General features: G+C 29.2%; 1 protein-coding gene and 1 long non-coding RNA gene across 2 annotated transcripts; one reads left to right on the top strand and one right to left on the bottom strand.

Annotated features, from left to right (window-relative positions):
* Positions 1-25,655: 25,655 nt before the first annotated feature.
* LOC129959837 (uncharacterized) lies at positions 25,656-26,138 on the bottom strand. The gene has a single exon (XM_056072731.1). It carries the CDS (start codon positions 26,136-26,138, stop codon positions 25,656-25,658), a length of 483 nt encoding a protein of 160 aa, XP_055928706.1.
* Positions 26,139-27,550: 1,412 nt separating this feature from the next.
* LOC129960854 (uncharacterized) lies at positions 27,551-31,601 on the top strand. Its single transcript, XR_008783705.1, has 5 exons — positions 27,551-28,177; positions 28,365-28,456; positions 29,419-30,075; positions 30,189-30,334; positions 31,266-31,601. It is a non-coding gene; the product is annotated as an uncharacterized LOC129960854 (long non-coding RNA).
* Positions 31,602-72,089: the final 40,488 nt, after the last annotated feature.

Below are 72,089 nucleotides of genomic sequence, written 5' to 3' on the forward strand. Positions count from 1 at the left end.
AATAATGACACACATACTCGTCCATCTTTATTATTAAGGACATCTTATGCTCAACGCATATCATGAGAAACATAACCCAAACATTCATCATAAAAAATTAAGATACATTGTAAATATAAAAATGACTCTAGTTTAATTAAAACTTTTTTTTTTACTTCTTACGCGCATGCAATTTTTTTATCTCTAGAATTTGGATAAGAAAAATTATGTTTCTTTCTAGAAAATCTCATAAATATATAGAAAACATACGCAAGCACACACATTTTAATAAGTAACTCATTTTTTCTGGACTGTTGAAAAAATTATGAGCGAAAATATTTTATCAGGAATGCAATGGTCTACAACATGAAAATTATATTAAACTGCGCACATCACAAACGTGTGAGCATCAATTAATTGATCTTTACATTTAATTTCAAAATATGTCAAGGACTTTCTGTACTGCTTATTTATTGCGTACTTAGGTAACAAACCTATGTTAATATAACACATCAAACATATGTTAATAATAGCATATTGCCTTTATAAACAATTTAGCATTAAGACATATTTAATAGTGCGTAATTATATCTATTTAAAGACAAGCATTTAAAAATGTTATTTCTCGGTTCTCTTGCAAGCATTCACTGTTTTAAATTTAAACAAAAGGCTTAAAAGAATAAAAAAAATGATAGATCTTTGATATTTAAAATAAAATATCGTATTAAGACATATTTAATAATGCGTAATTATATCTATTTAAAGAGAAGCATTTAAAAATGTTATTTCTCGATTCTCTCGCAAGCATTCACTGTTTTAAATTTTTTAAAAAATGGCTTAATAGAATAAAAAAAGATTATAGATCTTTCAGATTTAAAATAAAATATCGTTTGCTTAACAATAAGGATGGCAAGAAATTAAGCTTCCTTAGAACAAAAAAAATTGTGTTAGTAATGTGAAATATTCTATTAATCATATGTATCTTAAATTTCTGAAAAATCACATTACTATATTTTTTACCCTCTATTAAGATTGGTAAGATTTTTAGCTTCAATAAAATGAAAAAAATTAAAACAGTGTTAGTAAAATTATTTTTTTTTCATTTACCTAGCACTATTTTAATTTGTGCTTTATTCGCATAATTCTTTCAATTGCTTCATTTGCATAATTCTTCGAAGAATGTTGGTAAATAATTATTAAGCATGCTTATCAGCTTGCATACAAACTTCCAAAACAAATTTTTAATTATGCTAAGATTTCAATTATAAAAAGGCTTAATAATTTGGCCGTTTCCCTTATTTGAGTTATGGGTCAAATTATGACATTTTTATGAGTAATAGTTTCTTTCATTTATTCATAAAAGATCAATTACCTAAATTCAAATTTATCACTTGTGCTCAGAATAAAAATGAATAACCTATAACGTTTTGTTGTGAAGGGTTCTCTTTCCAAGCTTAGGAACTATCTAATAAAATCTTCAAAGCTTAAAATTTATCTTCTAAAACTTTCCTGACACTAAGCAGACCATGATAAATTATTTGACGTGTATTTCTTTTTGAAACTAGTAACTTACTTCGAAGAAAACTTGTAAAACAAATCCAATGAATAAGTAATGAGTCATGTGTTATAAAGTTATTTGGGAAATATTCAAACTAGTGGGTTTTGGGAATATATGAAACAAGTTTAAAAAAATACATATTGACAGCATAATTCAATTTTCAGAACCTAATGAATTTCATCTTAAATCGAATATAAAGCATTATTAAAGTTCTATATTCAGTTGTTTATAGCTATGTTAATATTTGAATAATGTTGTTGTAAAAACTCCCCCCAAAAATTTAATTCCATTCGAATATATCTCACAGATATATTTGCGAATATTATATTTTATTTCCAGGAATCAAATTTTATTCAGAAATTCAATTGATTATACGCCGATGAAATTTACATTTTGAAAAATAAGCAACTTTAACTATGCTATTTTAACTATAACTATAAAAACTATATTAAATGAATAATTTTCTTCATTTATATGCTGATCCTTGCTTTTCTGTTCCAATATTTTAAAGCAAAAATGCCCTGCTCGCATTTCTTTGAGCTACTCTTAAAATTTCTAAACGATCTTCTAGAATATCTTGTAATTTGGATAAATTTATTGTTAATTAAGAAAGAAAGAAATGGACACCTTGGGCCTAACCCAAGGGACAATATTTTTTATATTTTAATTATTTGTATCCTCTCATCTTTGTGGTGTCGATTAACAGGGAGGAGATGGCGCATGTTCCATGCTCTTCATCTCACCACGGTTGCAATTCACGAAATCAGTCTAAAAATAATCATGTTTCAAAGCCCTATGTTAATATAAGCCAACTCATCTTTCAATGATTTGAACGGCAGAGAGCGTGATTTCAAATTACTTGGAATAAACCCCAATTTAAAATGGCATTTTGTGCTTTCTTTTTACCGGAAACAAAGAGTTAATATATCTTCGAATTATTTAATAGCTGTTTATAGAATAGTAATTAATAACTGATTATAAATTGTAAAAAGCAAAAAAAAAAAAAAACTTTTTTGTTGCAAAAAATATTTTTTATCATTATAAAAAATAATATTTCTATTACAGCAAATTGCCAGATGTATATCTGTTTGGGTAGCCAAAAAAGGTTACCCTACCCTGCCCGTAAGCATTCGGTTAAATTGAATGATCGCGATGACAGCATATCTGGGAATTATGGTTGAATCCTACGGGCCACCTACCACGCTACTACTCTGCCGTAGGTGCCACGTCCAGTCATACGTAAGAGGTAGCCAACACCACACTTTTTTGTGCTCACCGGCGTAGAAACAATCGACCAGCATGCCAGAAGCATCTCATCCCCAGTTTTGAGGTGCCACGAGTGGGAAAACTTATTTGTTTAATACAAATGATTTCAGTCAGTAATTCTAAGCATGCGTCGTTCAATATTTTATTAGGTAGTTTATTGTCTTTATTTTTTATGGCTTGCAAAGAAACATATCAAAAATACTGAGGTATAAAAGAGCTGGAATCCGTTCAAATCAATCGATTGAAGAAACACAGGCAGAGATATATTTGTTGTTATAATATGTTATCTTTGTAACTAGCAATATTCGTAAAAAGAATAGAATTCGTAGAATTGCATCAAGTTCAGTGGGATTAGTTGCTTGACAATTATTATTTTTAATGCACAGCTTTCAATCTTTTTCATTTATTCTTTAAAAAAATCAAAAAAATATTGGCATATTTCAATTTAGTTTATCTCTAATTTTACATACCGAAAATAGATTTTCCGAAGTTTAGGTTTTAAAATAAAGCTTAAAAATTAACAATCCGATAACATTACAGAAGGTAAATAAAATCTACGAAAACTAATGAAAAGTTAATCCTATTTCTGCGAATAACATTTGATAATAAAAACAACAACTTATTAACAAACTTTTTATTTGATTATCAAATAAACATTCCCCACAAAGTTCTAACCAAAAATCCAATCGTATAAAAAAAGATGATAAAATAATTCAAGCTCGGAAAAAGCTTAAACAATTAGAATAAAGTATTTTGATAATGCAGAATAAAACTATTTGCATGTAAAACAAATTCCTCCGAGTTTTAACTTGTGAGTTTTCAACAAATAAATTGATTTCTGATTGCAGCATGTAACATTTTCCTTCCTTGAATAGGAGGCAGGTATTTGTCTTTTTCCGTACTAAAATTACTTAATGTTTTCCGTGTATAAATAATTTGGAGTTTATAAATTTACATTTTTGAATGGAAGAAATTTAATTTCTTAAAATTAAAATATATTGAAATTAAATTCTTTAGAATAAGATTGTATAACGAATGTATATATATTTTTTAATAACTTCAAATTCTAAAGCATTTGTATTACTGAATTTTGCATTATTCTTTTACGATGTGAATAGCTTTACAATATTTTGTTGTGGGTGCAATGGATGCTCAAAACACAGTTCCTCCGTTTTTCAGGTTTTAGTCTGAAATTTTCACTACACTTTTTTTACATCATTTTTATATTGCAAAAATATTAGCAAACATCATTATACTATAATGATTAGATGTAATGTATTAACTCTATCAGCAATGAAAAGCCCTAAACGTCCATTCAGTGAAACTACAGCTGGCTCCGAACTGCCAGGATATCACTGCGAAATATTCTCCCCCTTTCATTAAATGTGATTGATTGAATACCAATGAAGCGTGCATTGTTCTTAGGCCAGATGGGTTACAGGTGCAAATAGATTTTATGAAAACTCTGAAAGGATGTCCAAGCATACATTTGTTTAATAGTCATCAAATAAACGGGGTCCTCTTTGTGTATCGACCACTAAGAAATAAGGGCTGTCATTGCACCGTTTGAGAGATACGATTTTTTTTAAGTGAAAGACAGGCTTCCTGGCATTCTGAGGTAGAATTATCCTAGGCATGAAATGCTTAAAATCTCAAGAATCATAAAATAGTTCCATGCATATTGAAGTATAATCATATAACTGTTTGAGCAGCAGTTTGCTAAAAAAGGACACTAATTTGCATGTTTAACAACATTTAAATTGCAAATTTTGCTTCAAATTCTGAGCTACGTATTTTTCTTTAAAAATTCGAATTATATATATATATATATATATATATATACGATGCTTTTTAATTTAAATTTAACTAGAACAGATGACGCGTAAGAAATATTTCAAAATGTGAATGATATCATAAAATGTCATTTTAAGAAAAATTTTAAATATGCTTAAATTGCATGTATAATAATTTACAATATCTACAATATCAAAAATAATCTTTTATACTGAATGAATGGATAAAAATATTGAAATTTATTTCATGAACAAGTACTCTATATCTTCATTAATAAAACATAAAAATGAAAAATCAGAATGTCCAGCAATTTCTCACATTATGAACGTCTATTATATGCTGAAAAAATGGCCGAGGTAGGTAAGCATTAAAGAAACAAAGTGAAGAAAAGTAATATAAAAACAAAGGAAAACAATAAACATGAAGTAAGAAATCAGCAAACTTGACCGTCTGGATTTCTTTTGAAAGCAATTTTCTACAAATATAAAAACCGTATAATCCTATTCGATTATATAATTATTGCCGAAAACAATCTTTTCTCTGAAGAATATTCGAAGGTCATTGCATACAGTAACTACCCATGGAAATGTCCTATTTTATAACACTAAAGGATGATAGATAGCAAACACTATATTGCAATAAAATCTTATACATTCGATCAAAATTACCATTTTTTGTAACAACATTATTTGTCCAATTTGAATTTATAAAATCATTTTCAGAAATATTTTGAATGGGGCGTTTTTCTTTGACAATTACAATAATACCATATTGTCATTTATTTTTCCACATTTTCATAAATATTAAATCGACTCACTCATTTGATACAAACGAGATAATACATTTTAGTAAAATACATTTCTATTCTTAAAGGAAGGTTTCAATTTATTAGCCATCACTTGGATTAATAAGTGAACATATTTCCGATGAGTTTTAATTTAAAATTACAATAGATTTCAGAATGAGCTCGATTTTAATTCATATTAACTGCTTTCTATTGGAATCTCCTTGAAATAATATTATCACCAAGGGAACAATCGGCCCTCGCTGTTCTAAAATATTTTGAAGGTCAAAATAGATATTAAATACTGACGCATTAAAAAAAAATATTTAAATACATTAAGATAATGAAGATAATTAATACTATTAAATCTAATTTCTTTCTTAATTGTGCTTATTCTGGTCTTTATAATCGTCAAACATAAAAGATTAAAATAAGACAAAATACTAATATTATTATTCACATTTTATTTATTATGAAGTATTTATTAAATGATTTGAGAAAGTCATGGAAACAAATATTAGCAGGGATTTTTTAAATAATTTTAAGTAATGTTCTTATTATTATTAAATCAGTACTGCAATTACAATTATCATATTTGAAGGAAATTTCAAAACCGTCCTCTTTTATCAAGAGACGTGGCACACAGCGGCGAAGCACTGCCATGGTAAGCGTTTAACATTAAAGATAGATGAGCGGCATCAATCATTTTGACCGTGAACATATGGGGATATCTTTCTCGCGTACACTATTTCCTATTCAAACATAAAGGATTCGAAAGCTTTTCCTTTTGATGGGAAAAGTTTTCCTTCCTCCTATCAATTCCATTTTTTATTCTTCGAAGAAAGTTACGAGTAGAATTTAAGAATGGCCGAAATCAGTTTCCAACTCCAGTTGTACTTTTATGAAGAAATAGATTCAAGAAAGAGAAAATAAATAAGGAAGAACGTTAAAAATGAAAGCGAATTATGTAAGCGTTCATATAATAATTTTAAAAATCACGAAGGACACATTTGGTTGCACAATCTTAAGAAATAATTCTAAAACTTGCAACATGCAGATTGACGAATATTCAAGCATCTACATACTGCTGTAAATTTATGAAAAATGGCTATTGTTTAATGTGAATATTGTAAGAAAAGTTTGGGGAAGAATTATTCATTGCGATTGAATTAAAGACATGAATGTCAAACTTAGTAGTGCTAAAAGAACTTTTTACTTCAAAATGCTGTTAATATCAAAGTTTTCAAGTATCAACACACTTTTAGCAGTTGAAATGAGTGTTGGTAGATGCCGCTCTAGACTTCAGTGTTGCGATGAGTGACCAGAAGAATGTAGCAAGTTCCATAATTACTCTCGAGGTTATTATCATTTTATCAGCAATTTGGTTAATTTTAGGTATGAGACACCACCAACTTGATGATAAGATCTCGGAATTAGACGGCTCCTGATTCGAAACCCGATTCAACAGAAGAACCACTGAGTAAACGGGAAGGTACAATTCACTCCCATACTGGTGGAACGTGGAAGTTACCGGCTAAATAGTAATCCCTTTTATCTGACCACGGTTCAAAACTGTGCGATCCGTGGTCTAAATAGTCCTACCCTTGCTTTGATGTAAATGAAGTCAAATTAAACCAATTTTACTCTAGGTTTATTTTTTGCATAGTAAAATGTATCTTGAACAAGTCAAATACTATCAGGAAAAATGAATCATAGTAAAATAATATAGATATATTGTATGTTTAAGTTGAATAAAGGAAAGAAAATATTTAACAAATAAGGACACGGAGCATAAAGTGGTAATGGCTCAGAAAACGCAGCCTGAAAGTTGGTTTGAAATTTATTTTTCCATCAATTATAAGAGTTGTTATTCGGCGTTTACTTTGTTTCTCATTTCAAACCTTCAGTTGTTTAATCATTATCTGAACCTTCCGAACAGTACTCTTAATTATAAATGTAGAACAGTCCTTGGGCCTAAAACAATAGTTTTAATGTTCTCAAGCATGACTTCAGCTAAAATAACAATCATGAAAGGAAGAAAACTTACATTAGCTCAATTAAGCTCCTCAAAAAATATTTGTGATTGGCAATACGTAAAACTATATCTTACACGAATGAAGGTAAAATCATACGTACAGAAGGAATATACTTGATTTACAATCATTATTAATGATTAAAGTTTGAGATTTATTACATTAATAGAGCCGTAATTACATTATGTGTGAAGTATCTTATGACTGAAGCTCATTCGAAGTTATGGCATGGAGTCGCAGTGGCCTGGTGGTAAGATCTCTGCTTCCGATGTGGAGGGTTTCAGGTTCAAGATTCGATCCCACCAAAGAACCGTCCTGTGCGCGGGTCTGGTTTTATGTTAAACCCACAGGGGCCAAACATCAGTTTTAAATTAAATTTGTTTACATCTAAACTTTTTATTTGAATTATTACTGATTTGCTTTAGCCTACAGAAAGGATTAGACATTTTAATTTCGTATGGCAAATTTATATCATTTCATGATGTCTTAGTATCAATCAAAAATAATTCTGAATTCTTTTCTAAATTTTTGTTATTGCTTAAAGGACTGCTAATAAATTGCTGTCTTTACATTCCGCAGATTACTTAAAGATATACTATAGAAGTTAAACATATTTCATCTTCTACATCAGACTCCACACACAGCACCACTACACAAGTTATTTGTTTTTACGAACCCATTTAATCTGAAGAATATTAGAATAATAAATATCTTTTGACTATGAAAAAATTTCAAGTGAGTGAATACTGAGCAAACATCGGAATGGGGAGCCTTCAATCAATGAGGAAGTAAATAGTCGCGCCTAATTGACAGAAAGGATTTCAGAGACTTGATAGGTTTACTCTGTCTGAGAATGAGAAAATGGATTTACCATGAGTGTTCTTGTATGGAAAAGGATCATTGCCCTAAAGCATAGCAAGTGCCTGTCATTGCTGAGAAAGGGAAGTCTTTCACTGTTGCGTCGCCCTTGCTCATGGAAATAAATCGGTAGGATTAATTGATCTCGGTAATAGGGCTCAGTAAATGCCATGTGGCATTTCAAATGAGATGTTTTTACTTTCTTTTTCTTAATGTTTGCTTCTCTCTATAAATATCTCTGACTCAGATAATATATCTTACCTGGCTTTCGGATAAAAAATAAAATGAAACACACACACATATGCACACACGCATATATATATATATATATATATATATATATATATATATATATATATATATATATATATATATATATATATATATATATATATACGATATCCTGGTGCAACACCTAGCTAAATATTGTACAATTTCTACTTTGATTTCATAATATAAAGAACAGCATCACAAGCAAAAACGTTAGCAAAAAAAAAGTAAAATAATGGAATATAATCCTAAAATGTTTAGAGTATTAACATTTTTAATAACTTATTCACTTAAGACCAACAATAAGGACCTAGGTTTTAAGGATCACATTTTCTACTGACTCATTTGTTGTAATAAAACTAAATAATATTAATAAAACAGCTAATCCTCAATATATATATTTTGCATAGTTGGCATTATAGAATAAAAAGAAGATGTAACAGATTTAAATATTGGTAGACACTCCAAAACGAGAAATTTTGATCATTTCTTGATAGTGTTTATTTTTTCTAATAATGAAGATGTACATTTACAAAATCGTTTTTTCAGGCTGTGCAAAAATTATTATCCAACCATATATGTTCTGAAATTCTCACTGTATTAGCTTTTCTTCTGGTTACATCAGATTAAAAAAGCAATTTTTTTCTAAATAGTTATTTCCAACTAAGATCAGAAATTCTGTTAATTTTTATCTGTTATTTTCTTTTTTTACCCTATATTTACTTTCTTACAAAGAAAAACAGATAATACAAAAAGTAGTAGAGTACAAAAAAAAAAAAAGAAAAAAAGCTGAACACAGTAGTTATATTCTATCCTTTTTGTCAAAAGAGAAGACGAAAAAACTTCTTTCCTAACTCAAACATAATAAAACCCCATATTTTAGACAAAAATTGGTTTTAAACAAGCATTAAATTTAAGAAACACAATGGAAAAACATTAACCACTTTTTAAAAATCTATAATGTTTCTTCAATTTACGTGGATAAATTTGAGATATCGTCTTTTCAATAGCTTTTATTGTCAATTTTTCTCTATTTGTATTTTGTTCATTTCGGTGTTCCAAAAAAAGAAATTTTCTTTTGTTGTTGCTTATTTCCTGAAATAATAGCCGAAATATGCAAGCGATCGTTCAAACTTTCCCTACGGAAGAAGCAACTAGAATATTATCGCAATTTGTTGTATTTTTGCTAGTTACTTCCAGAAAATGTTAGTTTTATTAAGCGTAATTTATTTGTGAATATATTATATATTAGGGTGGGAGAAAAAAATAAAAATCGTGATGTTAAAAAAAACCCATTTGCAGATAAGTTACATACAGCAAAATCTCAGATAAATCTAATTTAATCTTTGGCTACGCATATAATTTCAAAACTCAGATATCCCACCTAAATTGTTATACAATTTACTAAAATGCATTCACATATTATAAAAGATGTAACTTGATATGATAAATGAAATTAAATAATCAGCGAAATTAAATAATCAGCGACACGACCTATAGGAGCTTCTATATACGATTGTACTTCCCAGTTCATTCTTTCTATCGTTTGCCACGTTTTTCATGAAATTTGTGTAAAATTGTTGTCATCATGTATATTGTGTTAATTTTGTTATTTCATTTAATACCATTCCGCATATCATCATCAGAATTCCCTCGGACGGGATGGGATAATCTGAGTCCAATATTGTGAGTGCACCCTTAACCTTTAAAAATAATGTGCTACCGACATATATAGATGCTATCAGATACTATTTATGTATACCAATTTTAAGAACGTACAAACAAGAACTTGATTTGTTATCAATAGGTTTTCGCTAATAATAAAATATCTTAAATATTTATGGGTGAAAAATCATCATATGTTGTAAGAGGCTAATTAATATTAGAAGAAAAATGCCATAAGTTATATCAATATATCAAGAAGCCTTCGAAAAGAGTAGGTCAACAAAATTCTTCGATAACATTTATCAATTAAGAGAAAACTTTATTCAATGCCTCATTATGTAAATGCAAGGACTTTTTGATGGAGTTTTTCAAACTTAAAGTATATGTAGCTGAAAGAGTTCTTTAATGGATGAAAGGATATTTAGAAGAGAGTCATTTGGGAAAATAGAAGTAAAAACTTGCCAAAAGCTTGAAAAAAAAAAAAACTACTGAGACGCAAAGAAAAAGCCGAAGAAAAAAATCAGTTGCAAGATAGTGAATGAAAACAGCTATCGGTCATTCTCCTTCATTAATGAGATACATCTGAATTTTTCAAGCTCTGAAGTATACGAAGGGACTAAATTTAACCAATGAAAAAAGAAAAAAAAAAAAAGGAATTATAAGTAAAGATTTTCTTTCTATTTCTCAAATGAGATCTACACTTATAAATGTAAGAATAGTTCTTTTAAATTCAGCTTTTAAGAAATAAAGAAATGACTATTAAAAGTGATTCTTCTAAATCTTTTCGTTAACCCTTAACTGGGGACGTGCGGTCTGTGAGACCGCTAGCGATGGATTTTCTGTCATGTCTATTCTATGTTTAGCTCAATTGAATGGATTGACCCTGTAGCTTCCTGTTTTGTGACCTTCAATACACGTGCACTTTTTCAACCGATTTCAGCAGATGCTTTTTAAAATATTTCTGTTGCTTCTTCGAGCGCGGTCTCTAAGACCACATCTCCCTGTTAGTGTCCCAGTGATAAACAAGGCTTAGCAGATGGAGCTAAAATTTGGGCCGAAATATCATCCAGTTTACTTATCCTATTATGAAGCAGTGCTCCAGACACTTTTAAATGAAGCATAAAGTGATTTTAGTGATAAGGATAATTATATAGAAGAGTTTTTCGATAAAAGTTCGCATTCAACTGATTTTGATATGTATGTTCAAACATAATTAATTTTTCTAGTGATAATGTATTTTGAAAATTTATAAAATATATTAATATACCAAGAGATATATATACAGAATTTATAGGGTGATTTTTATACTAGTTTTTTACCTGTATGTTTAAAATGCCCTAGAAAACAGTGCTATAAAAGTCACACAAGCCGATAAAAAAAAGGGCCAATTTTACCCATTGTCATTTTTTTATTTTTCATATAAATGTTGAATTTTACATTATATTGTCTTCTATATACCTTCATATACTGTAAAAATAAATATGACTTAAAAAGTAAAAAGTAATATGCCTTTTCAAGAATATTATTTATTGTAACATGTAATTTGAGAATAAAATGTATGTTCCAACGCATTTACTATTTTCAATCATAATATATTTTGAAAAATTTGAAAAACATATCTATATATCAAGAAAAATATCTGCAAAATATATTGGCAGTTTTTCATACTAATACATTTATTAGAAAATTTAATTTGAGTGTAAATGAAATGCGGTCTCTTAGACCTCACCTCCCTAGTTAAGTCCTAAAATTTAACCTCCCCAGTTAAGGGTTAATCAAGGAAAAATCAGAAGAGAACGAATAAAACCAGCTAAGACTTCAAAAGATAATTGAGGAAAATGCTCATAATCAAAATATGGAATATAGTTTGATCACCAAACACACACAACTTTATTCATATTAAATCAGAAAGGATAACTAAAAATTAATAACAAAAGAGAACGTCAGAACCAAGCTTTATATGCTTTTCTCATGTCATTTCTACATTGGACAGCTCTCGTAATATTAAAAAAAAGAACATATTAAATTTCTTGCAGTTGCAGGCTGTTTAATGTGATAAATCGGTGATCAATGCATGTTCTATTAATGGCACTAACATCAAATTCTATTAAGGCATTTTAAACTTTCAAAGAGAATTTATTTCCAATGTTTTGTTTATTTTGACATACAAATGAATTACTATTTTATTTCTTACTGCAACGCATGAAAAGAAAACTCTAGACGTTCATATGCTATTATGGAGAAATAGGAGAAAAAATCTTGGGAACGTGTGCTTGTAATAAACTTTATTTTGTTTAGAATTCTAGCTCACAGTAAAGTAATATAATACAAAACTGTAAGCCTTCCTAAGTTTGATCATCCCTTGTGCCACAATTTGTAACTTTTGCGATATTCTCTCCCTCTTTTCTTATGGAGGGTCAAATTAGATCTCAAACGTGCAGAAATTGCACTGTACTATCTTATGAAGTTTCAGGTGAATTCATGAGTGTTAGGAAACAGATTTTAGTGTTTTGGGTAATCTCTTCTTTTGCCACCTCAGCCTCTTAGGCCTTTTAATCTAAAGAAAATTTATCTGTCGTATGTGTTTCTCTTGGAACTCTCTCATCTCCAAAGGATAAGATTGTTAAAATATTATCTAAAGGACTAATTTACTTAAAGTATGGTTTAAAAAAAGTTTGTAGATTGCTTTGATGAAAAAAATCGCCCAAAATAAGTAATAAAGGCATGTAAACGTGAAATCTTATAAAAAATGACGAAATAATTTATTCCATTCATCTAACTCTGATTGGATACTTTTAAAATACTTTGATATTTTTGGTAGATTAAAAAGAATAAGGCGTACATAAATATTTGTTATAAAAAGTATGTTGTCTAAAGTAGTCATAACAAAATATAACCACATATATTCCCTGATAGTCAGTGAAAACTTGTCAGTGAAATACGCGAGTCAAAATAGACGAACACGTTTTATCAAACAACGACAGGGCCTTCACTGCTCTAATTGTTAATTTCTAGAAGTATGAGGCTCTAGCGGTATCCGTAAGGGGGCGAAGTTTGAGTAATATGAACATTAACTAAGTCATTCTTCATCTTGTCCCACTCGTCAACTTGCTTCGGTCTGCACTACATCATTTTCAATTCAATCGATTGGATTAAATCGATAAATTTTGTCATCGTATCTTTTGAAACATGCTCCAAAATATACGTAATATATTTATCTATACTGTTAGAATTGAGGAAATAGAATTTGTATATTTCGGATCAAAAGTTTATAGTTATTAATTATTATTTAATTAAATTTAATCCATATAATATTGATTATATTAAACACTGCAAATTATTAGGCTATCAGATTTCGTTTCGAATTCAATTTCAAAAAAATATATTCTTGAAACCGAACTAATGAATTATCGAGCTTATCTGCTCTTTGATATGAAATATATTGCCGCATTGAAGAAATACAGTCGAATATCCATGGCCGAATGGTCATGGCATTGGTCTCATGATCAAGAGACCTGGGTTCGAATCCCGCTAGAGACAATGCGATTAATAGTATATGTAAATACTTAATTCCTCTATTTTATGTTTTCCTTTATTTCATGTTCCAGAAGATACTGGACATTTCTTTAATTTACCAGACAAGTGTTCTGGACTTTTCTTACTGTCTCCAGAAGAGTATTCTGGAACTTTCTCTGCTTTTATAAAAGCAGAAGATTTGTCAGTTACTGTATTCTCTCTTAGTTCTGAGTTCAGTTAATAAATCGGTTTAGCTCTATCTCTTGTGTGTGTCATTGAGTTCTATACCATAGTATCTACGTGACAATATCAATGATTTTTAAAGCTACATATGCAAAAATATCGTTATAGATAGGAGGTATCTAAAAGTGTCTAATGAAACGTTAAAATATCTATTATAATACGAAAGTCCAGCATGATATACGAAACAGTTTTTTACAACTGCCTTCTTTAAATTTTATTTTTCTAATTTTAAAAACACATTGACAACCAAAAATTTTTATGAATTTAAAATTCCCGCATTTAGAAGTAATTCCAAAATTTTTGGTGAAGATTACTATTTATTTTGAGCAGCATGGCATTCTTTATATAGGACAACTACGTAGTCTTATAGTCCGTACTGTTTTTAATATATTTTGTTTTATATAAACATACATTAGATAATTACTAAAGTCCATGCAAAATTCCTATGAACATGAGTACAAGAACACAAAAGGACCTTTTTGAGAATCAACAAACGCTAAATTTGGTTCCATTTTCGCTTTCGATTAAATATAATAAATATGAATTTATCCTTCTTTTTGAATAGCCCGCTATTTCTAAACGATAAAAATCACAAAAATTGGAAATGGTTGACATGAGGGTACAGAATTCCCAACGTTGTGAAGGAAATAGGAATGCCTTTAAATGCAAAATAAAAGAAGATTGAAAGGATTGTGAGAATTCAAAGTCGCAGCCATGGCTGAAGAATCTGGCGATGACGCTGAATTGAATCCGAAATAGCAAAGAAAAGAAGTTTTGAAATAGTTTCTATCACCGGAGCAATACTTGAAAAGCAGTATATGCAAAATTGACTATTTACGGAAGAGACGATCAAATGTCATAAAAAAAAAACGTGCAGTAAATAGGTAAACATGTATTTAAGAATAGGATAAATTCTATCTACTTTTAAAGGAGCGTTTCTAAAGATTAAGAATTGAGCATAAAACTTTAAAAAAATGCTATATTCTGCTCGACATAGAGAGGGAAAACTGAATCTGAATTTTAAGAAATGTTTTTCAGTTTGACACATGAAGTAGAAAAGTCGTTTATTGTAAAATAAAAACTTTTTATTTAATTTCTTCCTGCTATGAAAATATTCTACGATATAAGAAGCGTGAAATATGGAACTTTTATAAATACAAGGTGTACAAGGATCTGAATAAAATATTTAACTTTAAATAACCACATTTTTTTACTAGGTAATCTAGTTCAAATGTTTGAACCAATTACAGTATAAAATAATTAGTCAAACTGGTATTGAAAAAAATTTTCATAGCGAAATCTCATATAATGTATGTTTAATAAAATTCTAAACTTTTATTACTTTTTAAAATCTATACAAATGATCTGCACAAAGTTTCGAGACTATTACTTCCTGCATCATTAAAGAAATTGCATAGCAGGGATTCTAACGTTAGTTTAGAGAAATTCTAAACTTAAATATATTTAAATTACTCATGGCTATCTAGATATATTAATACCTAACATGAACTTTTCTTTCAAAATTATTGAATCCTCCCTTATTGAATCAAATTCTTAAGTATTCTTCATCATAGTAAGAATGTGCATATTAGATTCTTCATTTTTGGATTAAATCTGAAACTTTCTAAACACTTGAGATCTTACTAAAAGGAATATAGTATCACTTTGACTGTTAAAAAAATGACACTGAATGCATCACGGAAGATAATTGAATCAGTGGAATACAATCTTACAAACAGTGTCACGACTGAATGACGTTTTTGGCCTTCATAGAGGCTGTCTGAAGATATTCATCACTAAAAAGACATTTTTAAACAGTTACTGACTTTATTAAAATTTTCTATTTAAATTCCGTTTATTATAAGGAATTGAACTCGAGCGCTTGTGACCAATAAATATATAATTTATTTGCAGCAATTATAGGGTTATATTTTCTTTGTTAGAAACTTTTGATTATCACTGTCAAGAATATGGTGAGAATTAAGAGACCTAATGAAAAACAGTACTCTCATAAATTGCAAAGTATCATCGAGAAATAATCATAATATTTGAAGATTCAATCGTATCAAATTGTGCCAGTTTAGTTTAGTTTAGTTATATTAACGTCCCGTTTGAAGCAACACTAGGGCTATTTTGGGACGGACCTCGTAATTTTGAACCGCAGTCAGATGACGAGGACGACACCTGAGCTGGCACCCCCCTCTCCACAACAAATTGTGCCAGAGCACTATACTTTAGTTCAAGTGATCCATTTGGAGAGTCAAAAAGATGTTCAACCCTCTTTTTAAACCATGATCTTCAATAGGTGTAGGACCATTACATTTTATTATTCAATTTACGCTATTTCTCAAAAATGTCATATGAATTATTAACAATTCTGAGTAAATAATCTGATTACAAATAAAATGTTTAGAATATGATCAATTGAAAGTGAGGATACAGCGTGTCACGTTTAAAATGTTCAAAGGCATAGCTTCTCAATGATGCTTTAAATTATTGTTCAAACAAATATTTGTGACCTTTGTAGACCACTGTTTTAGAAACAAAATTCTTCTGGTTTATGATTTACAAATCTTCATCTCTGTCTGCTGGAAGTGACTGTTAAATGTTTCCTACCAAAATAGCAAACCAGAAAACAGGACTTGAATCATGTTAAATCTTTTGAGTTCTTATTATAGAAAATGAAACGAAATCATCAGCGTCCACAGCTGGCACATGAGGGAATTATAAAGTCGTTTGATTTAACATATCCTCTGAACACTTCCGTAAATGTTAAATCTATGTCTCGTATAAACATAATGAGGTATTTGCATAATAATTGCATCGCCTCGATGCAAACAACAAAAAACAGCTAATATAGCATTCCAACGTTGCTATGATAAATGAAAAACTAATAAGAAATGACAAACTAATTTCAATACAAACACATTTCTAATATGTAGATTAATATATACAGCGTTCAATAGTTCAAACTTGAAGTGGCGTATTTTAAAATACACCACTTTTCATCTAGAAAAAACGAATAATATTTTAAAGAAAAAATTGGCTGAAAGCCAGTTAATATAACCTAGCTAGATCTAAGTTAGTTGGCATGCGTATAATAACAGAGTAATAACATCGATTGAAAATCATTGTTGTTTAAACTATCTTCATTTACAGCGATTATATCACATTATCACAGCGATTATATTAGTAAAATATAATGCTTTCGTGTTAATTCAAACTTCGAATTTTCAAACGCAATTTAGATAAATGCGAAGTATTTTAAAGGAAATACATTACGACTTTTAATGATAATTAAAGCAGTGGAAGTGAAATCTATAGATCTTTTAACTTTATTTTTAATGCACGAACATTTTGTTAGATTTATCAAGACAACAAAGAGTAAGCGTGTTGAAACCGGAAACTGCTACTCCCCACTCTCTCTTGGAAGCAGTAGAAATTATGTGTTTAAATGTATTTCAAAAGGAATATGTTATTTACAGATAAGATAAATTCAACTTATACATTTTCAGATTTCCGGGAAAAAGGAGATAAAACCCACGAATAAAAAACATGATAACTGCTCCAGTCTTTGGAATTTCGGAAACTTTCAAATGAGATTTCATAAATAATTTAGCTGCAAAGAGGCTTCGTTTTCTGTGGGTATCCTTTTGAAATCCTATTTTAGAGAGATATTTTATGTAATTCTGTTGCTTTATTCGCAAACGTAAAGGAATAATCAAGATTAGATAAGATGAGAATAAATTAAGTATAATTAAAACATTTTTAGAATATTTATGCATTTTAATTTTTTTTTATTTCGAATTCCGTGACAAAAATTAAGTAAATGTTGAAAAAAATGTTTATAGATTCTTCTAAATAATTATTTTATCGGTGCATGCAAACTGATTAATTTCAGTAGAAAATGTAAGTGAACATGGAAAGTTTTGAAATTTATAATTATACATTAATATTCATTAAAACCCATTAATAATCAAATTTTGAAGTATATTTAAAATTTAATAAAGTTTAAATGAAAGAATTTTAGAATAATTTTTCTTGGAATATATAAACTGAAATCAATTTAATGTCTTTAATTATAAACAATAATGAAATATTTAAAATTTATTTAAATTATATTCTATTGTTTGTCTAATTTGCCATTTTAATCCTAGCTAATCAAACTCGTACATGTCATTAACTCTTTAACATCCAAGCACTTTTCATGCGGCACTCTTTACCTTCTCGACTTTCTGAGCGTCTCGCTGCGAGACAGACTCTTCCAAGCTCAGGGGCAGTTACTCTCCGTGGGCCGAAGTAATAAATCTGCCATCCTTCTACTTTGAGCAACTGCCTTCCTTTTTTTCGATAACGCGTTGCCTTTACTACCGACCGAAGTGTTTCATTCTAATACATTGATATTTTGTTGCGTGAAGCAAGTTTCATATTAGATTTACCGAACCATTTAAATCATTGTATAAAAATTGGCCTTAATCTCATTTTTTTCATCTAAGTTACAACAAACTTTTAGAATATTAATTCATTTTTTGGATAAATAATACTTTATATTAGTATGTAATTTTTTTTCATAATACACGACATGCATAGCGTATATATCAAGGCTATTGGGATATTTTTTATATAGTATAAATACCAATGCAACTCAATAATAGACGAAATAATGTTTTAAATTTTAATACTGAATACATTCAATACTGAAATAAAAACATCCGTTGATTAAAAAGATATTGTGAAAACAGAACCGTGAAAGTCATTAAAAATACTCGTAACACTCGGCTATGATTTTCTTTTAATTATCTTCAGTATTACGTTTTTTTTTAAATATAAATTTATGCTCATTGAATTTTTGAATATAAAATATTGAGTTTTCAAAAATATTATATTGAATAGAAACTCGTGTTTACCCGAAAAATATATCACGTGAAAGTCTCCTTATATTCATTAACAGAAAACTTCAGTGGAAGTTTTATTTTTGTAAATAACCGTAAAATCTTGCGTTTTGAGATGGCACGTAGAAATAGGAGTTAAAACCTCCAAAACAAAATACGCGCAAACAACCTATTGAGAGAATCCTTCCTCAACCCCACCGCCTTAGACACAGGAGAATCTTCTGTAAAAAAAGAGCCGCGATAATTATAGATAACACGAACCTCCTGGAATGCATAACCTAGTAGTCGCTAACACCCATCTCTCCTGTAACGGAAGCAAGAGCCCGAAAGTGACCCACTTGGACGGGAAAGGAAAATTCCCGAAAAGCCCTAAACCGCACCTCTAGAAACGAGAAATTTTAAAAGGCATGTTAATCCAGCATCCAGTTTTGTCTCCTTTTGCGTACCCGAGTCGCCGTTCCTATGCGGCATTCAAGAGAAACCGAAGTAGTTGTCGCGCCGTACGAGTGGATACCGGCCGTGCTGCAAACATGCCCATTTCCTGACTAATGGCCCGTAATGTTGTTGTAAGGTTTTGTATTGTCTACCACACAGCAAGTCTATCCACTCAAACGTTAATCATGGTAGCCCATTGAGATCCTGAATGATCCGTTATAATTCAACGCATGACACAATATTCAGATCAAACTCCATCCTTACAAAACACTTTCCAACTGAAAAACCCCTTTCACAATTTTTCTTTTATGCGGTGCTTCAGATGTCGTTTCTTCCCCGCGTCATCTAAAAGCGCTGATTTGCATATCTTAACATCTTCTTCCTTCCATATGATTTTGACGTTCGTCAGATCATTCCTTCCTGGTGTTGCAATTTTAATGGTCAGCAGTAAACATAACCGGCTATTTGCAGTATCTGAAAAAGCTATACTGAAACACTCCCGTGAGTGTTTCAGCAAGAATTAGCTGGGATTCGGAGCCAAACAAAATCATGGTGTACCTCAATTGATACCTATGCTACTGGGTCATGACGTTTTGATGTTCTTTAAGTGAAAACCCTGCTTATAGCATATAAAGTAATAACCTATAACTGCTGATTGAATAAATGATAGGACACCTTTTTTCACCTTATAGTAATTTTCTACGAAAGACGACAGATTTATTTTTTAATTTGTCGTGATAATAGCTTTATTTAAATAATATTTATATTAATTGAGTATGCTTCTTTCGGGTTCGAATTTTGATAAATATTTTTGAATCCTTTTCAAAAAGTGAACAACTTTTAGAAAAAGCACTTTTATCTGAAAAAGCTATACGGGAGTGTTTCAGCAAGAAATAGCTGGAATTAGGAGCCAAACAAAATCATGGTGTACCTCGAATGATACCTATGCTACTGGGTCATGACATTTTGATGTTCTTTAAGCGAAAACCCTGCTTATAGCATATAAAGTAATAACCTATAACTGCTGATTGAATAAATGATAAGACACCTTTGTTTCACCTTATCCTAATTTTCTACGAAAGACGACAGATTTATTTTTTTAGTTTGTCGTGATAATAGCTTTATTTAAATAATATTTATATTTATTAAGTATGCTTCTTTCGGGTTTGAATTTAGATAAATATTTTTGAATCCTTTTCAAAAAGTGAGCAACTTTTAGAGAATATCTCGTACTCCACTTCATACGTGTTAGCTGAGCAGCCACTTCACAAGAATGTTTGGAAGAAGAGGAAGCTTTATAAGAAATTTCTAGATCCCTATAAACTTATAAAAACTCAAAGAATTGATAGGTTTTCATTTTATTGTTGCGTGGGTTATAGGAAAGGTTCCGTTTAATGAATTTTATAAAATTGTTTTGAATTTTGTTAAATTGGGTATATTGTGTAAATTATTAACGTCTGTTCCGAGACTGAATAAAAGCGGAGTATTTTATTTCAAGAAGTTCATATCATTCGTGCTGAATTAAATAATAATGGGTAAGTTACTTAGTTTTGAGTTTGCATAGGTCCAAAAATGAACTGTAATTATTTTTCTATGTATCGAAGAATTGTTCTACTGAAATACTCGTTCATAATCTTTTTTCAAAAAATATTTATTATTTTAAAAGGCTATTAGTTTTATGTAAAGGGCTTGCTGTGAAACATAATGGCAATATTGTATAGCTCATTTTTTCGTTAAATTTATTGGGAAAGTCAAATTTATTGTAAAAGTTGAATTTCATGGGTTTTGTGATATTTTTTTAAATATTGTGATACAAAAAATTTCTAATGCCAATTTAATAGTCGGAAATTTTTCCAAATTTTGGTAATTTTTTTCATCAATAATTAACAATATATTATATTGTTAAGAAACTTAAACCTCTTCGTTATTTCATCAAATATTTAATCGAGTGACTCAAAAATTGTTGAAAGCTAGATTCTGTCTTGCATCGAAATAGAAGAAACGGGTTTATAGTATAGTGAAAATTAGAAACACCGTCCGCGAAGTTGCGTCTTGACTTTATTAGGAAGGTTTATAAGCACAATGAAGTGGATTAAAAAATAGTTAAAATAATATGGCAACTTTGAATCTCGTAGTAGCTTGGCATTTTAAGCTTGAATCGTCGATCTAGCCCTATTTCACTGGTCAACGCATTCTCCTCGAAGTATTTTAGTCGCTTGGTTTGCAGAATAAATGCCAGTTTAAATCTGTTAAAAGTGAAAATTGTTTTGGAATTACAGAATAAAATTGCACCTTTTAAACTATAGATTTACATTGGCTAAAGTATGCGATTGAAATGTCTAACTAAACAAATTCTTCAGTTTTATTAAAGCATATAAGCATTGTTTCTATTCTTTAAAATTTGAATAAATTAAATGCACATTGATAAAATTATCACTGAAACGTTAATTTTTAAATTTCTGTAAAGTTAACTTTCTATCATAATTTTTTGAGTTGTCAAGGAAAATTTTCTAATACAAATAAACTTTGGTAGGAATTTAATTTTTGAAAATCAAATTTTGTAAAAGTTAATCTCTCTCGAATAATGCAATTTCTCGAAAATCGCTATTGTCAAAATAGACAGCTACAGGTCCAAATCTTCGTCTAAAGGCTGTTATATTCTGTGCGTAATACCCCTCGGGATTGATGGCAAGTTTGTCTTGAAAGGACAATTTCTTAATAGTGTCGAAGTGTAGCGTATAAATTTCGATAGTGCCAGCTTCTAATAACCCGAAATAATGAATTGAATGTCATAAGGGTTACTGAGAACAGATGTTTGAACATGGCTTTGGCAACGTGGGGCCACAAATGACCAACGCGCCAAGATTTCTTGAAATGCGTAATTTGAACAAATGTCAATGCTTATAAATTCTTGATTCACATTGTTACTACAATGGGGTAAACAATGAATGCTACATAAAAGTGGGTTTGTTTATTCTTAAAATATAGGCCCACAGCTTTTGCCTCCCTAGTTGATTGCAATTTTAATAGCACATCTTGCAAAATTGTCAGTTTTAATTTCATGTCGTATTTTTCTTGGAAATCTATGTGGTGAAATGCAAGTTTAAATTCCATTATCATAACATCTTGTGAACACGCCTGAAGCCTCGGGGATCGCAAGTGATTCTCATGAAATAAAATCATTAAAATATCATAAAAATTAATATCATTAAAATCCTAAATTACCTACAACTAAGAAACCATGAATAATCATACATGGTTTTTTAGTTGTAGGTAATTTTTCATCTTTATATTTTTCGCATGATAAACTTATTGCACTACTACGAGAAAAACCCTTAAACTTGCAAGGCTTTCTGTTTTATGAAACGACATTTAAAACGTATTTGTACGGCAATCTTTCTGTTGTAACATTAATGAAAGCTGATTAAGGTACGTTCCTTCATTTTACCCAAAATGATAAAAGCATAAAGCTGTAATATTAAGGCAATCTCGTATGTTCTGCTATGTAATGAGGCGCTCATGTATTTAAATATTTTATATTGCGTAGATGGTGCATCATTGTTTGTCCCAGTTTATCTAATTCTGGTCCTCTTGCCATAAATCATTCCTGTGATTATAAAGAGACTCAAGGATAGGATTTTTGTTATTGTCAATTCTATTAACAGTATTTTTAGCTGCCTAGATTGAGAAATTGGAACCTCGCTGAACGACCATAATTCCTTCAAATCTTATTCTCGATGTGCAATTCATTAAGCATAAAACTTTCCACGGAAATCGATATAAAGTAGAACAAAGCATCCCATTTCGTAATAAATTATTAATTTATCACTTATAACTTGCGCCAAGGTAACCACAAATTCTCTTTCAGGTCACTTCACAACAGATAATTCCGAATACGATGTGAAAGACCCCTGCATCTTTATACCCGACTTTCCTTATGATGGACTGTATATTTTGAAGCTATCGCCGTTGCAAGCGTCATTCTTCCAACTTGACTCGAAATTTAATACTAGTTCCAAGATGGTTTAAAAAAACACCAGTACTATAGTGTTGTGCTGTTTTTGGATGGAGGGCGATATTTTCTTCCTGAATTTCCTGCTGTCGCATCGCATTGGACTAAGTATGTCTACATAATTGTGGTACCCTAGTTGCTTGGAGGTTACTTGTGCAGAATACTCGGATATTATGAATTCTTCCTTATTCCTTCAGAATACTAGAAGTTTAGATTTTAGTTCTTCCGCGAATTTGCGAGGTGTCGAAAACATCTTAAAGGAACAGTCTAGAATATAGTGAAATCGAATTCCTGCTCAAACGAATAAATATCTCAAACCAATAATAACCTGGCAATAAGTGCATCCTCTTAAACTAAAAGCGGTAGTTGAATATTTTTATACAATAATATATTAAAGTTTTAAGAAATTTTCCAAAATGACTCTTAAACTACAGTTTGGTTTCATTAATTTTCGAATATTGTTAATTTAGAAATCAGATCGTCCTCTAATCATTGTAACTTTGTCAAAAGCCATTCAATTAAGTTCCGGTGTAGCTTTATTTCTGGGTATTTCGAAGTTATAAGGACTACTTAATCTAAATCGTTGATTCTTGAAATTTCTTAATAGCGTTTACTTATTTCAGTCGATATATTCTAAAGCAATTAAATTTCGGATTTCAGGCTGGTATTCAAACTTCTGTTTATGAATTGATATGGCAAATTTTGTACTGCGAATTACGAATCAAATTCTTAAAGTAGGAAGTTTAAGTCAAAATCAATCAAGAGTTTAATCAACTCAAGAGGCGCACCTGTGTTTAGAATAAAAATTAGTTTTGCTGTTAATTCTTGATGTTCAAAGTTTTTATTGAATGCAAGATGAACAAAGATAAAGAATAAACTGTTAGTTTAGGTACTAAAAAGAATCGCGGCCTACTATTTACGCTATAGATCGAGGAATTTCCTTAATATATAGAAATTATGTGCTAAATATAAGCACTTCAGAGATCGAGATTAAAATATACATCATAAACGAAGATTCTCCCTGATAGTAAAGTGAATTGGATGAAGTCGGAATGACGAAATTTTTTGAAGTGGTTGGTTCTTAATGACCGAGTGGTAACGGGAAATCGAATCAAGCGAGGACAGAAGGATACAAGGAAATTAATGACATTCTAATTTTGCTATCCATTTCAAAGGATGTTAAACGACATCATCTCTTAATTAAGCCTGAAGTATTCCTCGTTAAATCGTATTTGGAAACCATATTCGTACTAAATTGCCGATTAGTACACTAAACGTTCTCTTGCCCTTTGAAATAATTCTTTGTGTTTAAGTTTTTAATTTCATAAACAAGTTTCATATAAAATTCTTTTGCTTTTCTATATTAATCTGTCATTCTTAATCTTTGCTTATCTTAACGTCCTTCGTGTAATCTACACTAATGGAATGAATCATTTTTGTATTCCTGCATTTTAATTGTACCCTTTAAGGAGTGCCATTTAATTAGCATTATCTACTACATTGTTTAGTATTGTTTATTTGCTTAAATCCGGAATTCTTGCATAATCTATTACAAAAACTATCGGAGCATTTCAATCGAGATGTATTTTAACTATGTCCGGCCAGAAATGAGCCATCTTAATCTAACATTTTACGATATTAACTGGAATTTAGAAAATTAGTTTTGTATCCAACTGATACGAGCACAAAGAAATCTGGAATATGGAGATCGAAAATTTGATACGGTAAATTAACGAAATGCCAAGGAAGAAACTAGCAATATTACGGTATCCTTTCAGACAAAATCGTACATCCAAATATCTGTTAAACTTGAGAATCAAATCATTCTTGCGTTAATCGATACAAATAGCGTTTCAACCAAAATTTGATTTCTTCGCAATATATAATAGTAATGATTTGAGTTGTTCAGAAACATGATCGAAAATTGCTAGATGCCGGGTTTGGGCAATCTAGCACCCAACTCGGAGGAAATTTAATATTCATAAATTTTCACATTAAGCCGTACACAATACTGCTAATATTTGTATGCAACTTAACGATTCGAACAAATCGTTTCTATTCTGCTTCAACTCAACGTGTTAATCAGAACTAGCACAAAAATTGCTATATTCAATAATTTTTTAAATTTTATTTTTAATTTTATTGCAAAATATTTCCTTTTCGAGGAGCAATGAGGATACTGACATGCATTCTAGTATCGAGTTGAGATGCATTATGCGAATCAGAAAATTCCCTAGTGATGTGCATCGCGAAAGACCTCTTAAATACACTCATTATTCACGGATTGAAATTAATGTACTTTGTTTTGGAAGTTGAAGTGGGTGTGGAGTCTAATTTGTGCAAGGTTTCATTAGGCAGGGATGGAGTGAGTAAAGCAGACGGCGTGGGTAATGAGCGCTTGAGTTGTGGTTTCGAGGGTTATTGTTGGAGGCGTGGGAAATGCATGAGTGCGAGTGGTGGCTGCGGGGATTGGTGTTGGAGGCGTGGGAAATGCATGAGTGCGAGTGGTGGCTGCGGGGATTGGTGTTGGAGGCTTGGGAAATGCATGTGTGCGAGTGGTGGCTGCGGGGATTGGTGTTGGAGGCTTGGGAAATGCATGTGTGCGAGTGGTGGCTGCGGGGATTGATGTTGGAGGTGTGGGAAATGCATGTGTGCGTGTGGTGGCTGCGGGGGTTGGAAATGGAGGTGTGGGAAATGCATGTGTGCGTGTGGTGGCTGCGGGGGTTGGAAATGGAGGTGTGGGAAATGCATGTGTGCGTGTGGTGGCTGCGGGGGTTGGAAATGGAGGTGTGGGAAATGCATACATGTGTGTGTTGTACAAGGATTTGTTCATTCTAAACTCTTTAATTTCACATTGACGACCATTATTTCAATAGACAGTAGGGATATAGCTTGAAACGTTGTTTTGAGGTAGGAAAACAAGGGAAGGATGCTGAACAGAATGATTAGGCGACTTGGAATTAAGCTTAACATTAAACTAGGTGTTTCTTAACTTATAATTTAAAAATAATTCTGGATTTGAATACCTTAAATTTGACCGCTATATATTTATATCTGACAGAATAATCGTCTTTGTTTTGAAGTTTCCGCTTTACATAGTAATAAGCTCGAATAGGATTGAATAACAGACAAATCGATTGTTTTAATGTTCATTTTGTGATAATATTCCGAAGAATCTCATGATTAGAACTGTACTCAAATCGACAGTTAAAATGCATTATGATTTCAACGAATAATCGAAATTATTCATGGTATAATAAGGATCAACAAATGGCACTTGACTAACATACTAATGAACAGAATAGATTCGAATTCATATTGTGGTGAAATTAGATATTGGATTCCCAATGTCTTTGGTTTACTGAGTCTTCTTTAGGACTGTCGATATAAAAAAAATCTACTGGCTCGTTAAAAAAGGCAATTCTTTAAAATGCCTAATATACAAACATTAGATATTTTTTTTTTTCGAATTGTATTTACTTATTCGTAGAGTGGCAATAAAAAAAATTGTTCGTGTATTGGAAATTAAACAATTTATTCCAGAATTTCTACATCTCTATTAAAAGCTGCCTTTTATCTTAAATTTCAGCTCGCGGTTCTTGCCATCTTGGACAGTATTAATTCCGTAAACATAATCTTAAATTATGAAGCCTTTCGATCTTCTAACCACACTCCCCCCCCCTAAACCTGCAAATTCAAATCGTAAATCTCTAATACGAACAGTAATATTGTTTATGTCGTTTTTTCTTTCTGTATGAATTTAGTCCCCTAGTTGACGTTACAACATCGCGCCTCGTGCTGAAAAATTCGTTCAATTCGTTCTCGCGTATCAATTACTCATAAAGTGCCTAGATATTTTTGAGGCGCAATAAAGTATAATTTCTATTGAATAAAGTAGCTTATTTGACCAATGACAGGTCCAGAAATTAAAAATTTAGTTTGTTCCATATCAAAATTCGAAAACAGAAGTTTGATCTCGTGTATTGATTTCGGATGAATTTTAATTGCCTTTTTTAAATTTAATGAAAGGAAATAAGCTATATAAGGGATAGAAAAAGGTTTGGAAATGTAACCAAGCATTGGAGATATTGCCGTTAAATGCAGCAATTTTGAACATATATGAAAGTAGGCAAATTTCATATTGCATTTCTCTATCCTTTGATGCATAAAAAAAATAACTTGTCATTTTCCCAACGCTTAAACAGTCGGTACAGCTTTAAGGCAAAGGAGGCTGTTCTATTCGAGAGCAAAGAAAGTAAGCGCGGGATAATCTTTGTAATTCTGTCTTTCAAAATTTAAAACTAAACACTAAACTGTTAGATGCCCATTCGTATATTTTTAAACTTTAGAAAAGCTTCTAAGACGCATTAAAATCTGAACATTTGGGGTTTTGATTGAATACGGAAGAAATAATCTCTGGATATTCTACAAAAGTGGCTTTCAAATGAAGAAAGTGCCATAATTATGTGGATTTTACTTGGTATAGTCTAATGATATAGGAAAGAGCCATAGCGATTGTTTTCTTGTGCCGTTTCTGAAAATATGCAGAATGAATACTTAAGTTTCTGGGGTTAAAATAACCTTGGATATCATTAAACTGCCTCACTCATACCAGGAAGTTTGCATTGGATTCATCGGATTTTTCACTCATTTAAAAGAAATGCAACCTCACAGAAATTATCAACGAAACAAATCCTGGAGTGATTAGAGCAGCTCTCTGTAGACTCTTCGGATGTTTGTTGAAGCAATGAAACAACGCCTTTACCCATATGTGGAGTGACAGCCTTCTCGGCTCTTGGTAAAAATTGTGTTGATAACAGCTATCTGGATGGCCAGGGGACTTTCTCTCGGTTCCGTACAGAAGTAATATCGGTAAGTTAATGCTTATTTATAATTGTCGTATCGAAATGAAGATTGGATGCAATAATTTACCAATGGTCATTAAAGTTATAAAAATGTACTTTATATTTCATTAGTTTTTTTATAGGGTGGACAATTTATGTGTCCATGCCGTTTTGTTTGACAGACACGGCGTCAATAACCAATACTGTTTTCCTAGTTCCATGTACATGCTATCCATCTGTACCAATGCTGGATGCGAGGAAGTATTCTCTTAGGATGACATCAAAGTACAAGAAATTCAAGCACACAGTAAGTTTGCAAATTATATTAATAAAAACTGACAAAACGACATGGCGTTTGGAAGCCAATTGTATTAGATTCGTCTCGAAAGTAAGCTTTCTGGAAGTTGCAAAGAGAAGTGAAACATAATTTCCAAAAAACAGTTGAAATATGTGGGACCTTTTGAACTACCAACGTAAGAACTACCGGTATTGAAATGTTATACTGTGATGGCTATTTGCATGTCATCACTTGGGTAGTACAGGATCAGGAACTCTCCGATCATTTATTCCAACACGCACCTGTAATAGGACAAAAAAAATGATTCAAGGTAAATGTTTTGTCTATATGGACTGAGGGAAACTTACTTTCTAGAATGAATAAATGTATTACTATTTAAAAACAGTTTTTAGATCCTTTATAAGTTGTAGTTAATAAATATGCTTCTTTGTAAGATCCTCAAATTCGTTTTTCTATTTTTCAAGCATCTAAATATGACATTCCATAAAATTTAAAATGCAACTATCCAAAATTAAAACTTCAAGTTCCTTAAATTAAAACTCATAATTTATCACTAAGCATTTTGTGCGTCGCTTTAAAGAGTATTCTAGCGTTTAACGAATAAACTTGTTATATTAAGTATAATCAGCAATAATGTTTAACGGGCAATTAACAAATTAGATGCATAACTTATTTTCTTATATACGCTTGTAGCTCTCGGAAAAGATTTGGAAGTATTTTTTTTAAACCAAATATTTAGATTGTTCACCAAATGTATTTTAAATGCGGCTAATAGCTTAATTTTTTTAAAAAAAATGAACTGATGTGAGCTTTAAGATTTCCTGATTAAAACGAGAAACCTTTAATTTCTGTCAATGAAGTTGCAAGCAAATTATCAGATTTTATTTTTGATGTAGATAAAAGTAAATTGTATTTTTGCATTTTATAATATTCTTGGTAGATTTCATATCCAATCATTAATTTCTTTTCAGATGTCGAAAGGTTTTGAAGCAAGTGATAGCGGCACAACCAATAATTTGGAACTTCAAGCGCAAATTAGAATTCGGATCCTATGGAATCTGACTAACAGACCAAAGATTTACTGGATGATTTATGAAGCCTGAGATATTAGACTAATCTTAATGTGTCAACTTTGTACCAAAAAAATTACCGGAACTTAAAGATGACCTGCACAGTGGATTGAAAGTGAAAGAAATGGTTATAATCCCTTCATATTCCAGGAAAGTGGCTTCTAAGTGGCGAGTCTGAAATACGTGGATTTCTCAGTCTGAGACTTGCGCAGTTTTCAAGAGATGAACAGAAAACACGAATGAGAATTTCAATTTTTAGAGTAATAGCAAGAACTTTAGAGATAATGGTAATTTAAATTTTCTTATACCTGAAAGTATTCTGAATTCTTCGTGTTTACTCATGGTGGAACGTCTTATGAATCGGAAAAGAGGAAGAATCCTGCGTTTGATATTAGAGCAGCGAATTCTTCAAAGAATACATTAGAGGCCATTTAACTGAACAACGGCTTAATACCACTCCTAATCTTGCAGTGAATACCATTTCGGCTGCAGCCGCAAATTCAAAATATGGGAGATGTCTGGATTAGCGGATTCAAAAATGGTACTGAAGGGATATCGGTAAGTTGCATGAATTATGATAACTGTCAAATCGAATCGAAAATTGTATCCAGTCGCTTTTGATTATGGAATAATTAGACCTATAAAAGTGTTCTTATTTTATGTATTCATAGGTTAGACACCTTACAACCATTATGGGTGCATTTTTTCTTGGATAAAAGTGCGTTGTCACCATCGGCAATAAGGCTTTCTGCTCCATGTACAAGCCATCAATACTCACCAATTTCCTTAAGATAATTTGATTCTTCAAATTATCATGGTAAGTTCTTGAATCATTATAATACAATTATCAGATTAGCATATTGGACCCTCTAGAAAGTATTCCGAAGGCACAGAAATACATAAATTATAGTTTCCTGTAAATATCAAGTTTTATCTGCCTTTGAACATAAGAACCGAATTACCGTTCTTGTTATACTGGGAAATCAATTTCTGTAAATAGATGTCGAAGTAATTCATTGCCCAAGAATGGAGTTGCCCTATGTATGCTTTCTTGTCAATAGGGAAGTGTATGGTCAAACCTTTTCAGACATGTGTCTATGAGAGATGAGCAAAAAATGTTTCTACATAATCTTGTCACTTCTCCGCTGAAGTCGTGTTTGGGGTCAAACTAAACGTATTGCAGTTGATGTTTAAAATTTTCTATCCTTCATTAAACGCAGTTACCAGCGTATAATCAGCAAGGCGAACTGATTCGATTTTTAAAGTATATAAACGGCAATCTAGGAATTAATTTGCAATCTCTACGAAAGGCATTGTGCACATTTCTCAACATCGGGCCTTTTTTCTCTCCAATATGTAAGGATTCGTTCGTTTTCGGCGTTTTTAAGTGGTTCTGTTGAAGTTTAGAGTCTGGCAAAATTTATCGTATTCTAAAATCTGAACTCCGACTATCGGACGCTATTACAACATTCATTATTTTCTTTTTATGACTTTCTTGGAGAATTAAAACACGCATCTCAAAATTCTGGAATAATTAAAATGCTTAATTTTATAGCTATTTAAATGTTGGTTACATCTTTCATAACTGTTGGTGGGAAAAGTATTCTATGTAGATTCCGCTTCTTTTGATAGCAATTATACATTTCAGATTAAATCCACTCCAATAATTCAATCAAAATTTAGACTTTTATATTCTGGCATTTAATGGCATTCTGGATAGTTTGTTTTAATCTATTTAATCTTTTCAGATATCTACATGTTTTAAACCAAATGACCACGGCTCAAGATGCCATTTGGAGCCTTAAACCTTGCAATTCGAAGCCTTTTCAATGGAACTATGGAGATCCAATTTATGCAGTTTGCAAAATTCATTTTGGCTTCGCCTAAATTTATATTGGTTCCAAAATATGAATACATAAATGGTCTGCGCAGTGGAAATGTGATTATGTATGTAGCCAAAATTACTTGGATATCAATACATCTTTGAAATGTTTTATTCTATTCTAAATGTAAGATGCTTAATATTTATATATTTTCGAACTTTGCAAAGCTTGAAGTGTGCAAAATATCTAGAATTGTCAAACGCTTGTTTTGAATCAAATATTTCATCTCAAAATTGTCTGGAAACTTTTATTCTTATACCAGCTCTTAAAATATTAGTTTTCATTCCCTTCAAATGTAATACTGTTTTTTAATTTTTGAGAAATAAGTATTTTTAAAATCTTCATTGGTGAAATGGTTTTTAATATGGATAACTTCAAATTTTGAAGTTAATTAAATTTAATTAGTAATCTAAACAAACTTTTCAATACGACAATTTTTGATTTAAATTTCAGACAAAATTAGTTTTAAAATTTTTGTATGGTTATTTATCTCTTATTAGAGCTCAACAAGTTGACAAGCAGAGCTCTCATTTACCCGTCAATATAGGCAGGAAACGCAATTGTTATGAAATTAAAAACCAATTTCATTTGCGTAGTGGATTACCTCATCATTGTGAGTGAAAAATGAATCTTCTCGCCATTAGTTGATTTGTTGAGATTATCTCTAATCCCCGATTAACATAGCAAAATGTAAATATTTTTCGTAAACTTATCCGTTTTTCATTTTAATTACATATTTTTCAAAATTAGTCTTTTGGTGTCATTTTGTACTGAATGGCAATGCTCGTAAAAACAATTTATTGATCTTGTCCATTTCTAGAACTCGCTTTGTGATTATAAAATGAGGTATCAAATAATTCAATATGTCCTCAAGACCGTATATATACGATTCTAGTACATTAAGAAATTTTGGATTTCATAATGATCCTGATATTCGCCTTTCAAATATTTGTTTTAAATATGCAAAATTATTTTATGCTTCATCTCGGTTATGTTTCCCAAGATATTAAAAATTTAAACAATTTTGATCTCAAAGTAAACTCTAAAGTTATGAAGTTTGCTATAATAACCGTCATATGCATGCTCGGATAATTTAAAATTTACGAACAGTAACTCCTGTCAAGAAAAATGTCAATTGTGTATGGAGGATAAATAAAAACGTACTGTTAGCATGCATGTTTGTCTTCTCACATTTATTTAAAATTTCGAAAATATTTTCAATAAATATTAATAAATCCTAAGTCGTATTTACGCACATGAAACAGTTTTGTATTTTGAAGAGACGTTTTATGGTAATATCATAAATTTGATACTTGACTTTTGAAACTATAAATTTTCTAAAATGTTTATAAAATAAACAGTTTCTTTTCTTTACCTTTTCATAATGCTTCGAATTAATTGTTTCTGTATCAAAACTTAGACATAATGTCAATGATTATTAATTTAAAACTCTTGAACATTTCAGATTTTTTACCGTAGTCTGTGCATATATATTAAATCTGTTCGTTGCATCCATTTGCAATTTTTAAATTAACATTTTATTTATGTTAAATTTTAAAATAAAATGGTAATAGTTACTGTAAGATTAATAGTAAACTTAAAATTCTAAATATCTCGCTACTGCGACTTTAGATAAAAGTTCACATCCGCGGATAAAGCATACTTTGATTGGCTCGGCCGGCCAGCCAATCAAAATATCCTTTTGATTCTCGGAAAGCATTTGATCATCGTGCCTGATCACCACGGTGATCAGTATGCTTTTAGAGAAAATGCGATGCTTTTTAAAAAAGCAGTAGTGTAAAATAAGCAAAAAATTCTACTCGAATATAATGTATTTTGTTGAAGGGAAAAAGTGAATGGATGCGATGAATGTTAAATCTAAATGTAGGACAGATCCCTTTTTCTCTTTCCAATAACATTAAAGTCTAGGGTTCTGAATTATCAACTTCTCAGTAATTTTTAAAATTTTAATTTAATAGAATATTAAACTTTCGCGTATTCTGTGTTGCATTGAAATTTTTTATAATGAATTTTTTAATTGAAATTCTGCCAAATGCGTTAACTTAAATATTTTTCTCCAGTTATTGCAATTTATGCTGTATAAAATATTCCAACTCAATGTTGAGTAACGCATTCGTATAAGATTAAATTCAGAAACTCAATTCTTTTTAAGCCAATTTAATGTATGTAATAAGCCTTTGATGTTTTGATACCTGTACTTGATTCTTCATGCATATATATTGGAATCTTGTAAATGACCTGTTCTCGTATATCAAACATGGAAATAAAATTACTCTGAATTCAATTTTGTATTAAATTTCTGAATATTTACACCTCTGACAAATTATTCATGAAAGACATCTCAGGGAAATTATCAATTCTGTTTACGAATTTGTTAGTTGAAGACGGGGCACACATCCAAGTCGTTAGAAGAATATCGAATTGATTCAAATGAAAAGTAGAAATGAATAAAATGAATTAATAGCTATTTGTTTATATCCTTTGCCTAAAATTTTAATTTAAATAAAAATTATTAGAATTTGTTATTTTATTGATAAGAGTGTAGATATGACAGTTAGAAAGCTGGTCATGCTTTAGAAATGGAATTTGAAGTTTTCCCTCTGGTTTTTTTTAACATTGTTTTTCATAGAAATTGTAATGTCTTTAATTGTGATTTATTTTCATTCGAATTTAAAGTAAAAAATTAACTTTCTGTATTCTTCCCAGATAGAAAGTGGAAAAATTTAGGTTTTTTATTCGGGAAATGGATTTTCTGTGAATAAAACATAACATTTTGAGAAATGGTGACTGAATGTGAATGTTGCTATAATCTAGTGTTGATTGCTTCTTAATTTCCTTTTTTCATACTGAATATGAAACCTTTTAGCAGCTGATTATTCAGAATTCTTGGGTTTTAAATTTGGAAAATATTTTCTTAAATTAAATAATGCATTTATTATTCACTCTTTCTGAGTTGTATTCAACAATTGGAAACAATCGTTGAAATTATAATTAAAAATTCGCTATATGTTATTATGCAGTAATTTATTTAAATGTATGCAACTCTTGAGAATTCATTAATAGAATTCGGAACTGAAGAGTCGGTTTATCTAAAATAAAATACTTTGAATGAATTCTTGTTAAGAAATTTTACATAAAATTGCAAAACCCAATTTACTTTCATACTTGTTATGAATTCTTATTTCAAATGCATTCACATTCTACTTTTTATATGGTAACAATCTTGTAAACCATCTGTTTTTGTATATCAAACTTGCAATTTTATGCGTTTCTAATTCTTTTACTTAATTACCAAATATTCTGATTGTTTTTCATTTGTTAGTTTTGATAGTTAAATATTTTCTAAACTACACTGCAAATATATTCCAGTCTAAATTTAAGATGGTAAATATATCTATATCGTTTGAGAATTAATGAATTGATATAAAAGTTAAAATTCTTGATGAATTAATAATTTACATCCTTTACTTAAAATCATTTTTCAGTTTCAGCTTAAATATAAATCAATAGCCAAAGCCAATTCAGCCTAAATGCGAATCAATCTTTACCTAAAATCTTTTTATTAATCTAAATATCATTAGAATTTATTTGCTAGTTTATTGAATGAGTATAAACATGACAAATCAGAAATGTTGATTCATTTTGTGTGTGTGTGTGAGTGAAATTAGCTGAACTGTTCATGTTCTAGAAATGCAGTAAGAATTGGGGTATTCGAATTTTTTTTACCATTTTTGAAATTTCTTAAATTTTAAAATCTCTATTTCCAATTCAAAGTTTATATTTTTTTATTTCCATACTTCGTGATCGCAAGTGAGTAAATTTTTGAGGCCCTTTACTTAAAAAATTAATATTCTAAATTTTTGGATGCGAATTGTACAGTTCAAGTTTAAGCTTTGCTGAACTATTCCTAATTTTCCACTTTAAAATTTATCTAAAAATAAGTTAGTAAAAAAAATTTAATACTATATTAAAATCTTATTAAATATATACAGATGCATTGCCATTTTTGATTTAAAATGGTATTTTTACCTGGCTATGTTTTTTGGATTAAAATTCTGCAATAAATTTGATTCGCGTCTTTGAGCTGTGAATTTGGCAAATTTTTCTATATGAAGGTGTTCTACGCTTCGTTGCCAAATTTTATTATATAAATCTTAATCAAAATATTTAATATATTTAAATATTTATCAAATACTAGGAATTTTCCTTCTTAAGGTAAAATACCATGACTTTAACCAGGAATCGAAAGGCTATCTCCAAGTTTATAGCCACATTTAAATAGCTATAAAATGTCGTCGTGAAATTTACCCTCTGGATTTCTGAGTGTTGGTGATTTATACATCAAATATTGTAAAATATGAATTTATTTTATACACCAACATGCTTCAAACATATTGTAAATTAATCAATAGGGAGGAAATCGAAGAGCATCCATATGGTTCTCAATCGTGAATATATGACGTAAATGTAATTTTGCGTAAATGTGCACGAGTAAAGGCACTTTACGCATGCGCAGCTTTAACAATGTACATAAAGGGAAATTTTATTTAAAGATAGGCGAACGAGCATCGATATTTAATGCTAAGAATTTTCCGATTTGTATATGTATATTTAATATTTTTCTATAAAATATTTAATTTTCATTAGTAATAATTACTAAAACGCCTTTATACAAAAAAAAAAAAAATTAGAAAATAAAATCTACTAAAAATTTAGAAATACTTGAAATTGTATTAATTTTTATCATAAAGTCCAATAGAAAGAAAATTCGAAAAGAGAATTTGATTTCATAGCTATAATACTGAACATAGAATTCATAAAATTAGGTACCAATTTATTCATGTTTGAAGAATGCTTGAACAAGGTCTTTTAATGTACTTAAAGAGTTATGGTATCGCATTTATTTTTTTCATCAATTGAAGTTGATATTTTATTAGTAAATTAATGGTAGTCTAATAAAATTAGATTTAAAAAAACCCCGCATATTTCACTGTTAAATAAACCTAATGTACAGTCGCGGAAAAAAAATTGCCAGCCAGATTTAATTTTGAATTAGTCTTTTGAAAAAGAAAAGTTTTAAAGGTAGTAATAAATGGTAAGATGCCGTGCCTACGATTTTCGAAGGTGCTTATCTACATATTTAAAATTATACAAGCAATCTGTATATTTAAAATAAGGGGAAAAATGAACCAGTCACCCAGTCTGTACCACTGGTTCGATTTCGCTAGTTTCTATTTCACATAGTCATGATTCCTAGATAAATTATCAATAATGCTTCTTTCCCTCAACTACACCCATTTCGAAAGTTATCCAGTAATAAAACAATAATGCAGCCCACCGATTATGCTAGTTTCAACCTGATAAACCTGACCGATTAATGTGAGTTTTATTCGACAAATAATTTCGCCACTTCGAATGCATGTATAGCAAGCTAATAACTTAATATGCTCTGTTTATTGTGCAGGAATGCTTTTAAATATTGTTAACTTGTTATGGTAAAATACAATTGACATGGCTAAGTTATTTGTATGGTGCGTGGAGGACTCTGTACACTCCCTGTATGATACTGTGTCCTGTATGAATATAATGCACATTATATTGAGGAAATTATATTCTTTAATCAAGTATATTTATTAGAAAATGGGAACTTAAACTTGGGTTCAATTTATTCCTAAAGTTGCATATCATTGTAGTGTGGTTAGCAATCTCTTGGTGTTCGACAGTTATAGATTCATATGTGTCTGATGAAAATGATCTTGAACCTTTAACACCTTCCATGCTTGGCTGCGGTGACCCTGTGGTAAGGTCTCGGGATTGGAACCGAAAGGTTTTGGGTTCCTGATCAGATTCCATCGAAGAATCGTCATATAAGTGGGTATGGTGCGCGTTAAATCCGTTGGGGACTAACGTCTTCCCACTGGTGTTGTATAGAAGCTCGGAAAGGGGGTACCAGCTAAGGTGTCGTCCTCGCCATCTGACCGTGGTTCAAAGTTATGAGGTCCGTCCCAAAATAACACTAATTTTGCTTTAAAACGGGGCGTTAATATAACTAAACTAAACTAAACTAAACTAGTATGGTGTGTGAACGGCTGCCTCCGAGGACGGCTATTTTCTTTTAAGCTATTAACATAAAAAAAAAAATGTATATTGATTAGTCTTTTGTTTAACTGAAAAGGGATTCATTTTGAGTAGTAATCATTTATATTAATTATCGAATTCTAGGCGTACAGTCATATTTTTCTTTTCTGCTAGAATCAGAAAAGTCAGTATTAAGAAGATTTTGTTTTTCCAAAAGTGTCATCGTTGCTCAAACCGGGCACTTCCCTTTTACAGCCGAGTACTTCCATTTCTTTCATTTATTAACGTCAGATCACTTAAATTAGTGAGAATAATATCGAACATTTTTTAATTAGTGGAAACAATCTAAATGCAGTTAGTTACAAATGGCAATTTAATACTTAAGTAAAAAATTTTTTGATTGCTTTTTGTTCAGTTTCTTCCAAATTTAAATCTAGAGAAAAGTGATTTGTAGGTATAGTTTAATTTAATTATGTTAACGTCCCTTTTCAAAGCAACACTAGGGAAAATTTGGGAAGGACCTCGTAATTTTGAACCACGGTCAGATAGCGAGGACGACACCTGAACTGGCACACCCTATCCAAACTTCCACACCACACCAGTCTCCTTTACCGACAGTCGGTAAACTGGACAGGCATCAAAGAACCCCATAATACCACGAGAGCGTTGGGGGGGGGGTGCCCTGTCTGAAAAGTCACGTGTCGATTGAACACGGCTTAATGCATTGACATTTTTTAGCGTTTCGTTCATCGACTTTTTGGAGTAATTTTTATTACCAAATATTTTAAATTTATTTAATATAATTTAGAATTTTTTTAAAGTTTTATATTAGATTTCCAAACCATTTAAATCGTTAAAATAAAAACTGGCATTAATATCAATTTCAAAAAGCACTTTATTCAAAATTAGATGAAAAATAAACTTTTAAAATATTAATTCATTTTTTTCGATAAAATTAAATAATACGTCATAGTATGTAATTTTTTTACATAGAAATATATGGCATGCATAGTGTCTAGATCAATGCAATTAAGATATATTTTACATAGTATAGATGTCAATGCAACTCAGTAATAGATGAGATAATGTATTAAATCTTCATTTAATACCGAAAAAATAAACATCCGTTGAATAATAATAATAAAAAATATATATATATGAAAACAGGCATCTTTTGAAAGGCATTTCAAAAATAATACGTTCTTTTAATACTCACCTAAGATTTTTTTATTATTATTATCTTCAGTATTACATTTTTTAAAATATAAACTGTTATGCTTATTTTTGAATATAAAATAATATTTTAGATTTTCGATCGTAATTCAAAGAGATTTTTTAGACCTTTAATTAAATTTTTAAAGATGTTTTAACATTTTGTTTCCAAAAACTTACGAATTCTTGTTTTTACTTAAATTATTGTAAAAGAATGCGAGATAAATATACATGCCAAAAATATCTTTATTTTGCAACTCATTTTTATTCTCTTCAAACCAATAGTACTTCAAACCAACTACATTACGTCAAATGTTATATATCTCGTCTATGAAAGCAATTCGATAATTGAGATAACATGTATTTAAAACTTCATTAATACTGATATACAAAGAATTGTTCAATAAAATCGGTGAAAAAAATTACTCAGCCAAATGTATTTGCAAATACGTTCCTTCAGTTTTCAGCCTGAACATTTTACTTTAGTTCATCATAAATATTACTTTTTTAGTATAAACCGTCATGCTAAATTTTCCAATCTGAATTTTTGATTTTGAAACATTATTTTAATTTTTCTATAGTATTATTAAGATAAGATCTTATTAAAATGAAATAATTTGGAATTTTAGTTCAAAAATTCATTTTAAGTTTCCACAAATTAACGCATGAGTGAATCGCGAGTAAATTTTTAGTAAATCATTTTTCGATCATTGAAATAAAAGTTGGGACAAATATCTACACAAAAAATATCCTTATATTACAACTTATTTTTATTAAACTTTTAAAATGTCATTAAAAAATCATTTGTCAATCGTAGATAATATGCCATATATTTCTGCTTAGTTTTTTTTGTACATCTGTATAATTCAGAAAATAGAACATATGATTTAAAAACTTCATTTTACAATGAAATAAGAAAAAATGAAATTTGAGAAAATATTTCAAACGATTAGCTAAAACATGTTTTCACCAACCATCACCTTCGTTTGACAGAACGCTGTCGCTTTCATCAGTAGCTTGTAAAATTGTTTTAATTTCTTCATTACTGAATTCAAGTTTACTTTTACTCATAATGAAGAAATAATAAACGTTTAATTAAAAAAATTACTCTGATAATACAAAAGAATCGCAGTACGTAAAATAAAAAGCAAATTCACAACTGAAGAGAAATTTTCAGAATAGCATTTGCACAAGGAACTCGGCATTAATATAACTTGTCTCACTCTATGAAGGAGGGAAAAATATCCGAATATTGCAACGAAGCTAGCCACATGTCTCCGTGGCTCGTTGATAAGACATCGGACTGCGGGCAAAGAGATTGCTGGTTCGATCCTCGCCAAATTATTGTTTATTTATTTATTTTCCTTTCAGCTCTTCCAGAAGTTTCTGGAATATTCAATTATTATAATTTCCTTAATCTTTATACGTCATTTCCTCTTCAGTTAGTTCTAGGAATGTTCTAGAACATTCTACATATGTATATAAGAGCTTGATTTATAGTAACCGAGGTCTTTGGTTTACTTTAAATAAACTGATATTGTTCAAGAGTGTTCTCTTCTTAAGCCTATAAACGTGACAATATTTTTGGGGTCTTTTAATGATATTTTAAAGCCATAATTTGTACTCGGCATCAAAAATTCCGACAGTCCTTTGATGATAGAATAAGATGCTGGGAATATAAAACCACTTCTCTTCACAGTAACAAGAGTCGCTAACCATTTATGTGAGAAAATTGCAATGTGAATAGGCATCAATGTCAATGCAATAGTTTATATCATTACAATAGTCTTAATACTGAAAAGAGCTTCTGATGCTTATCCGAAAAAATAAACAACGTGTAGGTATTCTTATATATCATTCATCGTTAATAGAGAATTTCAGTGGAAAATTTCTTTTATAAATAGTTATAAAATCCTTCAAATTTTGCGATAACAACACGTGGAAATAGAAAATACAAATCTAGTGTTAACACTAGAAATAGAAATTACAAAACAAAATCAAAACACAAAATATGTGCAAACAACCTATTTAGTGAATCCCTCCCCAACTCTACCACCTTTAGGCACAGCGGAATCTTCTGTGAAAAAGCCGCGAACGTCAGAAATAACACGGACCTTCTGGAGTGCTTAAAATAGTAACCGATTTTAATACCAACTACCCTATAACAGAATCAGGTGCCCGAAACCGACCCACTGAAAGTGAAAGGTTTAAAACTTTCAAATCACCAATTACTATTAAAGTATTTTTATAGCACCAGTAATTTTCTAAAAAGAACATTTTCAAATTGCATATCCTCAAGTATCCAAAAGAAAGATTTGAATGATTTGCAGATAATGAAGTGCTTGTTGAAAAAAAAATGCTATGAATTATATGATGAGATGTTACATTATGATAACATTATAAATATATTATATATGATATGATATGGCATTATAAATATATTACATTACATTAATAGAATTTATTATATTGAAATTAAATATGAATTTAATGTAAGATCTGAAGTTTATAAATTTTATGATAAAAAGAAAATACTGAAATTCAAACTTTTGAACTCAGCTTTAACTTATCCAAAAATATCGATTTTGTGTTTTGCAGTTAATACAATTTAATCGTTAATTTTTTGACATATATTGCATGTTGTAAATTTCATGAGAGACATGCGAATTACCCATCTAATCGATGCCACTTAGGTATTCAAAATAAAAATTAACGTTTATCTATATTCACATAGCCTAAAATTTTGATTAAATTATATTTCCAATTTTCTGCCTCGGTAAAAATAATGAATCTTCTTTGCATATAATTAAACTTGCTAAACTGACTCTTTTGTTATGCCATCACTTCGGTAAAAATTTTTTACGAGTCACTTTCATTGGTAATGTTTAATGGAGATTTTTAAAGTTCAAGGCTCATACGAAACGTCTTATTAGCCATAATTAATCTTAATTTTAAACTGCTAACAAGAAATTGTAATAAGAGCTTTTGACGGTAATTTTATATTTCTCCTACCTTTTTTAAGTGTTTTTTGCATATTGTTTTGAAACAAAAAAAAAAATCAAGATAATTTATTTTTAGAACAGAATATCGCTTAGTTCATTAAAATAAATTTATTTTATGGATACTTTACAATCTACTGCTCCCAAATTAAAAATAAAATAGAATATTATTTTTAAAGTATGCCATACAACAAGAATGGTTTACATCTAATTTTAAAATGTGTATGCTATATTTTTTTTTGAATTTCCTTTTAAGCTGAATCAAATAGAGATACCAATATATCTAAACCAAAATTATAGAAATTAATTTTTTTTTAAATATTTTATTTTTGTATGTTCTAATGTGTAAAGGCATGTATATCTATCATATAAAATAATGATACATAAAAATGAATAAAAATACCGAAAGAATATTTTGCAGCCAGAATTTCTCTATCGTTGAAATTTCATGTTTTTCACTCACGTCTAAAAATGAATTAATTGTATTAATAAATGAGCTTACAACAAATCATCTACGATGATCATAAAATATTAAAGTTTAATCTGTGATGGATTTAAATCTTGAAACTTAGAACAGTTAATTAATTTCAAGTTTATGAATTTGAAAAGTTATTCTTATGATGAAAATATAATTAGAAAAATTCAAATCTGAAATTAGTCAATATAACAGTACATAAATTACAAATTATAAGTATGAATAATGATATTTATAAATTATACGTTTTAAAAAAGTCATAATTTCAGATTAGAATAATTATTATTTTCCGCCATTTATCACTATAAATAACTAACAATTCTACTTTGGGTGTTAAACTCTGAAAATGACATTCAGTATGATAGCAAGGAAGCAGCTTCGAGATTTGATTCTATTAATATCCTATCTTAAATGCTTAAATGCTGCTAATATCAGACAGGTTAAAGCTTGCTGGTCAGTCATGTTCGCGTTAATATGATAAAGTATCTAAATTTAGATTGGAACTCAAGCACAAAATATTCTAATGCAGTCCAAACTTACCTCTAAATATCAAATTTATACTCATGTTGCTTCAAAATGGAGTGAAAATTAAGCAAACCGAAGGCACTATTTAGTTTTATAATATTTAAATAACTAATTGCATTTCCAGAGAGCTGTTACAATTAGCATTTATCACACATCATTCATCAACCTTCAGTTTACAGTTTTTTGTCATTTAAGAAATTTGGTAAGATCACTAATACGAAGCAGAAAAGGATATGATATATTTGAAATCCGAAAATATAAATTCTTCTCTCGCATTATGTTTAAGAGGTTTAACTAATCCTACAGATAATGAAAATGACACTAAGCTGGCATCCCCTCCTCTCCAAACATCCGCACCACATTGAAGACAGAGCGTTTATCCCATGATGACAGAATTAGCGAGTATTAAACCGCACACTCATTTTTACATTATTCTTAATACACTACTACCATAAATACGCTAATTTTATACCCTAAGAAGGTACGGTATAAAATTAGGGTAATTATGGCCTTTATAAAGTTGCCGAAGCTAGAGTCGACCACTAGGCTTCTATAGCTCTTATTTGTGTAAGAAACTATTAAATTCTGTTACTGTAAATAAATGAGAATCAGCAACTCTTATTCATATTGGAAAAATAACAAAAAATATCAAACTGGAAAAGATTGCATCCCTATTTAATACAGATATAAATTACATAAAAAATACAACACTAATGTATCAAGGATAAAAATATATTCCCTGTGCTTCTATGAGTGTTAAATGCATTATTTGTATCTCTAAAATTTTTTAGAGTTAATACATGTTTAAGTAACTTATCTTTCTGCAATTTTCCTAACAGTATATAGAAATGGCCAAAAATCGTTGAAAACATTAGGAAAAAGCGTATTTTGAGATTCGATGGTCCATTACATCGATTTAATGAAGAAAAATAACATGAAGTTATACATCAAATTCAAAATAATTTAACCTAGGAATTACTAACATAATTTTTATAGTGTATATTGTAACAGAAGTTATGAAGCTTCAGAATGTTTGAAGATACTGATGAGTTTACTACAGAATAACTCAAAAACAAAAGAATGAAAAAAGCCAATAACGGAAATACTATGTTATCCAAAGATCGAAGGATTAGCAAAGAATAATACTGAACAGAAAGGTAAATAATCCAGGATATTCTATTTCTTTTCCGAGGATTAAACGGTAAACATCACGTTTTGATCCCTCAAAAATCGTCATATTTTTAAAATTTTTTTTTATCTAGTCTCAGATCTTTGTGTTTTATATATTGAAAATAATATTATTAAAAATGGAAAAATATACATAACCTAAAAAATATAAATATTGAATAAGAAAAAGGAAGAATAGTTAACATGGGAAAATGTCGTTTCATTCTGCCGGTCGGAGAAGGAAATCTAAGAAATTATTTACTTAAAACGTGCATTTTTCTTGTAAAAAGTTCAACATTTTATTGAAGAAATTTACAAATGGTAATCGACGTTGAACGCCAAATTAGGATAGCCTTTGAAAAACAGTGATTTTTCAATTCTCACATTTTCGAATACCCTCAAAACATTTCAGCTTTATTGAAATTAACTCTGGATGTAAACAATATTATTATATATGTTTCAAACGCAGTATGTTTATATTGCCGTGGTTAAACCAAAATAATATATTTACCTCGATAAAATGCTTGGGATTTCGAGAAAATTAGAGACATAATATAGAGTTTTTGCTCTTCGATATTTATCAAATTCGATAACAGAAACAATTATGCTGAATTTCAGTAGATGGGAGAAGCCTGTTTCTTCAGACAATTGTTATTTCCTATTCTATAGAGCAATAGAACACAAGCCATTAATCATCTTAACCAACCTGCAGAGAAAACTGACATGAAAGTTTAGATCTGTACACATTTCGCTTTGGATCTAACTGAATGTTTGTTTGTCTCAGATGGGAACAACATTCGAAATTCTCACAGTGAAGTGTCATTTAGATGCATTTTAAAGTCAGATAGTTTTAAGCTGGTTTTATGTCACAACTTTAAAGATAACATCCTGTTTGCTCTAACTCTCTGAAAATTGTCATTCATTGTGGAAACAGATTTTCGTAGTTTGGCTTAAAACTGTCTTTTCAAAATTAAAATATTCGCTTTCTAGAAGATATCAAAGCAAATGTTTGCTTACATTTCAAATGTGAATTAACCATGGTCCATGAAAAATTTTGTATGAACCTTGATTTATAATCGAAAATCTTAGTGAGCATACTTTTCAGATTTGAAGGAAGATTCTGTTGAAAACTATATTAACGCTTTTCTGTTGAATGAGATGGTTAACAAATTTATCATAGTTTTCGTGTTTTTTTTCTATAGAAAGAACAGGTTATTAATATGAAATAAAATTTAATATAGAATTGGAAGAAGGAAAAGGATTATTAAATTTATCTGTGTCAATAATGCAATAGTAAAAGAAATTGGCTTCTATTTTCCGCAGTTTTCAGTATTTGAAATTAGTGCTTAATTTTTCACTCTGCGCTAAATGTCTGAAAACACAAAATGGTGCTTGAGTAAAAGTAGTCGGTTGTATAATAGCTCTAATATTTTAATTTTGTAGTATATATATAAAAAGTATCACAATCAACTAAAATAAGAATTAAAAACCTTGATCGGCAATGTGTTTAAGTATGAAATTATTAGAGTGGAAGCTTGAAGGCTAAACTTATTGAAGCTCCTGGAGGAAAGTATCCTTGAAAAAATGAGATGATCGCTTTTGTAACTACACAATATTTTTGCCAATTTGCCGAGTACTTAGCACAGAAAATGTATCGTACTAATTTTCCAAGCTAAAATATTACTATCAAAGTATTACTCAAGCCTTGAGTCTCAAGCATAACAATATGCAACTAGATCAAATGAAAAAAATAATTGCGTAAAGGGTTTAAAACATTTAAAAAAAATCATATTTAATAAAATAATTAACAAACTATTCTTTTATGAAAAGTTCAGCAGAGAAAGATTACTCATGCGCTTTGGAGACATTTCTGACTACTATGTTCAACATTTATGTCAATTGTTTTTCTCCATATGGCTGATTTCTTTATTCATATTTCTCATTTCACTTAGTTATTTGCAACTACAAAACTTCGTTATTCATAGACTGTGGATCTTTCGAATGAATATTGCAGTGTTGTATCCATCAAACGGTTTTCCATTAGAAACATATGCTTTCTTCTATACTGTCACCATTGCGTTAAAGGAAATCACCACTAAAGCCTCTTTCGCAATCTCTTGTTTTTATGCGATGCCTAACTAGATGGATATAAAAACACTTAAAGAATTGTCAAGAGCTTTACAGATGAAATTATTGAATTAGAACACTTATTTAAGAAGTTGTGGTGTTTTAAAATGTTTTGAATTTTTCTATTAATTTGTATTATGTTTGTAAATAAAAATGGTAAACTCGGTTCATTTTTATAGATTTCCATGATTATATATATATATATATATATATATATATATACTGAGTGTGAGAGAGAGAAAGAAAGATTGAGAGGTATAAATAGATATATATTATTAATTAAAAGATTTATTAAGCTGCGTTTTCTAAGTCAGGAATTAGGTAGCATTTATATACTCTAACTAATTCTCTTGAATTTCATTAACATTCAATGACAAAGTTATTTGTGTCCAACTTATCCACATAAAAGTTAATATCTATCTTAATTTTAATTCCTTTTGATAGAACGAAATATATTATATGCGATATTACTTAAAATTCTTTGGAAATATGCATTATTTGCATTTTTTATAATGTCCAAATTATTCTAAAAATCCAGGAATATGCCCTATGATTAGCGAAGAAGCTAAGAAATGCATAACATATCTCTTCTTAAAATCATTTGTTAAAGTCATTCATCGAAAATAAAATATGCTTAAAACTACATTATGTATTTTGCAGCTTATGAAAGTAGATATTTCTCTGAAACAGGAGCATGATTTAAATCTTTTATTTCTGTTTCTTTTTAATTTTTGTTGTTAACTGCATTTTTTTGCGAATTTTCCAGAGTATCTAAAAGGGAATTAGTTGGAATTTTCTTATCAGTGCATTGCTCATTCCTAACTACTCGCCTTTAAATAAATGATTGTAAAGCATTTTCGGAAACGGTAGAAGTTTCCGGACACTCTGCGTTTTATCATTTGTAACATTGATAAAGCAAAAAAAAAAAAACTTTCCTGAAAAAGACTGATATAATTTATAATGCTCACATTATATTTTTTCATCGTCATTAAAAACAGTAATGCATATTTATCATAATGTTTCACATTATCTGAAATATGTTCATAAAAATTACACAAAAAGTAACAATTCCAATTCGCAGTCTCTTTCTTTTTTAGCTTTTCGTATTTTCAAGTAGTAGTAAATAATTATTTCTAAAAGTAGAAAATATTTTCAATTTACCCAACTGATTTTTACCAAAAGTATAAAAAATCATTATTGACATGTCTGAAAGTATGTTAGTTTTACTGACTCAATTATTTTTTAAATATAGGCCATGCTTTTATTTAAAATTAATTTTTGCATTTTAGAATTAAAAAGAAGCCTTTCGAATGTAATTACTTTTTTTTTTAATTTGCAGTGTTCATGAAAAGACTTAACACGCGAAGTTTTCTATCTACAATATCTTGATATCTCAGAAAATGAAAATTAAGACCTTTGAAAAAGTCAAAGAAATATGTGCAAAAGTGGCTTTATTCCGAAACTGTAGTAATATATAGTTGTTCTATTCAATGGGATTGATAATTAATGCACATGACGAAGGAAGAATTCAATAAGACTTTGGAAATTCATCAGTGAGATGGAGGGATAAATCAATTTTAAAATTTCCTACAAGTCAATAAAAACTGGATGTAAGGAATAAAGTGATAGCAGATCTTCTCCTGAGACACCCTATAAGCGGTTAGTAGGTATCAGAATCAGAATTAGTTAGGGACATTTCAATACTTGGAACTAAATAGAATTTTTCTCGTAACAAATAGTTTCCAGTGCAATTATTTGAACCGACAAATTGTAAAGCCGATTCATTCATTTGCAACCTGAAAGTGAAGATTGAAGGGATTATATAATTAATGATTATATAATTTAATCAAAATCTTAGAGACGAGAAGACCATTACCAATTATTTCTACGAAAAAAATCCAAAGTATTAATTATTCGTCATGTCTATATGGAATTCCAGCATATAGGTGAATTTTTATCTTATTCCAGTGGTAAATATATTCTTAATATTATCACGAATAAATAAAGAACTACGACAATAGTTTAAACAAACAATTAGATTTATTAGAACGAAGCATATCACAACAGAACGAGACAGATAACTTACCCATCACTGATGGGGCGCAGCTTTTATACAAATATAGAATGTTCGAGAACAATACAATTTTTTAATATTTAAGAAAGATTCAGAGCTTTCTATTTATTGAATAAACAAATATAACATCTTAAACGTCTAAGACGTCAACAATAACGTGTTTTGATAAAGCATCGCGGTTTGGGTTCGAACCATGGACACCACCAAACTCAAATTACAATGCGCTGTCGATTGAGCCACGGCGATAGGTAACTGCTCTGATGCGTTCGGCAATATACTGTCATCATTATATTGTTGAAATTAAAGCCCATATCCCCATCTTATTTTCTTCGAATAAATACTAGATACGTCAAAACCCATTTTTATAAACTGACGGTGATTTAAATTGCAATTCTTTGATTTCTTAAACATACCTGGAGTGTTTAACGCTCCAAAGCCCTATTTTTGAGCATCTTACTGGAAGAATAATTTATTTACGAGGTAACATGAACTTAGAAATATAGTCGATAAATAACATATGATATGAGGGAATTGTTGGAGGTCGCGAATTTTTCAAGATGTTTGTGTTTCGCTGTTTGTCCGAGTAGTTATTTTTTTTACTATTGATGTACTTTTACAATTAAGCACTATGAAACTAATAAATCCATGATTTAAGAATTATTTTTGAAATTAAATAAATTAATAATCGAGCACTTATTATTTGTATTGAAATTGATTGTGAGATTGACCGATTATGCATCTTTAAACAATAAAATTCAAGCTATAGACATTTTACAGTAACGCATTATATGGGCAAGAATAAGACGGCAGTGATAATCTATGTGAAAAATTTGGTTACAATTAATATTCAGTAGTTCTTATTGCACTGATATTACATCTTGTAGGTTTTGATAAGTAGCATTTTTCATAAGTCTTGGAGATATTTAAAAAACTGTCGTATCTTCCGAATATTTTTCAACATTCTTATTTAAATGCATTTGGCATTTAACTGACATCTTGAGACTGATGTCATCAAGGACTTTTTACCTTAATTTGTTAAAATTCCGTAAACGTAGTTACAAGACCAAGATGCTAAATTTCTCGATAAATGATTCTGATATGATTGAAAAGCAATTCTTATAATTTTCATTCATAAGAGTATATTAAGAGTATTATAATTTTCATAAATGGTTAGTTGTTTTCTTAACATAGAATAATTTAATGAAAGGAAATAAAGCGAATAATTTTTTTTTCTTTTTTAGAACTGGTCTTTTAGAATTTTGCGCCAGATAAATATTGCTCTTGTTGATTTTACATCCACATCTCAGATCAAGTTACAGCCATTTTCAATATTTTAGCTCAATCTTTCACCTATTGAAAATTTTAGTAAAAGGTCTTATATTTATTGCTCTTCAGAATGGATATTTTATAGATTCTTTGATGTTAAATTATGTTGTTTTCCTATTATTTCGTAAGAAAATAAGATAATATCAAAAATATCCTTGTGTATGTGTTTTTTTCTATTTTATATTCTGAATTTAATATCTGTTACCTCACCATATTTTTTTCTTTTTTCCAAAGTGAAAACAAAAGGTTATTACAATAAAACTTTTGAGTAGAATTCTTTTTTAAAACAATATATACCATTAAAATCTTTCACAAAACTCAATAGATCTACACCTCCCAAAACAAAGAAATTCTGGTTAAAAGCATTTGACACTTAAAGTAAATTCATGGACATTTATCCATTAGAAATAAGTTTTAAATAAACCAATATTTTTTGTCTCAAATGTCACCGTAAAAAACATTATATGCAGTATAATTATAAAGTCTTTAACCCAGGCAATTTCTCTTTAAAAAGGGAAGGAAAAACGATTGTTTTCTTTCTTTATGTTGACAAAGATCCCTCTCACGTATTTACTCTTCTTTAAGACCATGATCCTTTTCCATCTAAAATCATTCGTGGAAAATCCATTTTCTTGCTCTCAACCAGAATAAACCTATCAGGTCTCTAAAATCCTTTTTGCCTATTATTTCCCACTTTTTTATTTCCAAACTGACTGACGTCCTTCCATCTAGATGTTTTTTTCAGTATTTTGTCACCTAAATTTCTTTTATTTTCTGAAGATGTCTTTTAATCTAGAATGTCTCTGGAGATTTTATGGATTTTCAGAAAAAATATAATCTGTTGGTTAATACTATACAACATTTTAAGGGCATAAGGGTAAACTTTATTTTTATTGATACATTTATATTTCAGTCACTGGCAAAATATTCAAAACGAATATCTGTTCAGACTGCTGAGCAAAGAAAAAACATATAAATACCTAAAGTTTCTTTAGATGTCGATTCCAGCAAAAACTGAAACATAGTCATATAAAGGGGATTAGAGGATTTTTAAGGCGAAACATTTAAGTACTTTTAAATCCTTTAAAGTAATCACAAGATATGATCTATAGTCAATCTCAAGTGCTTCTGGAGTCATTATTTTTATCTTCTATCAATCGGCATTTAATTATCCTTCGCAAATGAAAGTAGTGAATTAAGCAGAAGAATGTAGCTAATTATTGCGGCCTTATAGGAAAGACAATTTTTTTACACTGAAAGATTGATTAGTTCTAAGTTTTCATTAATTTATGCATGAGTTGAAACTATATTATATTTTATTCGTAATCTGCTTACGTATAGTTAGAGTACCTCACTTTCTACTCTGTTGGAACTGATATGTTATGCGTATTTCGATCGTGTATTGAAAAATTAGCTTTTACTTAGAATAATTAATTTAGCAGAGGTTTTAAGACTTCTGTACTTAAATCATTTCAAAACATGTTTGTCTCAACACTTATCATCATCCAAGTCGTCTACTCTCTTAGCAAAAATAAGTCTATCTCAAATCAATCATCGAGTAGCTTCAAAATAAGTTCTTAAAAGTTATTACAAAAACCTAAATAAAAAGATAAAAAAGTAATTTTCGAATGAAAAATTTAAAGAAATAGAAAATTTTAAACATTTGTTTGAAAATTCAAAACGTCCATTACTTTAGAGCTTCTTTCTATATTACTTTAAAAATAAATTATAAAAAATACGTTTTCGCACATGCCATTAAATTTGATTCTTATATTTAAGTAACAACAAAGTACCAGTTCTCTAAAGAATATCTGAGGATTCTGAGCCAGCATTTAATGAAAGAAGAAAGAAATGTTGTCTGTTAGAGTCCTCTTTCAAGATTTTCCTGTTTATATACCTTCTGGACTTACTCGACTGTTTCATGAGAAATTTATTGCTAGTTTTACTTTATTAAATGGTATTACGATTTCAGAAATTTTAAAAGTTAAAAAATATTAACTTGGTTGATCTCTTTATGTAATATCATACAAGTTATGTTAATATGAAATAAAAACTATATATTAGTCATAGATGATTAACAGTTTTTATGATAAGTTTAAAAAAAAGATATGATAAGTATGATAAGTAGAAAAAAATCGGTAATTAATTTGCACACGTATTAATTATTAAAAAGTATTGTCGACAACTTCCTTCAAGGCACTGAAAGATTAATTCTGTGAAAGAATTAAATTCAATAACAACGGCTATCAGATTTATCTGGCTTTTAGATCATTGATTTCTCACATAAGAAAATTGTTAATTTTTTTTTTTTTGTTAAAATATATTTGTAACTCTAAGAGGTTTAGCATGATTGCTCAAGTAGAAAGCCATAACTCACTGCTTTTTAAATTATCTGTATTTTTTCAAAATTCTAAATATTAAAGAAATTCTTCAAAATTGAAAAAAAGGAATAACAGACTTTGAGACAAATTTGATTTCAACATTTGAGGGGATCAAACAGAATATCCTATTTCATATAAAAACAATAATTGTCATCAGAAATATGAAAATCAAAGAATTTCCTACATAAATGTCAAAACATAAAGAAAAGCAGGGATGTATCCTCTTAACCAGTTTCTGAAATGAACTAGAAAAATCCCAGCTTTGAAAACATAAATTGATATATACTATATGACAGATATATATGTTTCTGAAATCAGAAGTGTATTACTTGTAATTTTATATCTTATAAATCATTCTCAAAACACTTCATTCCCTCTCTGTATTTCAATGTTTTCTTAAATTTAAAATTTTTCAAAATATATAAAACAACCACTCGGATTACTACTTTTATATATCACTTGTTCCATCATTTTTTGTTTATATTATTAGTTAATTCATAAAAAGCCTTTGTTAAATAATACATGACAATCATATAATGAAAGACAAAAATGCACACCATAAACATGGGCTCAAGCAGTTCATTTCATGTATTATCCTACTGGTGGATTCCACAACGAAATCTGCGCTGCAATCTTGAAATGTATCATGTAAAATAGATTTTAATGATATGTTAAAATAAAAAAAAACGATACATTTTTTATCCATGGAATGTAAAATATATCTATTCTAATATATTAGTCTCGCTTTTTATGTCCACAGTATCCATAGTTCGCAAGAACTAAATTCTATCGTCAAAATACTATACTTAAATAGTTGCAATTTTCCATCATTTCGTAAAATTTTTCTTAATGGCGTTTAGACAATTTATGACATAAAGATTTCGAAGAATCGGAGCATAAATATAACAACAAATAGAGTAGAAGGGGGGAGGATATTGATTGTATAGCTACGTATATCTACTTGATCTACATCTATTCTTTTGCTATACTATTAAATGAGAGTAAGAAACGAAATTCTAACAAAAAAGGTGCAATATTACTAAGTGACAAAAACAGGCTAACAAATCAGAATTAAGAGAAAAAATTTACTCTTCAGCAAATATTTGAAAAAGAGTACGTTATTCATAAAACTTTAGTAAAAATTTAAATAGTGAACGTCATAAATGCAAATAAAGTACCTAAATTTTATTGTGTGTATTAAGTCTAAGATATTATTTTTCAAAATAATTTTAAATTTATTCATTGAAAATATGATTTATTTTATTTAAATTTGTTTATGAAAAATTACATATAATTAACTTCTAAAATATAATAAGTATATAATTTTTTATCAATTATTATATGATTTGACAACAATTGGCAAGAAGAAAAATTGTTTGCGTATGCGATACATACGAACCTCATTGTTAAGCTTGAGTTTAAGTTATGCATGGTTAAAATATTTAATATTATATATTTTAATGAATCAATTTTAATTAAAAATTAATTTCAAGACTATATATTTTTATTTATATTTCTTGCAGGTTTTATACACCTTTATAAATTTACCAAATCCAATTTAAAAATTATAAAATCATGCAATGAGACATCAATTTCATTTTAGGTATAGAGACATTTTATTGCCTAGTAAGGCGAAAATTTACCATGGCGTTAAAAATTTGATTATTTTCAATATGTCATTGTGAGCTTATATTCTCACGGAATGCAGAAAACCAATCACTCAAATTATTTTCTCTGCAGTGATATGCTTTATGGATGGTCGTAATTTTCTGTATTTCTTTATTTAACATCATCAGGCTAAACGTTAATTTCTCCATCAGAAAGAAATACACGGAAAAGTAGACTCATGTTATTAAGGAGAAGCTAAGAAGTGTATCGCATAGAATCCCAATACAAAATCAACGACGATCAGAACATTTTTCATCGTTTCTCGTAATGCTCATGTCAAGTGAGTGAAGAAAATTGCAGAAACAACTGTTCTTTTTGCCAAAACTCCTACAAAGCAGTCAACAAAAAAACATTTCAGTGATTGATGAAAGAAAGTTTCCTGTAACATACTGTTCGCTTTCTCCAAAATTGCTGAATTTCTAAACAATGAAGCGAAATATAAAATATTTATGAGACTGCAAACAACAATTCCATTTGCATAAAATGTAATGATATTTGCAATAATTTTTTATCTGTAGATATTGATTGCAAATTGATCCAGGTGTATTTAATGGTTTTTGAAAATAGCTCGACAAAGTAATAAAAGTTATTTATTAAGAAGATAAAGGAAATATGGATGTAAGAAAGGCAATAAATGCTTGAAATGAGAGAGAAAAACTTTAGACAACAATTTAAAATGTGGAACATTTTGAAAATATCCAATCATATTAAATTTCAAACAATAGCGGACTAATTAATTATATATATATATATATATGTTTGTATCAGTAACCAAAAGTATTAGCATTAGTTAATTAAAACCTATAATTGAAACAATCCTAAATTAAAAATATTATTTAAACTAAACTAAATTATTTCGGAATCGCAACTAAAAAATTATTCTGATTCAAACTTAAAAAAAAGAAAAAAAAAGCACCATTGTATTTAGAGAGCGCAAATGCAGCTACTACTAAAACACAGATGAATCAAGACAATAGTAATAAAAACCAAGTTAATAAGAAAAAAAGTATCAAAATTAAACCAAATAAAATAAGAATCCAGTTTATATATATATATATATATATATATATATATATATATATATATATATATATATATATATATTAAAAATACTTGTTGTCGAAAAATTAGCTTAAGAACATTTATGTACCTTATTTTTAAATTTAAAAGTTTTACTTTTTCAATGTGACTTTACTTTCTTTCTAGCTTAATGACTTTTACTTTCAAAATGTGATAATTGAATACATACAGACGGTTTGAAAAGAAGGAAATGTATAGATGATCCATTATTAGGCAATAGATAAACTTTGAACTGTTTTACCGTTCTTTCTTTTTTTTCTATTTCTGTTTTATTTCTATGGCCTTTATGCAGCGTTTCTAATTAATTTTCACGAATTCTAATGTTTTTTTTTCTAACTTAAACATAAAATTTCAGTTAAATGAAAATGTGGATGATAATAAGATTTTGTTTGATATGATTATATAATTTTTGTTGTTTAAAATAAGCTTTTGCTTTAAAAATTAAGTTCTTTAAAAATCATTTGTTGAGCTTTAATAAGTTAATTAAAAAGCTTAAATGAATTATTTAACATGCATTCATTAAAATTCCAAGCTTATTAAATGTATGGAATTTTTTTTCTCAAACTACGCTTAATTAAAATTTTGTTTACAAATGCTGGTTCATAGAAAAGATTGTCAACGAAGGTTTTGTAAAAACTAATTAAAATTAAGTTTTTTATTAATAAAAAAATAAAACTTTCATCCATAGAAAAGCTAAGAATTTCAACTATTTGTGTAATTAAATTCCATTAAAAGGAATTAAAAAAAATGAGTAATATCTTCTTTGGCTCTAAAGACATTCTAAATATAATCATCCTTACCTAAATTCTTGTACTACATGCTTCCGGTAGGATCATAATCCTAGATATAATTGCGAGTGAGAAATGTGGATGAACTTTTAAACAATTAACAAAAGTGGAAACGTATATTTAAAGCAAGACAAAATACATTGCTAGGAGGTATTTATTCAACATGGTTTTGAAAATAACTTTCAAGATTTTTTGTATATTTTTTCTGTGAAAATATTAATTTAATTTTTTGTTGTTAGCATTAAATATTTTATCTAAATTCAAATGCACTTCTGTAAGGTAAAATATATAGGATGATTGTATTTCAAGTCTCTTTTTCATTAAATTACAGACATTTCTTCCTAAGAATATCCCGTGAAAAATTTTATTTAATTATACAAAATTTTAGAACTGAAAGTTTTTGTAGCATTTATATATGACACAATAAAACTTGCGCATGAAGAAAATACACTTTATCTATTTGTATCAAATGATTATTTTCTGTTTTTGAAACAGGAATGGTATGAGCTGAAATTAGCTAACAATCTTAACAAATAATATGAAATGGATGGAAATGAAGGATTTCCTTTTAAAAATAGTATCTCTATTAACTGATACATATATATTTGGCCTTATTGCTTAGTTAAAAATTTCTATTATTCTAAAAATTTAATTTATCATTTAGGTTTACAAATCAAATATCATTTTTATAAGTGAATTCCTTAAAGAAATCTAGAAAAATGTCTCACTTTTACATTAATAATTATCTCTTTTACATTAAAAAAGTCATATCTTCCTTTTGACTGTTCTTGTGGTCGACTATTATTATGCTCTCTTATTAACAATAAATATTGAGAACACAAACATATATAAATACAATAAGAAGATGGATTAAAAATACTTTCAAAGAAATTAGTTTTCCATAAATTACATTCTTAAAAAAAAAGGGGAGGGAATGCCAATATGTTATTGGTAAATCCATGACTGTAATTTCTATAAGTAAATTTGAATATGATCACGTAAAACATTGAAAGGGAAGAATATGTTAAAAGTAGATGTGTAAACAAGTTCTCAGTTCCAAAAATATTATTTTTATAACCAATGTTATTTATCTTTTGGCAAGTAACATGAATATATTCCTATATTTGATTTGTAATTTCAAGTTGGAGATAGATTTGAATGCTACACCTAAGATGAGCTTAAAATTAAAATCAGTTTAATAATTAATAAATCAAAATTTAGTAACATAGTGAAAAAAAGATTAGTTTTTGAAAGAAAAATTCTTTCTTTAAATGAATAAACATGAAGGTTGATTTACTATGCATTATCAGATCATCTACGAAACAAATTTATTGAGTTTGAATGACATTGCACGAGCTTCAAACGATTCTTCGCTGTTAGAGAATAATTGTGTGTGATGGAATAATCGCGCTTTCGGAAAAAGCAGACCTGCATCTTATATACGGAATTGCGAACAGTAACGGAAGAGATGCGTTATGGTTGTACCATGAACACTCCTCCTATAGGACAATGCTAATCACCAGCTTTGAGAGAGCAGTTCTTTCATGTAATGAGCCGCTCTCGGTGGGACGTAGGAGTTCCAGAAATGTACAAATATATTCTGACAGAGTTTGAAGATAATTAAAGCATTAGCACAAGATCCATTTCACGAATAACCGGTATGAGTAAAAATACCAAATGGAAAATTTTGCACAGGGAAAACTTTTCTACATACCACTTACAGAGAATACAAGACTCAATGCAACTGATTATTCCCCATGCGTAGATTTATGACGTTGATTTTTGCAGAAGTGCACTAAGAGCTTCTCTACAAAAGTACGCTTCACATATGCAGCCATCTGTACGCTAGATGGAGTTTTTAATTTGCGCAATTCCCATATGTGGACCATGTTATATCTTCTTCAAGGCTGATCAAATCTGAGAGTTGAGTAACAAAATAATTCTGTTATTTACTGACTTATATATTTAAAAAGAACAATTTGTTCTCATCTAGGTTAATATCATTTACAAAAATCAAATGGCAGTTCAATAACGAAATAGTTCCTCGATCAAATCGGAGAATAAGTCACCAAAAAATCGCTAAGAGGCTGCTAGCTGTAAACGGCTACTCCAGGGCAGCTCCAAATACTCCACCGATCTTCATCGGGTGGACCCTAATACAAAAACCCGAATCACATGGAACTTCTCCAACAATCATGATCATATTTTCGCACTCCGGAATCTCTGTCCGACATCTCACTTCGAAGACCCTTCTCTCCTTTTTTTCTCTGAATAAAAACCGCACTTTATTTTCATCAGATCTCCACCTCCGGTTTCTCATTTGTGAACTTGAGTCTCTTATCATCCAATAGCTGTTCAGTAAAATTTCTCATGGGTCAAAACCCGACCGAGGAAGTATCTGTTATCTGTCTTCGTGGGTCGGCCTGTTGAGCACATGTCAATTACAAGCAATTCGCAGCTTACGCAGTCAGAAGTGCACTGTATTTGACATTTAATAACAATGTTTGCTAGTGATAGATCGGTTCTTGTCGACTTGAGGAGTCTCTTCATAAAAGAAAAATAAGTTTATCATCTGGATATTTCGACGTTCTTTTAGCTTGAAGATGATGGATCTATTTGAAACGATGGATTCCCATCTGGTTTCCTACACCTGGTTATAATAATAATTTACCAGATAATATCCTTGTGAAAAAGATTCACATCTGGTGATCCGAATGCACTTATCTATGTGAGAGAAAACGGGAGACGTTACAATCGGTATGATGCCCTTAACCCGGCGAGGGAAAACGGGAGACGCTACAATCATCTCCCACTTTCATGATTCATATCTGCGTGCTTTCTAGGAATGGTTGTTATGTTGTGAGTGGGTATTGTGACTGATTACCTAGTTGACCCATACTTGCTTCCACATCGACACAATGGCATGACGTATCGAATCTTTTTGGAAGAGTTATTACAGGAATTACTTGAAAGTGTTCCAGTGGTGTTCGAAACGCCATGGATTGGACCTCAAGGTCGACCAGTCGCCTGGTGGATTCACCTGATTTATCAAAAATTATTGAGACACCTAAAGACACTCATCTATGAGACTCCAATTTAAGCTGATGAGGACCTCATTGCAACTGTTCGAGAAACACCTGGTATCTTGAAAAGCATACACCAATCACATCCACCATGTTTTCCTACACATTTCATTTACAAAAGCATATTGCTATACAAAAAAAGAATGCTTCTTTATATGCATTTTACCTAGCATTAAAATGTGCCGAATGAATTCAAAAACACCCTCTATAAGCCTAATTGACTCAAATAAAACAAGGCTATATCTTATTTTATCATTTTCCTTCTTACCATTATTACATATGTTGTGAATCTTGCAGAAAATTGCTAAAAAGTTTTATAATGATCAAAGCATCAATATATGCTTCTTTTCTTTTCAAAACACAACAATTTTTTTTAGTTTAAATTTGTAATTATTTAAAAAAGAAATGTGTTTCTATCACGATGCTGTATTTGAAATGGGAATTAATTAAAAATATCAGCTGTAGAATTCTGAAGATCTACAGCCTACTCATTAAGTCAGTTCCAGAATTTAATAGTGCATAGTGAAAACTTCACACTCTAAATCAATCAAATTTTATATGAAATGATTACTACCAGCTCTATGAAGGTTGATGATATGTCTTGGGATCCTCAACTCATGATATGCCTGCTTCGGACAACGGAAAATTAGAAAAATAGAATTACTTTATTTTCCTGATCAGATAGATATGACCACCCGAAATCTGACAAAATTGAAAAGTGCAAACAGTTTCAGGTTAGTAAAAGTTAAATCAGAATTATCTGAATAATTTTATATCATTATGGATCAATATCATTAGATAATCAAATTAAGAAACAATATTTGAATCGGCAAATTTAACATCGTTCTCAAAAGCTCAGTGCTACAGAATCTGAAAGAAAGAATACCAATTTCGGAAAAGAGTCCATTCATTTTCAACACAATTCAGATATATAAAATGGTGATCTCATCACCTTCATTGAAGAACGCAGATTATTTATACACAATAGTAACTGTGTTAGCTCCTGCTTTTATTTTTCTAACCGTGTTTCTTAGTATATATATATATATATATATATATATATATATATATATATATATATATATATATATATATATATATATATATAACGATTTTCGTTTTTATCGTTAAATTTTTGCTGTTCTTGTTTATGAAAAAATTATTAATTAATTAATAAAACGAAGTAATTAACATAAATCACATTACTTTGACGTGCAATGCTTAGGGAAGTTGGGCTTACCTTATGATAATTTCTCTTCAAGATTTTTAGAATGGAAATGAAACATGTATTGCCCATGGAATTCTTCTAAAATAGAATTCATCATGATTATAAAAAAAAAAAAAAAAAAAAAAAAAACTAAAATTTGAGGAATAATTTTTAATTCCTACATTAAGCCCTTATGGACTACTGATTTCGTCACAACTCAAAAGTTGTCTTTGTTCTCATTATAAGTAGGAGAGCAAACTGTAAGAATACAAATGCATAATAAGATCCATCTTTCCAATTGTAGGGGAGATCCTGCAAGTCCTCATTAAGTTAGTGAATGTAAAACTCAAAACGGTAAAAAAGGTCAAATATGTTTTGAAAATCTGATCACAAATCAGAATTTCACGTCATAAACTGATAATATAATTATAATTTCAACATTTTCAGATTAAAAAAAAAAAGAATCTTTCCAAAAAAAGTTAGCATGTATGAAATTGCACCACTGTTTAGGTATTTGTATGTTTGCTTATCTGAATAATGAATGTTTTATTTTTGCTCTAAAATGTGCTACGTGATCACTGAAATTGAGAACTATAAGTTAAGGTTATTAACTCAGACAAAATATCATTCCTTTTCTTCTGTAGTTATTAAATATCCATTTCCTCTTAGTAAAACTTACTTATCGAACAAATTATAACTTGAGTAAAAAAAAAAAAAATCGATTTTCGTCATTTTAAAATTCTACTGATAAGTTTGAAAGAAAAAAAAATTGAATTGATTGTAAGGAGGAAAACTTTTCCCATCAAAAGAAAAAAGCTTTAGAATTCTTTATGTTTGAATGGGAAATTCTGAATGTCAGAAAGATATCCTCCATGTGTACACGGTCAGAATGATTGATGCTGGTCATCTATCTTTAATGTTAAACACCTTCGATGGCAGTGCTTCTTCGCTGACGTTACATTCTTTGATAAAATTGTGTGGTTTTTTCTTCCAGACTTGATTCTTGTTACAGCATTGATATAAGAACCGTAAAAAATTCATAATAGAATAACAAAACTATAACCAAAATATATTTTACTCGTAAAACTGCGTGAAGATTTAAGTATCTATTGATATATTCTTTTTGTTTTTGAAAAACATTTCTGCAGATATATTTCCGATTATTATTGCTGTGAATAAAATTTTCTATTAATATCTATTAATTCTTGAACTTCTAAAAGGAAACTACAGACTAGGAAAAAACCATTAATAAAGAAATGCAAAACTTTTTAAATATTTGCTATACTCTGCATGCAATGAAAGACAATATATTTGTGTTTCTTAAATCAAGTTGGAAGAATTTCACTTAAATTAAATATAATTTAGAGAATTTTCATAACATATTAGAAGATGAAAAATTTTTTAAATTAAAAACAACTATAAAAATGTCCAGTCTTATAAATAATATCAATGCATTTATTTTTTATAAAAGAATTCATTAAGGAAAAATGAAGGACATTTTACTTATACTTATTTTATTGCAAAGATTTGTAACGATTTTACACAATTTTTGAATAAGTTTTACAAAAAATCGAGCTACATTGAGATTGACTTGAGTAAGTAAGAAATAAGGCAGGATTGATATTTTAGACAAAATTCATACAAATCTTAGGGTACTCTATATATATACAGTTTTATAAAATAGATGTAAGAAGTACGGATAAAATACAAAGATTTATTTTTTGTCCTCGCTATGAAATTTATGCATCAAATTAAACTAGTTAATATCAATACATAATGCTCTTTACAATATAACAGAATAACGAATTAAAAACTGTTAAACATTTATATTTGAAGAATAGGACATAATTTTCTTCCCAGTTAAAAGTAAATCCACGAATTTAAAACAAATGATGATGATGTCGTGTCCGCGTTACCACGGAAAGGGGGTGCAGTAGCTTCTGAGAGTAAAGACCCCTGAGCACCGGAGGGCAGTAGTCTGACTTCTAGCTCATATGAAGACGAAACACACACTCGCTTGCACAACCCCTTTTTACAGGGGGCCCCTTCACACACCTCACAAATAGAACACAGTAAGAACCATGCCCGAACCGGGACTCGAACTCAGGACGCCCAGGTCTCGGGGAAGACATGCTACCCCTATGCCAGGACGCCGTCATTTAGAAGAAATGTTTGATCGAAATGCTTATAATTGAACGTAATCCTCAGGTTTGGGAATTTAACGATTCCTATTTTAAAATTTAAAAGTAAATACCATATTCATACCATAAATATCTAATCTAGAGAAAACCATCTGATGAAACAGACCATTCCAAGTTGTCAACGAGCTATTTAAAGCCACCTATAAAATTTACATACACTTCGAAACCCGTTTGTAACTTTAAATACACGCGTTCACAATATATTCAAGCATTAAACTTCATAAAGGTACATGGAATGAAAATTAAGTAATCACTGTTCGCCTGAATAATTATTCATGCAAATAGAATTTGATTATAATCAAAATGAACCAGATTACGCATAAACGCGACAATGGCAGAACACGCAGCAGCGACGTACAATAGACGTAAAATTCGACTTACCCCAATTGTTGCTAACGCCAATTTTCATCGTCTAGCATACGCTTTAACTTTGAAAGAAATTTCTTTTTAACTAAAGGACAGAATTTAGAATTTATTTAATAGTTGGTTTATGATATTTTATTGTTTGTTTGCTTACATTTTTTCATTGCTATTTGGCTTATCATCTAGGTATTTAGGCACTCTATATCTAGGTATCTCTATTTGGCATATCATCTAGGTATCTATCTATCATCTAGGCACTTCTAGGTATTAGAGTAGAATATTAAGAATTGACAGTATGGTGGCATGCATTCCTTTAAAATGCAACTGTTTATGTGTAAAAATTTAAAAAATAATAATAAAAAAAACAGTAAGTAGAAGAAAAACTTTAAGATATTAAAATAAACTATGCTTTATTTCTACTAAGGAATAGTTTAATTCTGCCATATTTTATATCTATTCATTAAATTTTAAATATACATTCGAGGATTATTTTTAATGAAAAAGGAAAAAAAAAATAATAATAGATCCTCGTTTTTCAGTTGAAGAAAAATTATATTCTTCCATATTAATTAAATTTACTAGCTTTAAAATGATATAATCTCAAAATCGAAAAATATTTCTGAGTTGAATAGTTTTATTTTGTTTTGTTCAAGATGATTCTTTGAAATTGTTTCCATTTGTTTGAGGAGAAAAATTCATTATTGTTTTTAAAAATATTTTAATATTCTTAATCTTAATTTCTGGAAGATAAACTGTATGTTATCTTTATTCTATCTTCAAATTAAGTCATTATTTCTTAACATTGAGAAGATAATTTTTTTTAATAATTCATTTTTTGCAGGCATCGATTGTGTGTAAAATTTTAAAAATATAATGTTTTTACAGAAATATGAAGAAAATAGTTTCATGCCTTATGTGATAGGAAAACTGAAAATAAATACTCCTCATATTTTTTTATGTTGTTAAGATGTTAATTGTAAAGAAAAGAATAATTTAAAAAAAGTAAAAAAAAAATATTATTTTGAAGATATTTAGATAGTTTTGAGAGAGATTGTTAGACATAAATCTTCGTATTTTTAATAATTTAAGAATAATTAAAAAATATTTTTCATACTTAAAAAGCATTTGAAGCATATATAGAGTACGCCCAACACTCTTAACGCTTCTTTATCTTTAGACTTATTGAAAATCACTAGCTCAAAATGCTTTTAATGATTTCTTTCTTCACAATTTTTTCATGTTGTTTGTAAATAACGTTGTGATTAGGATAAAATATTTTGAAAATATGAAAAAAATAGAATTTTAAAGTAACAATTTATAAATATTTTTTTAAAAAATCTGAATTTAAATGCAGCATGTTTTCGCAATAATCTTATTTCTTTTTCTCGCCAGTTTGAGTAAACTTTATTCAAATTCAAAACATTTTTTTAAAAGTCAAACAACATTTCTTTTCTATGTAATTATCAAATTCTGTGTCTACATAAATGTCTTTATCAAAGAGTTTCTTGTAAAACTAGCATTAATAGTATCTGGTTTCTTGAGATACATGATTGTTTCACCTTCATTATCCATTATCCATGTACTCCTCAATTCCTAGATGCCATAAACTAAAACATTGAGTAAGCAAGCACCTTCTAACAAAAAATTGAAATGTAGTGACTCTGATAAAACCAGATGTGACTGGCGTGTATTAAAAAAAAGAAAATACTTGTTCAATGATAAGATATAATAAAACATCACTCAATAATTCCTTCGCCTGACATTTAGATGACGCCAGTTCCTAATCTTTATAAACCTAACCTACTTGTCTTAAACTTCAAATGACACGTGTCAAAATATCATGACAAACAAGGTGTTAAGTTTAAAAGTTACAGTGGCTTTAGTGAATTAAATTTTGTTTGTTTAAAAACAATGGACGAATAAAGATTTCGTGTATTTATTAAACATTGCTTTATGATGGAAAAAAAATTTGTTCAAGCAAAGCACTAGCTTGATACGTTTTATTCAGACTCTGCTAAATCGACAACAACGGTAAAGATGTGGTACTCTGAATATAAACGCTGTCGCACACACACAAATAACGTTCAACGCTCAGAACACCCGAATTCGGCAGTTGTTCTAGAAAACACCAAAAAAGTCCATAAAATTGTTTTGGCCGATCGTAAATTGAAGGTGCGTGAGGTAGCAGAAGAGCTGAAGTCATCAGAAGGCAGTGCATTCACTATTTTGCAAGCACATTTCTCAATGAGAAAGCAAAAAAAGCATCAAATCAACAAAGGATCGGCGATTCAGAGCGCTGTTTGGAACTGTTTAAGCGAAATAAAAAATGATTTTTTTATTTCGGTATGTGACAATGGATAAAACATGGATCCATTACTACAGGCCTGAAGCAAAAGGATCGCCAGTTAAGCGGACAGCGGCCGGTGAAAGCGGTCCAAAGCGACGGAAAACTCAAAAGTCAGCTGGCAAGGTTATGGCCACCGTATTTTGGAATGTGCATGGCATTTTATTCATTGACTATCTTGAGAAAGGCAGAACCATTAATAGTGAATATTAAAGGTGTTATTTGATCGACTAAATGAAGAAATAAAGAAAAAAATCGTAAAAATCGTAAAAAATGAAATGTTTCTATCTTTTATTTTTTCTCATATTTCTTGAAAGATTCAGAAGTTTATAATAAAAAATTCTAGATTTATTTACCAAGGAGTGAATGAATTCATTTAGAAATTCAGTACAGAATTCTTAGTTACAAGAATTTAGAACCAGAAATTGTTCTCATTATTGCCATTAAATCCGAAGTAATTAAAAAGAGTATAAGAAGAAAATTTGATTGGTTTAATTTAAATTCCGTTAAGTCCTGGACTAATTATGATTGTATTTAATGGTATTATTGCTCATTATCTACATTCTCCTTTAGGAAGACATTAGAAAATCTGATTAATTACAATGATTTTACAGAAAAAATAAGCATTCGTTTGGAAACTTTATTTTATTCCCCATACTTCATTTAATTACTGAGAGGTAAAGATCGTATATTTTCAATAAATGTTCCCTATTCTTTTTCAAATGTAACTTCACATATTATGCTTGGTTTCAAGGATAAATATCTTTTGAAATGTACTGTGTTTTTGAGTAATGATAAATGGCATTTTTGTGGTATAAAATTGTCCCTCTGCATTATTCTTAATTTTATTAATGAGTTTTAACAAATAGTTCAAATTTTAATAGCTATATTTTTCATTCAAGTACATATTGGTAAAGTTATGTTATTGAAATTAATATTAATTAACTTAAGATTGTAACACAATATATTGAAATTTATATAATTAATTTTCAGTCAGTTTGTTGAAATTTGCCTTCTAATGAGAATCTGACTCCGTTTTATCAAATAGATATATATGAAAACAATTTTGTAATTTCACAAATGCTTCAAGAGGAATGCATAAACCGATATGGAAAGAATGATATAATCATTCTCATACTGCCATGCATTTTCTTTATATTTTCTATGGAATATGAAAAAGCCGAATCATATTTCATTCAGAAAAAACTGGAACAAAACTGAAATTCCCTGCAATTCATTTTTTTTTTAATTGGGAAACTGAAAATAGTTTCACTCTTCTTTATTCAACAAAAATCAGCTGTGCACTTCCAAAAAGAAGCAATAAAATGTGCATGAAGTAATTTAAAGTTTTGTCAGGTTCAGGGTCAACGATTATTTAATGCAGAGCAATATGTATTTAATTTAACCCTCTAAACTCTCTTCATGCTCTCTTCTTTCCAATCTTACATTGTTAAACTCTTTGGGCCTCTTTAAAAATAAAGTACACCCCATTTCGAAGTATCACCAAGAAAAGGAAAAACTGCTTTTAAACCTTTCATTTTAGAATAGTAAAAAACACCTTCAATGAAGTTAGAAGATGCTTCTTAAGTGTACATAAAATTGGTGAACCTGTAGAAGAGTGAAAGTAAATATGAAAAAAAAAAGCAGAGGAAAACAAGCTCTTTTGGTTACTCCAAATCCCTTGAGAATTCGAAGGTAAGTGAATAAGCTAGAAGACTCCATGCTTTTCCTATACTATATTTCCTGGCAGAGTCTATTTGTTTGATTCTCCTATGGGTACATAACACTTGATTGCTCTTTCTTTTGAGTGTACCTTCTATCAGATATTGCAGCATTTTTTTGTTTCAAGATGTTTAACTTATTGGCGAAATAAAACTTAGGTCTTTTATAAGCTTATAACATTTTATTTCTTCGTTTTTCCAATTTGATAGTGTGTAAAAATATTTTACCTATCGAAATTTTTTTCAAATTGAATTTTGAAAATGGGCAAATTAAATGTTTCTTGAAATACATTTCATTGAAGAAGAGAAGCGTACTGAAAGATAATTATTTAATATTTATAAAATTATCATATCATATTCATAAAAAGACTTATTAAAAAATTCCAAAGATATTCTTGAAATAATTTTTTTAAAAGAATCATTAAAAAATATTTAATTCAAATTTAATTTTAATACTATTCTTGTATATTTTGTGAGCATTTAATCAAATTAAAAAGAGATTATAAAACAATTTAAAAGTCACGAGAGAAATGCATTTTTTTTTTCTGAAGAAAAATATCCTACTAAGATGTAATTTACTTATTTATGATATTAATAAACATATTGAGCTTGAAGATGTATGGTTTATTCATCATGTCTTCTATACTTATATATAAAGCTCAATGTTTCTGTGTGTGTGTGTGTTGGCGCTCTACAGAAAAGACCATTTGACCTACAGCTACCAAATTTGGTACGTGTATACCTTGGAAGTCGGGAATGTGCACCTGGGGTCCCTTTTTTTGAAATTTTAATTAGAATTTTAATTATTAATTGAAAACTAACTTTCCCGCTAAAAAAATCCTTTCGTTTTCCCCACCGCCAAATAAGTAAGGCTTCAGTTTTTTTTTTTCCAACAGCAATGAGGCTAGGACTAACATTTTTCGGCCGATTATTTCAAACGATTCTGTTTATTTTTTTAAATGTTTTATTCATTTAAAATTAAACATTGTTAACTAATCGATCTTTCAGATTCCTTCTGAAGTACTTTTGAATTAAAATAAAACAGATTAAAGGAAATTAAAAATTTCTAATCTGCATAGCGTTACCCCAACTGGCGTAGAAAAATTCACGCATTTGCATTACCGTAACTGGCGTTGAAAATTCAAGCATGCGCATTGTATTCTGATGGTTTACATTTCAACGGAATGATTTAAATTATTTTTAGGTTAGTTGTATGCTTTTGTAATTAAATTGTATTTATGTTAGTTTAAGTTCATCGTTTTTTCAGTAATTTTTTTAACCTGTTTTCGACCGATTATTTTAAACGATTGTGTTTATTTTCTTAGTTTTTGATGCATTTAAAATTAAACATTGTTAATTAATATACCTGCTCAATATGAATCTGAAAATATTTTGTTGACAAATTCTTGAGATATTACATAAATTAAGAAAGATATTCTTTAGTGCCCATAAAGTTTAAACGCTCAGTGACTCTGTTTTCAGGAATCATATTACAAAAAAAAGCTTTGTTTCAGTAAAAAATATTATTCTATTAATTGCAGATTAATTCTTTCCACTTTAAATTCTAAGGGAGCTAACAGGAAATTGGAGAGATACAGATTACGTTATGACTGAAGGCCTTTATAATATTCTGAGTGAATTGAAATTTGAAGTTTTAAAATATTTTAATGAAGAAGTTATTAAAGTAGGTATTACATAAAATAGTTAATTATTAAAATTTTAACGAGAATTAAGATTGGCGAACCGGCTGGTCGCCAAAGGCGGCTAGTATAAAATATATGCGCAAGAACAATATTTTTCCAAGAATTTATAGAATTTTTATTAAGAAAATTTAGCATTAAACGATGATCAAGGAATATTTTAGTGAATTAAAGTGGAATGTGCGTTCAGTGTTTCAATAATAAATAACATTTTAATTTTGTAATAGATTTATATCTTAAATGCACACAAAATTTATCAATAATGGCAAAAATTTATTTCCACATAAATCCTATCTAAGGAATAGAAACAAACTTTGCATCGGCATAACAAATGACCAACAGATCATTGTGACTATTTATCGATATGACCATGACAAATGATGCAGCCAAAGCAATAAATCGATATGACCATTACAAAGAATCCTCTAGATCAGTAAATTACAATTCCTCTATGCATTATTGTTTGTTATATATAAATATCGAATGTTATTCAGTCAAATTATATTAAAAAGTAAATTTTGGAAAAATATGTTTTGGTAATGAAATATTTATGAAGTATGGAAAACCAATTTAAATATTAAACATTTTGGCTTCTTTAATAATAATAAAAAGTAATGTGTATTTGTGAGTATCCTACAGTACAAAGTTCTTTTCATGGAGTTACCAAGTTTGTGTATTCTTATGTTGGAATACGCACCTGGGTACAATTAAAAAAAAATAATTCGAAACTTAATTAATTATAATGTAAAGGGAATCTTATCATTGTTTTGCAATAACTTAAATTATAGCACAAAAGGTATTTTTGCATTAGTATCAATTTAATTTCAGTAAAGGAATTTCGATAGTTTTAATAAAGTTTGAAACATACTTTAACAGCAATATACCATTAGTGAAATCAAATTCATACCATTTTTCATTCTTGGTAGAAATATTACATCCAGTGTTTTTTTATTAATGATAACCAATAATTAATTTTATGCACATTAAGTACGTTTCGTTTAATATTTTTTATTATTTAATAATTACAGATGAGGTTTAACTTAAAACATATGCGCACTGATTAATCATTTTAAAAGTTTGTCCATTTTTAAATATTACTGCCATTTCTTGTACTATAATTGGATGTATGAAATTAAATAAATGCTCTTTGAGTTGGAATTTTGCTTTCTTATTGCATGGCATAATTTTTTTTTATAGAATCTGTAAACAAAAGTACTTTGACACATTACTTAAATTGTGAAACATTCTCGGTTATAATCAAACAATTTTTATGTGAAATGATTTTATATTTGCATTTTTATGGTTAATTTTGAATTCAACAAGAAATATAATGCAGTAAACATAACAGCGTAAAGCTTCTAAAGAGTTAAATGCCTATTAAAATTTGAAATGTTTGACCTTACTGATGGAGACATTAGGATCAATTTACGCATAAAAGTTTAAATGAAATTCTGCCTATTAATTCTGATTAACTAGCTAGTTGCTAAAGGGAGCTATTATATTAATAAGAGATTAGAAACGCTGAAAATTTAACTTAATCTTTTTTTGGTAGAGTTTGAACTGAAAATGATTAATCTTACCATATTAGAATGATTTAGATATTAAGCGAAATATACTGATAGAAATGGATGTAATTGTTTGGAATTTCTTTTTTTCATATAAAAATTGTTTCCTAGATGACAAATTGGACAAAAGAGCCAAATAGAATCATTCTGCCAGCTTCAAAGTGACTGAAACGACCTTTGAAAAGATTTTAAATGAAATACTTGTTATTTGTCCGAAACACTTATTGTACACTCTTAATCTTTCTTTTATAAAGTTTCAACTACATTTTTTTTCATCTTTATTTGTGTGGAACAGATACGATGATATATATATTTGAGAAGAAAAGAAATAACTGTAAGTAAATGTATTTTCATTTCAAAAGTAACTGAGATGCGTAAAATTTCTTTATTTTACCTGAATCAATTCTTTACCTTGATATTAATATTTTGTTAGAGGTTATTTTTTATCTTGTATGAAGATAATGGATTAATTTCTAGCAGATTTATTTTTAGATTTATAGTTAATAGTTATAGTTATAGTTAATAGTTATAGTTATAGTTAATAGTTATAGTTATAGTTAATAGTTATAGTTATAGTTATAGTTAATAGTTATAGTTATAGTTACAACCATTTTCTTAAATGATACAATTTTAAAGAAACATTTCAACAAAAGTAATCTAATACCTCGTGAATTGGAAGAATGAGCGTAAATTCAAACGATGATAATTAAACCATTTTGTTTCCACAAGAAAATTTATTTTCCGAATATTTAATTCATAGCAGTCAATATGTAAGTTTCTTTTCATTGCAACCCTATCAGATATAAAAAAAAATAAAATGAGAAATATCCCTAAACTTTTTCAAACAAGGCTACGTCATTTATTTGAATAATATACCTGACATTTCATGGCCCTATAATTTCATTGGATTTTATTTGCCATTTCTCAAGAATAGATGAGAAATGTCGCTTTCAGTGCACTTTGCTCTAACTAAGATTTTAAAATTAGATTAGACGAAACGCCTAAACGTGAATCTTTCTCAGACGTACGTTTGGTTGCTTTGAATCAGTAGCTAGGAATTAAAAGAGAGCATGGGTCTGTTCTCTTGAAATGCATTCCTTAGCTTTATTTGCTACGATGGTATAATTAATAATGCATTTCCTATAATGTAAAGTGTTTACACGTTGTTGCACGCGCCTTTATTTTAGGTTAATAAATTATCAGCATTTGTGATAAATGCCAACATTTCTTTACTAAGACTAATGAAGTTTTGTTTAAAAAGGAAGATAAATTTGCTCTTATAAATATTTAAATATGTTTTGATCAATTCCAGGCATTTGAATATATCATTAATTTGAAAGCTTTTACCACACAAACACCTCCTAATCAGATAAATCATTGAATAAACATGAAATGACATTTCCACTGAACATTCGATTTAAAATATTTATAAATATTGCTTATCATTTAAAACTGTACTAATTGTATAAATATTATTTAAATAATTAAAATGCATTATTTTCATTACAAATATATTCTTATTTACATTTTCTTATAATTTTAGATATCCTCAAGGTATATTTTACTTGATTTTCTTTCTTCTGATAACATAAAAGAATTTAGAAACAATTTCAAAGCTCAAATATTTTTATTCACTTATTTCACTTATAAAATTTTTATGCACTTATGGAATTTTATATGCTTATATTATTATGGGGAAGCCTGCTTTCAGATACAGAACCATGTAACACTGATTGCCAATAATGCAATTTTTTTTAGATATATTTTATATTTATGGAACCATTTCAAGAAAAAAATAAATATAATGTCACTTAATAAAATTTTTAATTTTTTTTTCGGGTGAGAAAGAGAATTACGATTATCTAAATACAGTTTCATTATAAGAAAAACTAAATTATTTATACATTAAATTAATTGTTTATCTAATGAAATAAGAATATAGTTAATGAAAAAAATGGTAAGTAGATTTCTGAAAATCAATACATTTTAGATAAAAGTGCATATGATCTTTATGCCAAAATTTAAGTATTTCATTGACGACTTTTCTCCAAAATAATCTATTTCTTAACAATCTTTTCAACAACGTTTAAATTCTTCTGAAATTATGCAAACATTTCAAATCAGCAAAATATTATTTCTGGTAACAAGAAATAAAAATGTTAATTTAAATTTTCTGTTGTATATTTGTGTATTTAAATTCTTTTCTTAATAAGGCAAACGTGTCCCGACTATTGAAATCCATTCGTTTTGAATTTAGTAGAAATCCATCTGCCGATGATCTGAGTACGCCGTCTTATAACGAACGGAGTTCACCGAAAAACAGAGAATTGGTGCGGAATACAGACGCTAAGAGAATGATGACAAATCAGCATGCAATAAAAAGGAAACAAGAATGGCATAAAGAGGACTTTTAAAGAGACACGTTGAAAAATATATGATTTTGGGGAACAGAAGCGAGAATTTGATGGGTATAGTACAACTGTCGAATGAAATACTGTTTATTGGAATAGAATAGAATTTAATTTCTTCTAGGTGAAGCTATAGTTTCTACAAATAATTGTACACGTTTAACATAAATAAAATG

Source organism: Argiope bruennichi, chromosome X2 (genome assembly GCF_947563725.1).
Source record: "Argiope bruennichi chromosome X2, qqArgBrue1.1, whole genome shotgun sequence".
Taxonomy (NCBI): Eukaryota; Metazoa; Arthropoda; class Arachnida; order Araneae; family Araneidae; genus Argiope; species Argiope bruennichi.

Coding starts and splice junctions, on each gene's coding strand:
- LOC129959837 (XM_056072731.1), bottom strand. CDS start 26,138: ATGAACAAATCCTTGTACAACACACACATGTATGCATTTCCCACACCT.